The sequence below is a fragment of the Andrographis paniculata genome, unplaced genomic scaffold (genome assembly GCF_009805555.1).
Source record: "Andrographis paniculata isolate CXL003 unplaced genomic scaffold, ASM980555v1 Contig9END, whole genome shotgun sequence".
NCBI lineage: Eukaryota > Viridiplantae > Streptophyta > Magnoliopsida > Lamiales > Acanthaceae > Andrographis > Andrographis paniculata.
In genome coordinates, this window is record NW_026137639.1 from 3,440,162 (window position 1) to 3,512,250 (window position 72,089).

The 72,089-nt window shown below is 33.3% G+C and overlaps 5 protein-coding genes and 1 long non-coding RNA gene across 8 annotated transcripts in view; 3 read left to right on the top strand and 3 right to left on the bottom strand.

Annotated features, from left to right (window-relative positions):
• Positions 1-156, bottom strand: part of LOC127244247 (anthranilate synthase alpha subunit 2, chloroplastic-like) — a 17,269-nt gene extending 17,113 nt beyond the window's left edge. Inside the window, exon 1 of the mRNA XM_051264693.1 lies at positions 1-156. This exon is cut by the window's left edge and continues 108 nt beyond it. Coding sequence (XP_051120650.1) covers position 1 — 1 coding nt within the window. The 5' untranslated portion in view covers positions 2-156.
• A 21,548-nt stretch (positions 157-21,704) lies between these two features.
• LOC127244207 (ATP-dependent zinc metalloprotease FTSH 9, chloroplastic-like) lies at positions 21,705-28,644 on the top strand. The gene is made up of 13 exons (XM_051264640.1): positions 21,705-22,780; positions 24,267-24,332; positions 24,420-24,554; positions 24,662-24,727; positions 24,893-25,078; positions 25,174-25,260; positions 25,341-25,454; positions 25,541-25,665; positions 25,748-25,856; positions 26,951-27,076; positions 27,156-27,479; positions 27,586-27,709; positions 28,148-28,644. The coding sequence occupies exons 1-13, from the start codon at positions 21,971-21,973 to the stop codon at positions 28,255-28,257; spliced, it is 2,382 nt and encodes a 793-aa protein (XP_051120597.1). The 5' UTR covers positions 21,705-21,970; the 3' UTR covers positions 28,258-28,644.
• Positions 28,645-29,586: 942 nt separating this feature from the next.
• On the top strand, positions 29,587-31,734 carry LOC127244102 (50S ribosomal protein L4, chloroplastic). Its single transcript, XM_051264432.1, has 2 exons — positions 29,587-30,523; positions 31,426-31,734. Exons 1-2 carry the CDS (start codon positions 29,659-29,661, stop codon positions 31,437-31,439), a joined length of 879 nt encoding a protein of 292 aa, XP_051120389.1. The 5' UTR covers positions 29,587-29,658; the 3' UTR covers positions 31,440-31,734.
• A 735-nt stretch (positions 31,735-32,469) lies between these two features.
• Positions 32,470-34,973, top strand: LOC127244461 (calmodulin-binding receptor-like cytoplasmic kinase 1). The gene is made up of 6 exons (XM_051265018.1): positions 32,470-32,683; positions 33,465-33,625; positions 33,693-33,861; positions 33,944-34,033; positions 34,326-34,624; positions 34,738-34,973. Exons 1-6 carry the CDS (start codon positions 32,470-32,472, stop codon positions 34,945-34,947), a joined length of 1,143 nt encoding a protein of 380 aa, XP_051120975.1. The 3' UTR covers positions 34,948-34,973.
• A 187-nt stretch (positions 34,974-35,160) lies between these two features.
• Positions 35,161-36,989, bottom strand: LOC127244103 (uncharacterized). 2 transcript variants are annotated; one of them, XM_051264433.1, is made up of 4 exons: positions 36,707-36,989; positions 36,466-36,558; positions 35,945-36,096; positions 35,161-35,384 (listed from the first exon to the last, which is right to left on the bottom strand). In XM_051264433.1, the coding sequence occupies exons 1-4, from the start codon at positions 36,932-36,934 to the stop codon at positions 35,336-35,338; spliced, it is 522 nt and encodes a 173-aa protein (XP_051120390.1). In that variant the 5' UTR covers positions 36,935-36,989; the 3' UTR covers positions 35,161-35,335. The 2 variants fall into 2 exon arrangements, with proteins under 2 accessions (XP_051120390.1, XP_051120391.1); XM_051264434.1 differs by having other exon boundaries at positions 35,950-36,096; positions 36,707-36,986.
• Positions 36,990-58,538: 21,549 nt separating this feature from the next.
• Positions 58,539-65,106, bottom strand: LOC127244328 (uncharacterized). Of its 2 annotated transcripts, XR_007837151.1 has the most exons (5): positions 64,780-65,106; positions 62,744-62,795; positions 59,437-59,567; positions 59,214-59,345; positions 58,539-59,124 (listed from the first exon to the last, which is right to left on the bottom strand). It is a non-coding gene; the product is annotated as an uncharacterized LOC127244328 (long non-coding RNA). The 2 variants fall into 2 exon arrangements; XR_007837150.1 differs by lacking the exons at positions 62,744-62,795; positions 64,780-65,106 and adding an exon at positions 61,585-61,730 and having other exon boundaries at positions 58,716-59,124.
• Positions 65,107-72,089: the final 6,983 nt, after the last annotated feature.

The following is a 72,089-nucleotide window of genomic DNA, read 5'->3' on the forward strand; positions in this document are numbered from 1 at the left end:
TTTTCCGGAGAGAGCAATGGAGTGAAGTAGGATTTCCCTGGTTTTCCTTTCCACAGTCGGCGGTCGGCGATCGGAAGGCTTTTTGGTTTCTTCTGCCCGCTCTTCGAATTAATTAGTGGCGATTGCATAAGCTTAGCTGATATTTTGTTGTTCTCCCTCCCTCCCAATCTCTCCCGCTATAATAGTCTTCTTTTTTATTATTTTTTATTATTTATGTTTGTCCCAATAGTTTCATTTCCATAGTAAAATTATCTCAACCTTTTGATTATAATTACACAAATATTCATACATTTTACACTAATACAGGAAAAAAAAATTTTGCTCGTATTTTTTATAACTGTTGTACAACTCAGATAAGATTATAGTTTTGGGATAGATGGAGTATTAATTATTGTACTCCCTACAATATATAATATACTCCCGCAGCTTACAAGATCTATGTAAGTTTTTTGTAATTTAGGTGAAAATTAAGAGTAATTTAATATTAGTATTTGATCACTTAGGTTGTATTTGGATAGACTTTTATAAAGTATTTTTTGTTTCTATTTTTAAAAAAGAATATTTAATTTTATTTGAATTGACTTTTTATAAAAAAAAAATAAAAGTAATTTTAGATTCTAAAAATGCTTTAAAAAAAAAACATAAGTAGTTTTAATATTAAAATTACTAATTTATTCTTAATAATAATAATAAAGTTTATAACAAATTATAAACTTAGCGGTCGCTATTGATCAATTCTCTCTAGCAGTTATTGTTTCATCTTCTATATTCCTTTTGAATTTTCTGTTGTTGTTGCCGTTAGCGTCGCTGTTGATTGCAGTGCAAACAGCTATCTTCGTCTTTCGATTTTATATTTTGTTGTTATTGTTTTTTTTCAAATTACTTCTTATTGGATTTTAAAATTTTTTTATCAAACTGTACCATTATGAATCGAACTTGACTACATTTTTTTTATATGAAATAGTATTGGATCGATAGTGTCAATAGGAATGGATTAAGAATTAAACTCAACAACTTTGAAGATACAATCATATTAGCAATTTAAATATATATATATTGCTTTATGCATTATTATGAAATGAAATTTAGTTTTCTTTCAATACTTTGAACTGAAAAACTTGACTCGTGTTATATAATAATTATATAATATAATATTATTAAGTATATATGTATAGTGATATGTGTGGTGAATGATATAAATATAGATGTATATGTATATATATATAAGTTACTGCAATGTAAAAAGACAAAAGAGAGAGACTTTGTGAATGAATTTTTCGTTCACTTCTATTTCATCATCAATCACACATATATATAGGACCGTTAATTATTATTACAGTACACGTACTAATGAGGTGTAGAAAATGCATCCATATATTAATATGTACATACGTAGATGCAACGTATGTAATATGTATATAACACTCCCCTTGGATGCTTTTATGCAAAAGAATGTGCTTCGTTAAAACTTTATTATAAAAAAAACCCTATGGGAAAAAATCATAGTGAAGGAAAAAGAGTATATCATTCTTGTATTAATGTGCTCCCCCTGTTTTGGACTTTATTTGATGTCTTTCGTCTGACGAATTTATTGCACCAGTTTGTTGAATGTTGCAGTCGGTAGCGCCTTCGTAAACAAATCTGCACAACTTTCAGACGATCGAATTTGTTGCACATTAATTTCACCACTTTTCTGAAGATCGTGAGTGAAAAAGAATTTCGGAGATATGTGCTTTGTCTGATCGCCTTTAATATACCATCCCTTTAATTGAGCTATACAAGCTGCATTATCTTCAAATAATATTATCGGAGGTAATATATCATCGGTAATCAAGCCACAATTTTTCTTAATATGGTGAGTCATGGACCTCAACCAAACGCATTCAAAACTGGCTTCGTGAATTACTAAAACTTCGGCATGGTTTGAAGAGGTAGCTGTTATTGTCTGTTTAGCGGATCTCTAAGAGATTGCAGTTTCACCACAAGTAAATAAATAACCAGTTTGAGATTTTACTTTATGTGGATCAGACAAATAACCAGCCTCAACATAACCAATTAATTCATTTAGAGATTCACTCAAATAAAATAAACCGAGGTCATGAGTCCCCTGAAGATAACGAAAAATGTGTTTGATACCATTCCAATGCCGTTTTGTGGGAGATGCGCTAAACCTGGCAAGTAGATTTACTAAAAAAGATATGTCGGGCCTGGTACAATTTGCAAGGTACATTAATGCGCCAACAGCGCTGAGATATGGTACCTCGGGGCCAAGTATCTCTTCATTTTCTTCTCTTGGCCTAAATGGATCTTTACTGGGATCAAGGGATCTGACCACCATTGGTGTACTCAAAGAGTGAGATTTATCCATATAGAATTGCTTTAATACCTTTTGGGTATATGTGGATTGATGGATAAATACTCTATTATTAACATGATCCACTTGTAATCCCATACAATATTTTGTCTTTCCTAAATCTTTGATCTCAAATTCTTTCTTTAGGTATTCAACTGCAATTTTGATCTCTTATGGAGTTCCAATTAAATTGAGATCATCAACATATATTGCAATAATGACAAAATTTGATCCATTTTTCTTTATAAAGACGCATAGACATATTGGATCATTAGTATAACCTTCTTTTATTAAACATTCACTCAGATGGTTATACCACATTCGCCCTGATTATTTAAGTCCATACAATGACTTTTTCAATTTGATGGAATATGATTCCCTTGGATTTGATTTGTATGCTTCAGGCATATTGAATCCCTTATGAACTTTCATATAAATATTAGTATCCAATGAGCCATAAAGATATGCAGTAACTACGTCTAAAAGACGCATATTGAGCTTTTCTCGCACTGCTAGGCTCACAAGGTATTTAAATGTTATTCCATCAACAACCGGAGAGTATGTTTCATCAAAATCTACTCCAGGTCTTTGCGAGAATCCCTGAGCTACAAGACGTGTTTTATATCTTATAATTTCATTATGCTCATTTCTTTTTCGTACAAACACCCATTTGTATCCAACTGGTTTTATACTATCCGGTGTTTGGACAATTGGTCCGAAGACCTCTCTTTTATTTAATGAGTCAAGCTCTGATTGAATCGCATTTTTCTATTTTAGCCAATCATTTCTTTTCCGACATTCATGAACCAATTTTGGCTCTGAATCCTCGTTTTCTTCCATTATATTAAGTTCTAAACTGTATGCAAAGGCATTATCAATAATTGCCTCTTTACGGTTCCAACATTTTCTTGAAGTAACATAGTTAATTGAGTTTTCAATAATCTCATTATGTTCTTCAAAATCGTGCTCTTCTGAAGCAATTATGACAGGGTTGACTTACTCATTAGATTGAGGTTTATCAATGTCATTCCTGATATTTTCATGATTATCATCATTAATTCCTCTTTTCTTTCGAGGATGTTTGTCTTTGAAACCGAGTGGTCTACCATGCTTTAAGTGTGTTTCTGATTTATTAGCACTTGCAATTTGTCCATCGGGGATAATTATTTTAGACGGAGCATTAGCAGCTTAGATATATGATTGAGTAACTTTGCTCGAATCATTGAATGCATCCGGTAACTGATTTGCAATATTTTGCAAATGTATAATGCGTTGAACTTCTAGTTCACACCACTTTGTACGAGGATCACAAAAATTCAATGGGATTTTCCAATTAATATCCCTTTTCAGTTCATTTCTGTCTCCCCTTAATGTCGGAAAATATGATTCATCAAAATGACAATCTGCAGATCTTGTAGTGAATAAATCACCCGTCATAGGTTCAAGATATTTTATAATTGACGGCGATTCATATCCGACATAAACGCTCAATCTATGTTGAGGACCCATTTTTGTATGTTTGGGGGGTGGAATAGAAACATAAACAGCACACCCAAAAATACGTAGATGAGATATATTTGGTTCGTGACCAAATACTAACTACATCGGGGAGTAGCTATGATAGTTTGTCAGTCTCATTCTTATAAGTGTTTCTGCATGTAAGATTGCATGCCCCCAAGTTGAAACGGGCAACATAGACCTCGTCAGTAATGGTCTAAAAATCAATTGCAATCTTTTAATAAGTGATTCTACCAGACCATTTTGTGTATGAACATGAGCAACTGGGTGCTCTACATTAATTCCAATCGACATGCAATAATCATCAAATGCAGTCAATGTATATTCACCAGCATTATCCAGACGTATAGTCTTAATTGGATTATTGGGGAATTGTGCCCGTAATTTAATAATTTGGACAAGCAATCTCGCAAATGCCATATTGCGAGTAGATAATAAACATATATGTGACCATCTGATAGATGCATCAATAAGCACCATAAAATATTGAAATGGCCCACACGGTGGGTCTATTGGTCCACATATATCCCCGTGTATTCTTTCCAAAAATGTAGGTGATTCAATACCTACTTTAACTGGTGATGGCCTGGTTATCAATTTTCCCTGAGTGCAGGCAACACAGGTTAACTCATTTGAGTTTAACACTTTTTGACCTTTTAATGAATGGCCATGTGAATTCTCAATTATTCGTCTCATCATTATACTACCAGGATTCCCAAGGCGATCATGTCATATTTGAAAATCGGTAGTCTTTTGATCTACCGTGAGGTGTGTTTCAACAACACCTAATCTGGCATAATATAAGCCAGTAGATAGTGAGGGTAATCTCTCAATGATGCATTTCTTTTTATCAATAATATTGGTGATCAATAAAATTCACCATCGGTATCACTCATAGTTTCAATGTGATAACCATTTTTCTAAATGTCCTGAAAGCTCAGTAAATTTCTTCAAGCTTTAGTGGCCAATAGTGCATACTATATCACAATTTTCATCCCCGCGGGGAGAAATATAATGGCTTCTCCAGAGCCTTCAATTAATTTTGCACTGCCACTTATTGTATTGACATTCATCTTTTCCCTTTTTCAAATGAGAGAAATATTTTTTGTATTTCAATATAGTATGTGTTGTTGCACTGTCAATGAAACACATATTTGCATCATTTTGATTGGCATCCATTTAACCTTAAATATAAATAAATGCAGTATTAATAAAGGCAAAATCTGCTATATCAAAATGTGTTGTGTTGTAATCCAAAAGATTATCATCGAGGTCGTCATCATTATCAACGTGATTAGTCTCGACCTCCTTCCCCTTTTTTCTGCAGTGAGGCCTGATAAAGATCGGCTAGGTGTTTGGTTGTTCTGCAGGTATTGGCCCAATGGCCTTCAATGCCACACCGACTACAAATGTCGATTTGCCTCTTTCCCATGTTTAGCCTTTTCAGCTATATCCCCATATTGGGGTTTACTCTGCTTCCTGTTAATGACAATACCGTGGTGATTGTAAGGGGTATACCGACCGCGTTGACTCTCACAATCGCGACCATGTCCACGGCCTCTACCACGTCCTCGGCCTCGTTCATAAAATGTCACATTCGATTCAGGGAACGGACTGGAACCAGTGGGCCGGGACTGATGATTTTTCATCAGTAACTCATTATTTTGCTGAGCTAATAAAAGACATGCTATGAGCTGTAAGTACTTTTGAAATTTTTTTTCACGATACTGTTGTTGCAGCACAATATTAGAAGCATGAAAGGTAGAGAGAGTCTTCTGCAATTTATCATTCTCAATAACAATTTCTCCGCAGAGTTTCAACTGAGATGTAATATGATAGATAGCAGAGTTGTACTCTGTAACAGTTTTAAAATCCTGCAACCGCAGGTTAAGCCAATCATGTCGGGCTTTTGGGAGAGTGATATATTTCAAGTGCCCAAATCTCTCCCTCAACTAATTCCACAAATCAAGTGGATCTTTCACCGTCAAATATTCAGACTGTAGAGGAATGTCCAAATGATGACGGATGAAAATAATAGCCTTAGCCCGATCTTGGTTTGTAACCGTATTTTCATTGGCAATTGTATGAACAAGGCTCATAGAAACCAGATGCATTTCTAAATCAAGGGACCAAGTCAGAAAATTATTGTCAGTGAGAGACAGAGGTTTAAAAGAAAATTTTGCAAGGTTTTCCATAGTTTAGAAAATAGATAATATAGATAGTATAAAAATAAAACTTACCAAAAAATAAAATGGGTAGAAGTCTCGTGCTGATAACGTGTTATATAATAATTATATAATATAATATTATTAAGTATATATGTATAGTGATATGTGTGGTGGATGATATAAATATAGATGTATGTGTGTATATTATATCTTATAAACACGAGTTTGTACGGATCTGCCACTTGAAAAGTCTATCATGCCCCTCATTTCGAAAATGACAATTTAGTCCTTAACCTATCTTTGTACTGGCTTGAAAAGACGAGATTGTACGGATCTGCCACTTGAAAAGTCTATCATGCCTCTCATTTCGAAAATGACAATTTAGCCCATAATCTACTTAAAACATCGTCTGGTCGGTTACATCAACCGCCTCGCCAAATGCCTCCACCAGTTCCAGAACTCAAATAGCCCAACCGACCAATCCAGAGACCAATCGCTACACCAAAAGACTTCTTGGCCGCACCAACCAAGCGACCCGTCTATCCGCCTGCGGACCAACTGACTTGCCTATCCAACCGCAGACCAGCCGACCTACTTTATCCGACCGCAGACCATCAGACCTGTCTGTCCGACCTGCTGACCATCAGACCTGTCTGTCCGACCGCTAACCATCCGAACGAGGACCAACCGACCATACCAACCGACCGAGGACTTTCCGACCTGCCAATCCGACCGCTAACCAACCGACCTGATCATCCGACCGAGGACCAACCGACCAGACCAACCGACCGAGGATCTTCCGACCTGCCTATCCGACTGCTAACCAACGCACCTGACCATCCGACTGAGGACCAACCGACCTGAGGCAAATTTTTTTCTTTTTCCACCCGACTTCGTGTCTATCTTCCTTTAAGATCCTGCTATCCTTATTTTTATTATTATTATTCTTTTTTGTGCGTAACAATGATCAAAGTTGAAATATCGTTGCTATTTTTGACATTTCAAAACTCATAAAGAGATGCAGGGTCACCCTTCTTATCTCAAACATTTCATCTACATTCTCCTCTATTTTATTTTTTATTGTTGTTGATGCAATTTTTCAACAATAAAAAGTAAAATATGAAAATAAAGTGTTGATGTATTTTTTCAACAGACAAAAAGTAAAATTCAAAGATATGGAAAATATCCTTAAATTTGATTAATTAGCGCCTGAGATTAGGAATCTCTAATTCCTCCTTTATTGACACGTGCCTTGCACCGTCTAGCCAAACGCTTCTACCAGTTCCCGAACTCAACTTGTCCGACCGACCATTCCAGAGACCAATTGCTAGACCAGCCGACCTACTTTATCCGACCTACTGACCATCAGACCTGTCTGTCCGACCTGCTGACCATCCGACCTGTCTGTCCGACCTGCAGACTTCCCGACCTGACCACTTTTCGTCTTGACGACCTCCCGACCTAAGGACTTCCCAACCTGACCACTTTCCGTCTTGAGGACCTTCCGACCTGAGGACTTCCCGACCTAAGGACTTCCCGTCCTGACCACTTTCTGTCTTGAGGACCTCCCGACCTGAGGACTTCCGGACCTGACCATTTTCCGTCTTGAGGAACTCCCGACCTGAGGACTTCCCAATCTGACCACTTTCCGTCTTGAGGACCTCCCGACCTGAGGACTTCCCGACCTGACCAACCGACCTGAGGGCAAATTTTTCTACTTTTCTGCCCGACTTCGGGTTCTACCTTCGTTCAAGACCCTGCTACCATTATTTTTATTATTATTATTATTTTTGTACGTAACACCTTAAATTTGATTTTTTAGCGTCTGAGATTAGGAATCTCTAAACACTGTACGGTACATAAAAGGAAATTGACTGAAAAATTAAAATGCTGAAAATTTAAAGTGGTGATCCCCAAATCTGACTTTGCTTTGTTGAAGTTGATTGAAGATGCTTGAAAATAAAAAATCTAAATCCTTAAATATTACTTGAAAAGATGTTTTGGAACCGTCGCCAGCAACCGCCGTCAACCGCCCAAGACGAAACGCTTTGAAACGTCGTCTGGTCGGTTACATCAACTGCCCACTAATTCCTCCTTTATTGACACGTGTCTTGCACCGTCTCGCCAAACGCTTCCACCAGTTCCAGAACTCAACTGGCCCGACCGACCATTCAAGAGACCAATTGCTAGACCAGCCAACCTACTTTATCCGACCGCAGACCATCAGACTTGTTTGTCCGACCTGCTGACCATCAGACCTGTCTGTCCGACCTGCTGACCATCAGACCTGTCTGTCCGACCTGCTGACCATCAGACCTGCAGACTTTCCGACCTATGGACCATCCGACCCGCTAACCAACCAACCTGACTACCCGACCGCAGACCTTCCGACATGTCTGTCCGACCTGCTGACCATCAGACCTACAGACTTTCCGACCCGCTAACCAACCGACCTGACTACCCGACCTGAGGACTTTCCTTCCTGATGACTTTCCGTCTTGAGGACCTCCCGACCTGAGGACTTTCCTTCTTGATGACTTTCCGTCTTGAGGACCTCCCGACCTGAGGACCAACCGACCTGACCAACCGACCTGAGCGCAAATTTTTCTATTTTTCTGCCCGACTTCGGGTCCTACCTTCCTTCAAGACACTGCTACCATTATTTTTATTATTATTATTATTTTTGTACGTAGCAAGACCTTATGTATTAGTTGATTTTGGTATTAAAACTTGTATGTTGTTATACACGAGATTGTACGGATCTGTCACTTGAAAAGTCTATCATGCCCCTCATTTCGAAAATGACAATTTAGCTCTTAACTTACCTTTGTACTGGCTTGAAAAGACGTTTTGGAACCGTCGCCAGCAACCGCCGTCAACCGCCCAAGACGAAATATTTTGAAACGTCGTCTGGGCCGACCTACTTTATCCGACCGCAGACCATCAGACTTGTCTGTCCGACCGCTAACCATCCGACCGAGGACCAACCGACCAGACCAACCGACCGAGGACCTTCCGACCTGCCCATCCGATCGCTAACCAACCGACCTGATCATCCGGCCGAGGACCAACCGACCTGCCTATCCGACCGCTAACCAACCGACCAAACCAAACGACCTGATCCACCAACCTGAGCGCAAATAATTCGATTGTATTTTTGTTTTACAGTTTATATTTCAAATAAATAATATTTCACTACATTACATTATAGAATAGTCCCGCGGTATACCGCGCAAGAGCGTGTTCTAGTATATATATATATAAGTGAGTGCAATGTAAAAAGACAAAAGAAATAGAGACTTTGTGAATGAATTTTTCGTTCACTTCTATTTCATCATCAATCACACACATATATATAGTACCATTAATTATTATTACAGTACACGTATTGATGAGGTGTACAAAATGCATCCATATAGTAATATGTACATACGTAGATGCAACGTATGTAATATGTATATAATAAATGGATTTATTATTATTATTATTATTATGAGCATACTTGTTTGAATGCCGGTATGTTGGCAATTTTTTTTACTTGCCGGTTATTATTATTATTATTATTATCTTTATTATTGTATATAGCATAATTGTTATGAATTTTATGTGTATTGGAGCATGTTTCTTTTTATGTACTATTATTAGATTATAACCACCAAATTTCTATTATGTTATAGTGAGGACGTGGTAATGCCAACCCAATCGAATCCGGTTAATCTTAGCGAAGGAAATTTAAAAAAAAAAAAAATGAAATGGACAGACTATAATATTGGGATCTTTTTAGAAATTTGCAAAGAATAAATTGATGTTGGCAATAGACCAAGCACTCATTTTACAATAGAGTGATGAAATAATTTGATGAAAAAAAAATTATGAAAGCCGGGTAGTCAATATGATAGGAAACAGCTTAAAAACATATGGGATGGTTTAAAACTAAGTTTGGTTTGTGGCAAAATTTGTTCAAGGTCACACTGGCATTTGATGAGATCCTATGAACATATAAAACTAAAGTACATATTACTTTTTATTAATTAATTGTATAAATAATTTAAAGTGGTTCATTATATGTGTATTTTTTTGTTTTTTTACATATACAGAAAAACCCGAAGTATCTTATATTCAAATATGGTCCTCCGAAATTTTTTAATTTTTAATGATTTACTTGCTACGGGTGAATATATTTTCTGGCCAATTGAAAATGAAAGTAACGAACAACTTACTAGTGCTGAAGATTTTATTTTAGAATCGCCAATGGATGCTAGTGATAATTATGTAGAAATTGACAAAGGACCGGACACACAAAATAAAGATACAAAAAAGAGAGAGAGTGAAAAATGATAAGAAGAGAAGTGGACTTGGTAGACTTCAAGCATCAAATGAGCAATTAATTAATTGTAGTATGGATCAATCACAACTTGCAAAAGAGAATGACACTCCTAAGTTGCAAGATTGTTTGAAAATGCTTAAAGATCGGCCTGAAAGGGTACATTCGAGTGATGTTTATAATTTGACATTATGAGTACTTGCGAACAAACAACACATTGAAGTATTTGTCTATCTTATGAAAAATGAACGTGAAACTATTATGAGTTGATAGGCCATATATGTATACATTTTGAATAACCTGCCTTATTAACAATTGATTGAATATGAACTAGTTGATTATTTTTTTGTCAAATAGATTTTTTTTTGTGGAAATTTGTTTACATTTATGTTTGTTTCAACATTGTTTATTGATTAGTTACATTTTACACAAGTGTATATTTATTTTATTATAATTTTTTACATGATTTTTTTTTAATAGTCATAGATATTGTGTTTATTTATATCATATGTACAGGATGAATAAAGATTTTGATATTGGATGGGATGAAGATGAAGAGAAATATGATATTATTAATAAACATAGAGAGTCACTCTATATTGCAACAAAGTTAACAAGAGCTTATATTGGATTGTACTATTTGAAATATTTTCATAAAGAAAAAAAGAGAACATCGTGTCTTTCTGGACATGCTTGGGTTGAAAAAGTAAAACACAGACACGAAAAATGATTTTTTTGAGCAATTCCGAATGAGAAAATGTGTGTTTTACACGTTAGCATTTGACCTAAATATGAAGTTTAGATTGGAACCAACTTGAAAAATCAGTCTACAACTATCTTTTTATACATGGTTGGACATGCTTCGTCAGTAAGAGAATTTGAAGAAAGATTTCAACATTCTTGAGAGACAATATCCATGCATATTCATAGAGTTCTAAAGGCTATTCGACGTTTAGGCATTGAAGAAATTAGACCTATTTATAATAATTTAAAAAATGCTCAAGAATATTTTAGAGATGATAGCTGTTATTGGCCATATTTTCAAGATTGCATTGGGGCAATAGATGAGACTCACATTGCGATTGATGTGTCTGATGATAAAAAGACACCATTTGTTGGTTGAAAGGGAATGACAACTACAAATTTTCTCGTTGTATGTGATCTTAATATGTGCTTCATTTTTGTATTGATTGGTTATGAAAGGTCTTCTCATGATACTAAAATCTTTTATGAAGCTCTTCGTAATTCGAAATAGAATTTTCCTTTGCCACCTAAAGGTACACAATATTTTTTATGAACTATTTTTGCTTACTATTTCATTATGTTTATTATTTATTTGTTATAATTTGTACAAAAGTTATTTTACTATTATTATTATTTTTTTTTTGTAGGTAAGTATCTAGTTGATTCGGGGTATCCTATATTTGATGGATTTTTAGGACCATACCAAAATACTAGATATCACCTTCTAGAATTTAGGTTGGCTTCAAAATTTTGATCTCAAAATGATTGTTTAATTTTTATCACTTAAGCATGCAAAACATCATTGAAAAAGCTTTCGGAGTTTGCAAAGCAAAATGGAAGCTACTTCAAGATATGCATTGTTTTGATCTTCAAGATCAATTTGCTATTATATGGGTTTGCTTGCTCTTCATAGTTATATAATAAGAATGGATTATGATAATGACATGTTTGAGATGTTTGAAGATTTTGGTGAGATAGTAGAAATTGATCGCGACAAAAAAGTTGGTAATATGGAAGATCAATGAGAATAAAAAAGACTAACGATCCAAAGTGTCAAATATATGGAAGAGAAGAGAGACTTTATTAGGAACCAAATTCCGTGAGGACAAAGAAGGATGATAAAGTGTAAATTATTTTATTTAAATATGTTATCAATAAAAAAAATATTTTCTTTAAACATAATATGATTTTATTTATTGTTAAATGCACGTAGATTTAATATTTTAATTTTTTTCAGTTAAATTAAATTTTTATTTTTAATTTATGCATTATACTTGAATAAAAAATTAAAATATAATTGTGGTACTAAATTAAAAATATATTTATTAATTATATTTGGTAATATATTTTTAATGTATTTGTGAAAGTTTAAAAATACATTACAAAAGTTTATAATAAAAATACATTTAGATTAACAATATGTCATTTTTTATAATTTTGATATTTTAAAAGCAATTTCAACTTTATTATATCTAAACACTTTTTTTATAAAAAGATGTTTCTATAACCATATATCAAAACATAAAATTAAACTATTTCTGTTTTTAACTTGTGCTTCTGCTTTTAGCTTATGCTTTTTTTTTTTTTTTAAGTCAATCCAAACGGGCCCCTTAGATACTTTAGAATATGACGAACGACAATGATAAAAATAGTACTTTGTTTTACGACAGAAAAAATAATATTTTTCAAATAAATCAAATATATATAGATAAGATATATATAATATAGATACATATATATTGGTGTAGATATATTAAGTATTTTTTTCATCCCACTTACCGTATCCATTTTTCCATTTCAGTTTGTCCAACTTATTTGGTACTTTCCTTTTTTGGAAAAGAACTATACATTTAATTTCATTATTATTATTTTTTTTAATTTTAATTAAATTAATTAGTTATCTTAATTTTAATCTAAAATTATTTTTTTTATACGGTAATTATTATCATTAATGTATTTTTAATGATTTACTAATTATATCATTCCTAATTTATGTATCTACAGTAAAGTGGACACTATAGCCGGGACGTAGGGAGTAAAAAATATGCACTATGTGTATTGAAATATATGGATTGGTGTATACATTTAATATATTATACTCTTTTCATCCCATTTGAAATGAGTCCTTTGGGTTTTGATTAAAAAATAATAATATTTTATTAGTTAGTGTAAGAGGTTTTGATATTTTTGTCATTTTGACTTTATATATAAAGTAATTGTATGTGTAAGGGTATGTATGCAATTTAAATAAAAAGTTAAGGGTGTTTAAATATTAATGTATTGTTATTTTTACTAAAAAAAATGAATACTTTGAGTGAGACCAACGAAAATGGTAAAAAATATATTTTGAATTAGAACGAAATGAGTATTATATATACATATGTTTAAGCAAAGTAATGGTGATTAATGTTGTTTATGTGAGTGAGGGAGACAGAGTAGTAAAAGGTGGAGGTCTCTATTTTGATTTGATTAATAACACATAGATCAGCAAGCAAATGACCACGTAAAGTCATTATATTAGCATCCACATTATGATGTGGTATACAATATTTCTCATTTCATGATTTTATATTATGGGCATTAAAAATTAAATGTGTAAATTAAATTAAATATTATGTATTTTGGAAGAAAATAAAATTTCAATAAAATAAATATATGGTATTTAATTATGCACATATTTAATTTTTGTACAATAAGTATTAACATTAATGCAAAAATTTGTTTCAAATGGAAGATATCGTACAAATATTGCGTGCATAAATAGAGTCATAATAAATTTGGTAGCAAAATAAATTAATCTTGTCAATAAAGAAAATATATAAATTAACATCTTTCGAAAAAGGCAATGATATAAAATCTTGGCGAGAAAGGAAGGTGCACAATCAAATCCGTAAAAAATGGAAAACAACATCCGATGTAAAAGGAAAGATTATAAAATCTTCTTATTGGCCAATTAGGACGCCCCACGTGACATCATTAAAAAAAAAGAAGCCGAAGACACTCATTCCCTATAAATAGGAGTCATGGCCAATTCATTTGAGACACCGAAATTACATTGAGGATTCAAACAAAGGAATAAGTCTCTAAACTCTCTATCTGTATTGTCTTTCATGTTTTTCGTGTTATTCGAAGCGTTCTTCGTCAAAAGTCATTGACTTGGACAAATGATCCAATATTGGTTGACGAATCGATAGGGTTAACGTTTTTCGTCGTATGCTTAAGCCGAAGGAAGAATCAAAGCTCCAAAAGGCATTGAAAGATCTGTCAAAGCCAATGAAAAACTTTCCAAGTTCATACCAAAGCTTTAAGGTGTTCGTCGCATTCTTCTTCAAAAGCATCAACTAAACTCTCTTAGATTCAAAAGTCAAAGGGACACGCCACCAAAAGTGTTATGGAGCGCCAAATCAACATTTTCAAAGATCAAAACCTCGAATTGTCCAAAGAAGACAGCAAATCTAAAGCGGACGATCAAATCGCCCACCACGGAGACCAAAGCCCTCCGAAAGGCGGCAAAGTCAAATCAACTATCAAAGCCGTTAATTGATAATATATAAAAAAATTTATTAATAATATATAAAATAATATTTTAAATTAAATACTATTTTTTTTTTCGATGGAATAGAATATATATTATATATAATTTTTTTGTAACTTGTATTGCTGGACTTATCTAACATAAAAAATACTTAAAACAAACACACCCCTATTTTTAATCCAAAATAAAATTAGTATCCACTTCTAAATTTTAAAGTTGAATTCAAGGTTACAATTTTAAAAAAAAAAAAAATTGAAAAAAAAAATTCTAATTTCTATAAATAAATATTAATATAATATTTTAAATATAAATTAATTTTCAACTTCTTATATAAAATAAAAACACAAATATTTAATTAATAGGAAAAAATAAATGAATAGGAAAAAATTGTAAAAAAATTTACCAATAAAATTGTTTACAACTCACATTGTAATTTTAAATGTTTTCACAAATTCTCATATAGTAAAATTTTAGCAAAGATTTAAAATCTGTTTGGTTCAAATGAGGGGATGAAAGAAAATTAAAATGGTTATAATATGTTTGGTTCATAGGAAATAGAGAGAACGAGAGACGAGCGAAAATAGTATTTTTATATTTGGTTAGAAAAAAAATTGGAAGAAAAATACAACAATTTTACTATTTTCCATTTATAATACTTCATTTGTTCCATATCTATATATTCATTTGCTTTTTGCACCGGAGGTTTAGAAATATTAGTATTATATTGGGATAAAATAGAAATAAAAATAAAAAGACTAAATTAACCCTATTAGTATTGTATGATATAAAAGTAACGACATTTGTGTAATATATTGTAAATTGGAAGGATATTTGTAATGTTAGGTAGATAGTACAAATACTAAAAAGGAAAATGAATACTTTGTTATGGGACAGACCGAAATGGAAAAATTGACTTATTGTTAAGAAACGGATGGAGTATATAAATAAGAAAATAAAAGTATTTAATGAAATTTGATTAATTGATTAGTAAAACATCTATTCCGATACCGTAAGTAATATAATATAATTTATTTTATTATACGAAGATTATTATTGAAACTAAAATATAAATAAACATAATTTTATTCAAAAATAGTAACAGAAAAAATATATAAATATACCAATTAAATTAATTACTAATACTAATTCTAATAAATTAAGATTTATTTAAATATGTTATTATAAATTGTAATAATATTTGATATAATAATTTTTTTAAAATATTTAATTTAAAATATTTTTAAAATATATATATTTATATAATTAAATATATGTACAATATATTCATATTCTAATTTTAATATTCAATAGAATAAAAAATAAAATAAATAAATATTTAAAAATTTAAATATATGATAAAATGTAAATGTATAATATGTAATTAAATAAATAATATTTTTAATAAAATTCTAAATTAATACCATTTGAGCTCACATCGACGGGAAGGTTTGGCACCTCGATGTTGGCTCTTTGCCACATGGAGCTGTAAGTATGTTCCAAGAGTTAGATTGTTCGCCTACTAAAGCAGTACATGAACTGAGTTTAGAACGTCGTGAGACAATTCGGTCCATATCCGATGTGGGTGTTAGAGCATTGAGAGGACCTTTCCCTAGTACGAGAGGACCGGAAATGACGCACATTTGGTGTACCAGTTACTGTGCCCACGGTAAATGCTGGATAGCCAAGTGTGGAGCCGATAGCCTTTCCCCATCTCTTCACCTCTCATTCCCAGGGTCTGTTTGGTTCAAGGGTTTAGAAGGAGGGGGGAAGAGAGGAGACAATTCTAAAATTTTTCATATTTGGTTCAATTGTTTTAGACTCTTTAATTTTTTTTTTTCCAATTTGGGAAAATTTGGAGAAGAGGGATTTTATTAAAAAATTTTTTTATCTAGTTACCTATTATACTCTTTAAATTTTTTATTAAAAATTTGATAACATCTTCAATTTTTAATATTTATTTATTTTATTTTTAATTATACTAAATAAATATTAACATATACTCCCTCCGTCCATAGATAAAGTATACATTTACTTTTGGACCAGTGTTTAAGAAATAATAGTATTTTAATTATAGTGAGTAGTTAAAAGTAGTATAATAACATTTTTGCCCTTGCTTTTTGGTATAAAAGTAATGATGTGATGTAAAGTAAGGGTGTTTGTAGAAAAAAGTGAGGTATTTAATGAAATGTTTACTTTTAATTGGACTTCCCAAAATAGAAATGTGTATACTTTCTAACTGGACGGAGGAAGTATATTGTACATAGATTTAAATTATATTATATATATTGAAATATTTTTAATTAAATAATCAAGTTTAATTATAATACTAACTCCGTCCATGGTTTTATTTACTTTATTTTGTGTTGATATGTAAATATTAATTATTATATCAAAATATAATACAAATTAAGAAAAAATTGCAAAAATACTTCAATTAATGTTTTATAATACTAATAGAATGACATTTGTAGAAAAATTTATACAAATATAAGAATATTTTTAATATTAAATACAACGATGCAAAAAGTAAATGTGATCCTCAGAGCCGGAGAAAATCATTTTTAACAAATCATATTAGTATATAATTATATCTATAATAATAATAATATTTTAATAAATAATTTAAAAAAAAATAATTTAGTTTTGAATGAATAGTATTTATTTAAAAAACAAATAATTTATTATCTTTCAAAAATAGTTTCAATACAAGCATAATATCTATTCTATGGTCTCAACTTAAATTTTAATACAATCTTGCACTAAAGATATAAGCAAAATGCTTAAAAAATTTAGTTTATCATATTGGACAAATACATTTTGTATGACATTGTATGAATAAATTAATCGAATTTTATTAAATACTTTTATTTTTCTTTACTTATATAGGGACAAAATAATAAAAATTTTCTATTTTCCCTCCCCTCTTCTGTTTAACAAAAACACAAAAATATTATTTTTCCTCATTATCTCTTCTCTTCCATATGAACCAAACACATTATGACAATTTTGAAATTCTCTCCCCTCCCTTCACCTCCAACCAAACAGACCCTTAATAAAATTTAAACCAAACACAAAAAAAAAAAAATAATAAAAAAATTTACAATTCCTCCACCTTCCCTCCCCTCCTACTCTGTCAAACCAAACACACCATTAGTAAAAAAAAAAAAAAAAAAAAAAAAAAAAAAAAAAAACAAAGGTATAATAAGTAATTAAATAAATAATATTTTAATAAAATTCTTGAAAAACAATATATATATTTAGGGTGTGTTTGTTTGGAGGATTTGTCCCAAAATTTACTATTCATCCAATTTTTTTTCAAAAAAAAAATATCAAATCAAATACCTATTTTTTATTTTTTATATTATATTAAAAATAATTTTACATTCAAAACATTACATTAATACCTATTTATATCATATCATATAACTATTCAAATTCAAATTATTACTATTCAAATCCCAACTCAAAATCCAAACCCCCAAACAAACACACCCTTAGAATTCCTCCTCCTTCCCTTGAGCAAAGCAACAAATAAAGCGGATCTCAAAGAAAACAAATCTACGATTCGAGTGTGTTTGTTCGGGGGTTTGGATTTTAGAGTTGGGATTTAAATAGTAAAAATTTTGAATTTGAATAGTTGTATGATGTGATATAAATAGGTGTTGATGTGATATTTTGAATGTAAAATTAATTTTTAGTATAATATAAAAAATAAAAAATAGGTGTTTGATTTGATGTTTTTGGGAAAAAAAAAAATGGAATGGACAGTGGATTGAAAATCCAATCCCCAAACAAACACACCCTTCAGTGTGGCTAATTTTGGGACTTCAGCTAGCTATTTTGTGAAAGAAATAACAATGAAAAAATCAAAATGTGAGTGAATGGTTGTCTGCTCTTATTCCATCGAAATATTAGAATTACAAATATATATATAATACTATCGAAACTTTCCCAGTTTCATATACTAAATCACCAACCTATTTACAAAGACATATTACAAACCTTACAAGCCTAATTACTAGGGAAAATAAGAACAAATATACATAGTAAACTACTAAATAAATTTAATTGTATGGACGAGATTTTAGGGCCTATTATTCGGTTACCATAGCTGACATTTGCTCTTTCTCGTATCTTTGATGGATTCTTTGTTGAATTTAAATGTCTGATCCTTGACGGGTGAGGAGCAGAAACTGGAGGGAGAATCAGATCTCTTTTACGGCGTGCTAATCCTGAGGACCTAATCCTAGCCTATTTATAAATAGCGCAAACATAATTGCAATTACAATTATGCCCTTAATTAATATTATTAATTTGTCACGTCATCAAAATAATAATATTATACAGGTAGCTGCATTTTCATTCCATAACAATCAAACCTATCAGTTAATAATTAATTATATTAATTAGACCACTAAAATAATAAGACTGAATAAAATAATAACTTTAACAACTTATTAGATACACATATTTGATTGTTGGAGTAGGCGCGACAATTCCGTTTACTTGTTGGAGTAGGACTATTTTTTCGAATTTTTCCACGATTACTAATGTTGCTGTGTTCGTAACTCTAAAACCAAATCAACGTTGAATGATTCTCGGAATGGAGGGGAAAGTAGTAGAATGGAAAGCAGACGTATTGGGTTTGTCGCGGTTGGGGGAAGATGAGTTTTTTCTTTTCTTTTTTTTTTTTCCCTTTTTTTATGATTTTTCGTCAATAAAGAAGAAATGATTAAGTTGTTTTTAGTTCAAGTGTCCAAATACGTGACATAAATCTCAAATTATTGCAATGTTCAAAGAGGTCACGTTCATGAACAATGTTTGGAACAATGTTCATAAGTGCAGACAGATTGAAGTTTTTTTAACTATCAGAAGAAGAAAGTAAAATTTCAAAAAATTTAAAAATAAAACTAAAAAAAAATGATTTTTTTAGATTGCGCCACCTGGCACAATATGGGCACCGGAACATGTGTTCCGGATGCAGGGTCGAAAGAGTCCACCATTAGTAAATCAATAGTCCATTTACAATATATATATTTATTTATTTTAAATTGTCTAATTACAAGTAACTATTTATTTTTTTTAGTAACTATGATTTTTTTTTACAAATATCTCTGCTTTATCATCACAATATTATTTTTACATAAAAAAAAAAACAAAATCAATATTATCTTTACATAACTTTTAACTACTTGGACGGAAAGAATACTTACTGAAATATTTTTATTATCATTTTTATTTTTTATACCTTCGTCAGTTTCACAGTATTTTTATTATTTTGGTCTATCTTATATATCTGTAACATTTTAAAATACTCCCTCCATTCCAATACATAAATATTGTTTACCATTTTTGTCCGTAGTCTTTTACCTGTACTTTTTACCGACTACCAATATAATATTAATATTTCTTAAATCTTGTGTCCAAGCCAATTAAGACTATAGTTCTGGGACGGAGTGAAGTATAAAATAACTCACTACACTTTATCCTATTATATTATCTAATTTCCAATTTATTTTATTTAATACTCCATCCGTTTCACTTAGCGTGTTCGTGTTACTGTAGACACAAAAATAAAAAAGAAAAATGACAATATGTGAAACTAACGGAAACAACAATATGAACACAATATGTGAGACGAAGAGACTATTATCTTTCATGCTGGAACCTAAATGTATACTATGAGGGTGCTTGGGAAAGAACTTTTTGAAGAGCTTTTAACTTATTAATAACTTTTAGTTGTTTGACCAGTCAAAAAGCTATTTTAGGTATTTGGTATATTAATTTTTGAAAGAGCTTTTTGGGAAAAAAAAAAAAAAAGGTTAATTTCTGAAAAACTAATCTACTCAGTGTTTTGGAAGAGCTTTTTCATTTTAATTTTGGTTATTTCTTATTTACCCTTAAAATTTAATTATTTATTTTATACATATAAATATATTTTTATAGTTGTATTTATTAATTATTTTTAATATATTTAATTTATTAAATTATATTTTTATTTTGTAAATTTAAAATAATTTTTATTACTTATTAATTATTACTTATAAATCATTTTATTTGTAAAATATATAAATATTTAAAACAAAATTAATTAGAAAAAACAAAGGTTATTAATTTATTTATATATATTAAAACAATAATTAACATAATAAAAATATATATATACGAAATATTTATTATTTTATATTTTGCATAATTTTAATAAAAAATTATTATTATTTTTTAATAAAAATAATTTTCTCAAATTTAAATAATAAAAATAAAATAAAAATTTTATAATGTTTTTAGAATTTTCAATAATTAATAACAAAAATTCTCATAAATTTCAAACCAAAATGAACAAAATTAAATATTTAAAACAATAACATATAATGTCCTTAACAATCATTTTATGTATAAACAGTTAATGTCAAAACAATTGTTTTACCAAATACTTGACCACAAACCGCGCTAATTGAGTAAGCTAGTCAAACCAGCTAATTGAATCAGCTAACACCGAAAAGCTATAAGCTAATTGACAAACGCACCCTATATGTGGAATGAAAGAAGTATTAATTTATTATAAAAATAAGGTAAAATTCCACGTATTTTCTCTGTAGTTTCGAAATTTACGTGAAATCCCCTATATTTTAAAAATTGCATAGCGCTTTATTATATTTTAAAAAATATTACGAAAAATCTCACCGCCATAAAACTTTCCTTATATGATGAGAAGATGATTTCTATCTATATTTTCTTTTTTAAGAAATTTCATGCAATATTTTTTTAAATAAAGGGACACGATGTCATTTTTAAATTAAAGTATAAATTTACACTAAATTTCAAAATCGATTTAAAAAAGTTTTAAAGTATAAAAAGATACCAGATAATTTTTAAAATAAAAAAAAAATCTAGACAAAATTTCGAAACTACGAAAGGAGTATAAATAATAGTTAGTTAATATTAAAATATTTTTAAAAACACAAGTTACATATTTACACTTTCATAAAAATCCAAAAAAATACGTACATGGACTCGGAAGGAGGATATACTTTGCAACCTTTCGGGGGTAATATTGCAATTCTTGACCCAAATGGCTACATGAATAGCTCGCTTCGAACTCTCAAAAGATAACAAGAGGAAAATCGGACGTACAGAAACCATTCGACGGTTTAAGAGCCGCCGTCGTCGGCGAATCCAACGGCCTAAATTGCTGTTTCCCATTCCCTTCTCTCTCCCGAACATCCAAATCAGCAGAAGAAACGGAAGGGAACTTCTCTGTAAATGAATTGATTGTTCCTGGTGTTATCTGAATTGGAATTTCCCCCCAATTTCGTCTCCGTCCCAAAATGTCTGTCACCATGGATTCCACGATAATCCACCGGAGAATTCCAATGTTCAGACACAGCAGCCGCATCCCATCACGGAATTACGCCTTCTGTTGCGGCCGGTGCAATGCTTTCTACGTCGACCTTCGCGCTCCAATTTACAGCACGCCCCCGTTGCGGGTGTGGCGGCCTAATTTCGTTCGAGGGTATTTTTCGCGGAATCGCCCCTTGGATTGGAGATTCACCGTTTTCGCCAACAGTCCTTGCGAGCAGGATACCGATTCGGCGGACAAAGCACAAGCGAGCGGGCCGGAGAGGTCGCGGGATTCGGGTTCTGGCAGGCGGGAAAAACAGGGGAAGAACAATTGGTGGAACAACAAAGGTAATAATAGATGGCGGTGGAAGCCGATGATACAAGTGCAGGAGATGGGCGTTTTGCTTGTGCAGTTAGGGATTGTGATGGTCGCCATGAGATTGCTCCGGCCCGGGATTTCGCTGCCGAAGGCCCCGACGCCATCGGTGACCGTTCCTTACAGCGAGTTTCTGAGCAGGGTTAATAGCAATCAAGTGGACCAGGCGGAGGTTGATGGGGTGCATATAATGTTTAAGCTGAAGAGTGAAGCTGGGAGGATGGATAGCGATGGTGGGGAGGTGAATAATGAGTTGCAGGACTCAGAGTCTTTGCTGAGGAGTGTAACCCCCACAAAGAGGATTGTTTTCGCGACTACTAGGCCGGTAGATATCAAGACACCCTACGATAAGATGTTAGAAAATGGTGTGGAGTTTGGATCTCCGGATAAAAGGTCTGGAGGATTCCTGAGTTCTGCAATGGTGAGTTGTTGCATTTGGTGATTTTAGAGCTCCTTTTGTTTTTCTCATTTCTGCTGCTTTTTTTCTATGGCACACGAAAAAGAAGGATGATTTCTGAATAATCTAGACATTCAGGCTACCTTGCTTTCAGAAATGTTGTTATCAGGTGTCCTTTAAAACTGTGAATATGTCACTGCATAGTGGAAACAATTTGATACTATTATTAACTAAAATTCAGCAGTTAGAAGTGAATTTCCTAAGAGTTAATCAATGTAATCAGGCAGATGTAGTGTTTTAGATCTTCAGCAGATAATAGCAGTTAGTTACAAAAGTTATACTCCCTCCGTCGTGAAAAAAATAAGTTCATTTGGTTTGGGTACGGATTTTAATATGGTGTGTATTTTTTGTCTTTTATAGTATGAAAAGTAGAAAAGACCGGTTAAAAAGGGTAAAAAATAGTTGAATTTATTTGCTAAAAATGAAATGGGCCTATTTTTTTTTTTTTTTTGGTGACAAACAAAAGAAGGAAAGTGAGCCTATTTTATGACAGAGGGAATATTAATTACAAATGATGATTATGATTTTGGCGGGGAAAACGGGAAAAACATTACGAAAAAGCCATTTCCTTGTAAAGGTAGATTATATCTATGATATCTGTGGTGTTCATGGAGTAGTCTCCGAAACAGTTTCTTACTGTGATAGTGACCATCAGTGGCTGCTGTCTGTTATTATGTTCTAGTTTGGCCTAATATCGTGGCTGTGTAAAGCTGCTTCTTGAAAAACTTAGCATCTGTTCTTTTGTGTTTCCAAACCCCACTTTTTATTATTTTATTTTTTATTTTTTCTTCGAAAACATTCCATCAAATATCTATTTTTTAATACAAAGTATCACAAAAAAAAATTATTTTTATCTGAAAAATATCAAAATGGAAAATACAAAAAAAAATTTAAAACACAAAAGAACACAATATTATTATATACCAAAATTTGCAAAGCCCATATGGTATAATCTGCCTCTTCAATCTTGGATTTATGTCTTGTACATATCAGGTTAGCTTGAATGGTGGTATATGTTGTTTGTTGGAGATTGCTTCGTCCCCCTTTTGCTTATCCCATAATTAATTCATCAAGTTGATGTCATCAATGTTCTGAAGTATAATCCTAAGATATGTCACTTATTCAGTTATTATTCACTAAATCAAATTCATCAATGTTGTGAAATATAATGGATATTGTTTGCAAGGTTAGCATGCCATCTTCTCCTCATCCTCTTCTTGCTAACTATTTCAAAACTTGACATGAGAATGTCAGGAGGGATGTCATGTTCGAGTTGATTTATGGTAGATCTTTTGTCTAACTTAAATGTATCCTCTTAGCATTCAACAATTAAAAAAAAAAAAAAAAAGCCAAAAAAAAAAAATAACATGTACTGTTTATATTTAGATGTAGCCGTGCAGATCTAGACGTCCGACAAGAAGATCTTAGTCTAATTGTTTCTGTTGCACAGATATCCATATTTTACATTGCTGTGCTGGCAGGTCTTCTTCATAGATTCCCTTTAAGCTTCGCTCAGGTAGTAACCTTTTTGCAGTGTATACTTGTTTCTTAAAATTAAATAGACTGTATGAACAAAGTTTGAGTCCAGCCTTCCAATATGTAGCACGCTGCAGGGCAACTTAAAAACCGTAAATATGGGATTTCTGGGGGAATGAAAACTTGTGAGCAAGGGGAAGCGGTTATGTTTGCTGATGTTGCTGGTGTTGATGAGGCCAAGGAGGAGCTAGAAGAAATTGTGGTAAGATTATTGAGTCGCATTTACTAAGTTAAAGATCAAATCTATTTTCACCTAGTGATTTTGTTTGCATGTTTCCTATTAACTCATTTCTACTTTTCACTGGCCAGGAATTTCTTAGGAATCCAGACAGGTATATAAGACTTGGGGCACGGCCTCCCAGAGGTGTTCTTCTGGTGAGTTGTTTCTATCAACAAATCATATTCATTTATTGCTGGTGTATCTGCAGGATCCACTGTTTTAAAATCTGTTTATCTTTGCGGTTGTTGTTGTGTTTTTATTTATTTATTTTTCTGATAATTATTTTCTCCATAGAGAGATTCTGATCCCATGTCGTATAGGTTGGTCTCCCAGGAACCGGTAAGACACTTTTAGCAAAAGCGGTTGCTGGGGAAGCTGATGTTCCTTTCCTTAGTTGTTCAGCAAGTGAGTTCGTTGAACTATATGTTGGTATGGGCGCATCTCGCGTCAGAGACCTTTTTGCTCGAGCAAAGAAGGAGTCTCCAGCCATAATATTCATAGATGAGGTTGTTTTTCGCCCTTCCCAGTGCGGTTTGGTTGTGAAATCATAAATTATGATAAATCATAATTGTTATCTTCTAATTAAAAATTCAAATTTTAGATAGATGCAGTAGCCAAGAGCCGTGATGGCAAATTCCGTATTGTGAGTAATGATGAGCGGGAGCAAACCTTAAATCAGCTTCTGACTGTATGCTTCTTCAAGCTAAATTCTCTGTTTAGACTTGACTTTCTGCCGTGGTGAGAGGCTTAGTAGCAGTTATGTTGCAGGAAATGGATGGATTTGACAGCAACTCAGCTGTGATTGTCCTTGGAGCAACTAACAGAGCAGATGTTTTGGATCCTGCCCTCCGGCGACCTGGGAGATTTGATCGAGTGGTTATGGTAACAAGACCATCTAGATTATGTTAATGATAAATGAACTGAATTTAATCAATTGTCTAAAAAAATGCAATCCTTATTTCTATTAGGTGGAAGCACCTGATCGGACTGGAAGAGAAGCTATACTAGAAGTTCATGTCTCTAAGAAAGATCTTCCCCTTGGCAAGGATGTAGACCTGGGAGATATTGCATCAATGACCACTGGTTTTACTGGGTATTTATTGACTTTCTGAATTTTACATGTAATTAACCATAAAAGACATTGAATATTTTAACCCCGATTTTCAATCTTATAGGGCAGATCTAGCAAATTTGGTTAATGAAGCTGCATTGTTGGCTGGAAGGAATAATAAAGTTATGGTGGAGAAAATTGATTTTATTCATGCAGTGGAGCGGTCAATTGCGGTAACAAATTCTTTCATCTACCTTGTCCTTGTGATGTTTCTGTTATGTGAATTACAAAATTTTTAATCACTTGTGTGGGAGTTTGGGAATTTGAAATATAGCTATATTAAGGGATTCATTAGTTGTCGACATCACATGAAAATATCTTTATAAGCTGCTGCCAGAGTACAGCATCTCATAAAATATGAAATTACTAGCATGGTTGATAAGTTTAAAAGTTATGACAAAATTGTTCTTTTGGTGTAAACTTATGTAATTTATGGATCATTGTGTTCTTAGGTCAAAATAGTTGGAGTGAGGTTAACATTTAACATTTTGGATAACATGTTATTCAACATGTTTTGGTTCTGCACAAACTGTTGGTCCTTGATTGGTTGAAACTAGTTCCCCCACTTTTTTTTTTTTTTGTGTTATATATTTAATCATTTCAATTATCCCAATACCTTCTGGTCCCACTTGAGATTTGGAAATTTGTTGTTGAATATACCTAAACTTACGGTCATCAAATATATATTAGTGCCAAACCAATCTTAAGTCATCAAGTTCAAGTAGTAGCTGACAACCATATAGGAGCTGCTCCACATCTGAGGCTTGGCCGCCGTCACAATCCTTGAGCCTTCTCATTCTCATTCTACATTCTGAACTTGGTCCTTTTTCAATAAGGATCCGAATGTGCTTGAAGAAACTGTTAGGAACAAATTTACCAAGCCTGAGGCTTTGTCGTCTTGCACTCCGGATCTTATTCTCCAAAAGAAAAGATGAGCTCTAAGCCTAATACATGGCTTTTTCAAATATACCAACACTAATCATACTCGAAGTAATATATCAAATCTAATCATAATCAAAGAAGAAAATCAAAACTATCCTAATAATAGGAAAATACCAAAATTAATCCTGGGAGGAATCAATCCAGGGGTTAAACCGCTGTTATGCATCACATTGAATACTTTCAACTTTCTGTAGCCTTGCATCCAACCAAAACTAGTTAAATGAAGTCTTTGCATCCATAAATTTAATGTTTTTCAAAGGACTTTCATTGCCCTGTCTTGCTGTTTGGTTTCCTCTGTTTATAATGAGAAGGTGTTGTGATACAGGGAATCGAAAAGAAGACAACCAAGTTGCAAGGCAGTGAGAAAGCTGTTGTTGCACGACATGAAGCTGGTCATGCAGTTGTGGGAACTGCTGTTGCTCTGCTTCTTTCTGGACAGCCACGTGTTGAGGTAATAGCAGCAAGAGTTTTGGGAGACAATTAAAGATGATCATTCATCTTATAATCGTCTATGATTTTCCTTTCATCAGAAACTGAGCATATTGCCAAGATCCGGAGGTGCACTGGGATTTACTTACATACCTCCAACTAATGAAGATAGGTATTTGCTCTTCATCGATGAGTTGCGTGGGCGCCTTGTTACCCTTCTTGGCGGACGTGCAGCAGAAGAGTTTATTTACTCTGGACGTGTATCAACAGGTGCACTTGATGATATACGAAGAGCAACTGATATGGCATACAAGGCAGTGGCTGAATATGGTCTTAATGAAACCATTGGCCCTGTCTCATTAGGAACTCTTTCGAGTGGTGGCATGGATGAGTCAGGGGGAACTTCCCTTTTGGGCAGGGAACAGGTATCATGAAGCTTTCCTCTTCCGACTCTTGATTTTGAAGTCCCAATTTTAATTTTATTTTGACATTACATGGCATGCATAGTGACTGTTAAGTTTCATCTGACAGGGGCATCTTGTTGACCTCGTTCACAGAGAGGTTAAAATGTTGCTGCAATCTGCACTAGACGTAGCACTCTCTGTTGTTCGTGCAAATCCTGTTGTCTTGGAGGGTCTTGGGGCCTACTTGGAAGGTAATTCAAAATATAGCTTCGTTTTGTACCTTTCTTCATTGAGAACTATTCGATCAAATTTCATAACACAGGCTATTTCAAATAATTTTTTTGTTGATTCTCTTGTGGCCTGGTCCAGCAGTATGATCTCTAATGCAGAGACACAGTGGGGTCCATCCTTTTCAATTCTTTTTCCGACAACTAATATCATTTTTTCATGGATTATTTAGCTGCAAGTATGAGAAAATAGCTTGAAAAGTGCCCAATAGACTGACTACATGTATTGTGTGGAGTGTGATGGCTGTGACATTATTGAGTTGAGGGATCAAAGTAGAGTATAATATGCTCATAAACTAATTTACTCATATCCATTTGAAATGCTTATTGAATAGAAATTGCACGCTTTATTGCTTACGGAACTGTTGTTTGTTCTGACATTATGATGTTGTATGTTTGTAGTGAAGGAGAAAGTAGAAGGCGATGAACTTGAAGAATGGTTGAAATTGGTGGTTGCTCCATCAGAGCTTACCTTGTTCATCCAAGGAAAGCAAGAATCTTCTTGGCAATGACAACAAGTATCATTCATTTGGCTTCCCGTTCTTTTCGATGCAATCATGCTTGCTTGCTTGCTATTATTCTTGAGCGGAAGGAAGATTAGAACAAAAACACCACTACTTGTGGGTTGGGTGGGTACACGGATGGAAGTCGTAGCCATTGATTGCTTGCTTGCATTTGTGTACAGTCAGTCAGTCAGTAGTCAGTCTACTATAGCATTATTAATTTACTAGTGTGAAGCACATTACTTGTCTAATACCAAACCCAAGGTTCGCCGTATTGTTTTTACTCGGAGGGAAGGGAGATCCTTGTATTTATTCCATGTTTATAGATAGATTGATATGTGTGTATGTATTCATTCTTCAACATTAATGTAATTGTAAAGTAGAATTACTTGGAAATGAGCATTGGAATTGGCTCAACACAGAAAGATATCCATAGGACGAGGATGTTTTGTGCAAATTTTATATTGACAGAAGAGAATTTCAGATAATAAATAAAATATGGAATATTTTATGTATTTTTACTAAAAATACAAAAGGATGTTATATAATTTAAGCAATAATGAATGACAGTGATTTGCTCTACGGATTAAAATTTAATGGTATATAATATATTAGAAATTATTAAATTATGCAAATTTTTTATTTATAAATATCTCAGCCATAATGTCATGTCAATTTCTATATAATATATATATTTAACAAAAAATTATAAATATAAAAAATTATAATAATTATAATTTAATAAAATATATACAATATATATGTCATTTTATAATACTAATAAATAAAACTATAGGAATATATATATACGTAAATATAATATAAATTTATAATCAAATTATACAAATTAATACAAATTTATATTACTCCCTCCGTACCATTTTTTATTTTCGTCCTCCTCCAAAAACAAAAATAAGGTTATCATTTCCTTAGTAATTGTACTACCTATTTAACATAATAAATATTTTTTCAACTTATAATATATTACACAAATTGCTTTTATATTATACTATACTAATTAGGGTATTTTTTTTTATTTTGTTTACTGTAATCCAGTATAATACTCTTCTAAAGAGGCGAAGGAAATATTATATTTGTTATCATCAAATCAATACACATCAAAATTTCCTAAACTCAATCCAAACTTAAACAAAAAAAAAAAAAAACACATAAATATATACCCAATCAAAATTCAAATAAAAATCAATCTCTAAGTCAAATTTTCCCATAGTCCCAAAGAAACACACCCATAGAAACCTGAAATGTTTAGCAAATTCGAAAATTTATATGATATTATTTTTGTTATTTGGCCAATATATATTTTTTAAAAAATGAATAAATAGTTGAAACACGGGCGGGGATAGAGGAGGAGATAACGTATTTCTGTGTTCCTTTCATCTCGGACCATCAATGGCGGCCGCTCCTGCACCTTCGTCACTCTCCTTCTCCTCCTCAATCTCAATCTCTCTCTCCACACGAACTCCTCCCACAAACCTCCTTTTCCCCAACCATCGCCACCGCCGGACCGCCTTCCAATTCCAATTCTCCTCTTCAACCATCCGCTCCGAACTCACCACACTCCCCGTCCTCACCTTCGAAGGAGCGCAAGCCGGCTCCGCCACGCTCAACCTCAAGTCTGCCCCGCCGGAGACCGCACGTGCCGTCGTCCATCGAGGTCTCACAACCGACCTCACCAATCGCCGCCGCGGCACGGCCTCGACCCTCACCCGCGCCGAGGTTCGCGGCGGCGGCGTGAAGCCTTACCCTCAGAAGAAAACAGGGCGTGCACGGAGAGGCTCGCAGCGAACCCCCCTCCGCCCCGGCGGCGGCGTCATCTTCGGCCCTAAGCCGAAGGACTGGTCCGTGAAAATCAACAAGAAGGAGAAGAAGCTCGCCATTTCCACCGCCATCTCCAGCGCAGTCGAGAGCACTGTTGTTGTTGAGGACTTCGAGGATAAATTCGAGAAGCCTAAAACGAAGGAGTTCATCGCACTGATGAAGAGGTTAGGGCTGGATCCGAAGAAGAAATCCCTGTTTCTGATGACCCAAGTTCCCGATAATGTGAAGCTGTCGAGCAGAAACATCGGCACTCTGAAAATGCTGACACCGAGGACTTTGAATCTATTCGACATTTTGGATTCGGAGAATTTGGTTTTAACTAAAGGTGCCGTAGATATGTTGAATGAGAGGTATGGGGCTGATGCTGTTGAGGAAGATGACATTGCTGCTGCTGCAGAGGATGAATTTGAAGAAGAAGAAGAAGAAGAAGAAGAAGGTATACATTTGCTAACAAAATAGTTTTCCAATAACTTTAGAGTGATTGAGATCATATATATGATGGTTCATTTAGCTTTTTGTCTATATTTTCAATCATTTCTGGTTATGGTAATTGCATTGTGAAGATTATATCAATGTTGTGCAATTTTGAAGTTTGAAGAGTTAAAATAATCTTTGAAATTTATCATAATGTTTGATAATTTGGTATGTTTAGGATTTGATTGCGTGCCTTAAGTTTAGTATTGTGATTTAACTATTCCTGTATACTGACTGGTTTTGATAAGGTCGAAATATGGTCGTCGAATTTGTCCAGGTATACATTTGTTGTCTAACAAAAGGCTTTTCAATTTGGCTAAGAGAAACTAGCTGTGTTAAAAGGAACATGAACTACTGTGAGGGTTTTAGATTCATATTTCATACTAACAAAATGCTATGTTTGGTGGGATTGTGCTCCATGTCTTAATTGAGTGAACTCAAAAAAAAAAAAGAAAAAGAATGCTGCGTTATTTAGATAAAAATTTTGAAAATTTTGGGGGTTTTGAACAATTTTTTAATAGTAAAAAGTTGGATATTTTGCGAGAAGAAAAAAGTATTGATGCGATATTGTAGAGAAGTGATTGCTTATGAATAATATGAAAAGTTTCAGAAGTGTTTATTGAACTGCAAGAGAATATTTATCATCTTATGGTGTCGATGATTAAAAGCAACATATTATGAGGGATTGTCCCATGTTTTAGTCTTTTTCAAAATTGTGGAAGGGCTCATGAACTCTACCATTTCTATCCTCTCTCCATGGATGGATAGTTTCTAGCTAGACATTCCTTTCATGCACTTTTAGTGTAGGCCCCTACTGGATTCACTTCATATTTACTTCCAACTTTCTTCTAATTATTTCATCAGGAACGTCAGTTTGAAGCAGAAAATTTGGACATAACAGAGTGATGGCTACTGCTTGTTCCCTAAATTGTCGTAAACTACCCCAGCACAACGAACTGCTGAATGGCTTGGATGGGCAAAATCAGCACCAAGTTCTGGGTTAACTGTGGTAAACTATCCCAAGCGAGCCATTGTATTAATCTTGTATTTTTTTTATTTTTTTTTCTTTTTCCCTTTCTTGTTTCGCAATCTTTAAAACAATTGAGTTGGTAGCAGGGCAGGGCGAATGATGTACCACACTAATTTTCAGGTATTCAAATGGACCTTTTTGTATGCGTTCTTGTGGAGCATAGTTGCACTCGGTGCAATGTCATCTTAGTTAGTTCTACATATAGTATGTATCCTGAAATCTGCGCTCTAGAAAAAACAAAAGTAAGATTCATAGGAAATCATATTTGTTATAAATTCACATTCTTGCTTGATCAGCGCAAGGCAGTATTGGCACGGGGCGCCGCCTCTTTATCTTATAGAATTACTGTAAAGAACGAGTAGAGTTTTTGTCGAAAAAGCTCATAAAACTGTTGATGTTATTCTGTATGAAATGCGAAAGTTGTTGTGTTCATAAGTTCAGACATGAAAAATAGCTTCTTCTCCAGGAAAAGAAGTTCACGATCGATTAATTCGTAGTTTCAAGAATCATAGACTTCTGATAGATTGACAGTGTGAAACGACAATGCCCGCTTCTATACCGAAAGCACAAACCTTAGAAAATCCATGTTTTTCAGATCATCCCTACTTCAGCTCCACTTGTAATAGAATATTAGATTGTAGTTTATACTTCTTGAACATTGAACTTTTCAGGTAGCCTATTCCTCGTTGACTTAACATTTCATCTTCATTCACCACTTTAAAAACTCCCCAAGTTGATAACTAAGTCTCATTTTGCAACTGTATTTTATACTTCTGAACAAGTCATTGCCTACATAACCTGAAAGTAACAAAGAATCTCTTCAGCATCAAGTATTACAGCTAAATTTCAGCTAACTTAGACGACTACGAGGCCTGCCGATGAAAACTTCGAGCCTTCTGCCAGTAAAAACTGTAAGCCCTATTATCATCCGCCGTGGTAGTATCCGGAGACTGAATACCAATTCCAAGTCCAACAAAGAGACTCGGAAATTCAAGAATCCGGCCTTAAGCTTTGTCGTAGATGCTGCCAGAAGGGTGGGATCGGTTATTTCTTTGATCTTTTGTTGGCCCAAGAAGGCTGGAATTGCAACTGGTAAGGTCAAATTCAACGTGCTTTCGCCTCAGCCACAGTTCCTGTAAGCTATGAGATTTTGTGTGCTGAAAATCTTATCTTCTATCCCGAGTAGAGCTGTAAACGAAAGGAGCCGAACAGAACTGAGCTTGTCATGTTTGTGCTCGGCTTTTTAAGGATTCGAGTTTGGCTCGTATTTGTTCTTTAAGAGTTACGTGCTGAAATTTTTGTTTGAGTTCGGCTCCGTTTAACAATTTTTTTGTTCATGTTCGACTCGACTCGGCTCGTTAAGAGAAATTTTATTTTATTTATTTATTTTTTTTAAAAAAAATTAAATTTAGTTAATAATAATTATATTTTTTTATTAATAAATTTAAATAAAAATAGAATGAAATATAATATTTATAAAGATATATATATCTTATTAAATATAAAATTATTAATTTAATTTTTAATAAATACTATTGAACATTCGCGAACAAGCTCGAGCTCGTTCGTGAACACGACGAGCCCAAATGTATGTTCGTGTTCGGCTCGTTTAGCTAAATGAACGAGCTCTTAGCGAGCTCAAACGAACCGAACCGAGCCGAGCTCGCGAACAGTTTGTTTGTTTGTTTTACAGCCTTCATCCCTTTTAAGTTTTTTTCGTAGCTTTGGGACTTTATTGGCTTTCAAGGATGTCGCCGTGGATGACATATGTTGTGTCGAAGGGATATCTATCTAATCCGATCGATTGCTTTTTCAATGATACATAGTTTAACAATATCTAGGCGCACTGATGATGCATCTGCAATTTCTGAAGTTGACACACCTCAGGTTGAAAGTTGCTTAACATTCGAAGAAATCCGCGAGGGGACTGGGAATTTCTCTTCAGAGAATATAATCGGCGAAGGTGGATTTGGATATGTGTACCGAGGAATACTAAAGAATGGTGCCGTTGTAGCGATAAAGCGCGCAAAGAAGGTAGCTCTTTACAAACACTCCAGTTTTTGTTTTCTGTTGGTGAAATTTTCACAAACTAGGTTGGCAGGAAAGTTATGATCATTGCTCGTTGGAAGAGTTCAAGAACGAAGTCGCGGCATTATCAAAGATAGAGCATCTGAGCCTAGTGAGATTTTTTGGGTACGTCGAGCATCAAGACGAGCAGCTTATAGTAGTTGAATACGTGAGCAACGGGACCCTTCGAGACCATTTAGATGGTATGTCGCCGATGAACCATTTTATAACGATTTTTTTTTTTTTTTTCATGTAAGTTGATCGATCCATGCATTTCTTCTGTAGGGGCAAACGGTTTTGGACTCGATATAGGCCAACGTTTGGACATTGCAATCGATGTTGCTCATGCCATTACCTATCTTCACACTTATACAGGTAAGAACGTACAAGATTATCGTATTGTTTACGACCCTTACGACTTTTTACTATCCATTGATTTGGAAAGTTTGCATCATATTCTCTTGCCATTTAAAACGGTAAGAAACTCTCTTGTATTTTAGAAAACAAGGCATAAAATTCCCTCGTGTTTATAAAACATTATATTGAGCTTCATGCGGGTTTTAAATCTGAGATAATGATGCAAACTTTTCAAATCACATATCAGTTATAACAATTTTGTCTACTTCTTGGAAATTAAGTTTGGAAAGTACCTTTTGTTATCTCACAGATCCTCCGATCATCCATAGGGACATCAAGGCGACAAACATACTCATCACTGACAAGCTTCGCGCCAAAGTGGCAGATTTCGGGTTTGCGCGGTTGTCCCTAGAAGATCCTGCGGCAACTCACATTTCGACGCAGATTAAAGGAACTGCAGGCTACTTGGATCCCGAATACCTCAGGACTTACCGACTAACCGAAAAGAGCGATGTGTACTCTTTCGGCGTGCTCCTTGTCGAGATGGTATCAGGAAGGCATCCCATTGAATCGAAGAAAAGTCTAAAAGAAAGAGTTACCGCAAAATGGGTGAGTATTCCAAATACATTACCATAGACATAATGAATTCACACATCTACACTTACTGTGTCTTTTCCATTGTTGCTCAAGAAATTTGTAGCATTATGGTCATGTGTTTCCAGGCACTAAGGATGCTAAAACAAGGAGAATTCGTGGTGGTAATGGATTCGAAATTACCTAGAAGTTTAGCCTCGATTCAGGCAGTGGAAAAGATGTTGAAGCTTGCCTCCTCCTGTCTTGTTGCATCCAGATTGTCGAGGCCGTCCATGAAAACATGTGCCCAAGTCCTGTGGGAAATTCGGAAAGATTACAGAGAGCGTACGCTCCAGTGACATTATCCGCGCTCGGGATTGAAGATGGCAAGAAATAAATAAGCTGTGCCATTACTCCCTCCCTGTTCCTGCTTAAGCAAATACCATTTCTCTATCTCTATATCTCTGAATCAATCAATGTTGTGTTTCTATGACAAAGTGGTTTCACCTTAAACAAACATCAAATTAGTGTTGAGGAACTAATCAGATATGCCATGTCATGAATAGATCATATTACTGCAATGCCAGAATTTTATTTACTAGATGATATGATATATATGGGAAGTGCATGGCGCAGTTCCGATTCAAACAACAGGCTGAAACACCATCTATTCTCAAGCAGAGTTCTGATTCACCAATAGATTAAAGTAACAGCAAAACAAATAATTCCAAATTTGCTTCCATACATTTAGTTGAAATCAGCCACTCCTGCTGGGCTTTCCACTCTCAACATCGACCTACGCATTCAATCAAAAAATTCAATACAAGAAAGTTAAATGAAGGTGACGAGAAAATTAAAGGAAGCAAAGAAAAAAATAAAGAAGACAAAGGAAGGTGACAAGAAGATTAAAGGAAGCAAATAAAAAAATAAAGAAGACGAAAGCAGGAAAGAAAAAATGCATTAAAAATTACAAGGGAAAACTTTGGCCTATGCGTGTGTCTTCATAAGCTACTAAACACACACACACATATATATATATATATATATACTACTTCTACTTAAGTCTAATCTAAGTAGGATTCTATCTTATCCAAATCTTATAATTATCCAAAGATTATTTCACTCCATATATTATTTCGTCTGGACTCGCCAACTTCGATTTGGGTCTTCGCTTGATTGATTAATTGGGTTATCTTCTTTTCCATTAAACGCATAATTTCTTAAGACCAAATAATATATATTTTTTGGGATAACAATAAGTAAGATTATGAATGAACAAATCCGGTAGTGCTTCCTCTTCTCCCATAACTTGCTCCAAATCCAATTCAAAATTATGAACCAGTCAGTAAGACACACCTTACCTTGTCAGCAGCAGCATTGGCTGGAATCCAATCATTTGTGGCAGGGTTGCCTTTGGAAGGGGGATGGCTTTCAGCAGCAACATCTGGGGCAAGGTTGAACCCATTTCCTCCTGTAGAGTTGTCCACTTTTATGAACCCTGTTCCAGTCTGAGGCACCAGTAGAAGTTAAAAACATGCATAAATACCCAATCCTCAATTTAATTCATTTCTACTTAGCATCTATCTCGCAGTAACCATAGCTAGCTTAAAAGTTAAAACCGTACAGCATCACGATATGGTAATCCCCTGTTTAATGGCAGAATGAGTCAGTCAATCATCCTATTTATTTCTATATCATTCATAAATTTAAATTCATCCTCAGCTCAGCTCAGCTCACTATTAATTTTGTCCATATAAACTAACAATTTAATCGAAATTAATGATTCTACTATATTCTATGTTGTAGACAGCAATGTATCAAAGCATCCAGCAGCAAAGTATCAACTAGAAATCAATCAATCGTATTGATGACCGTACCGTGTGATGCTGCTTATCAACACCGTTGAGATCTTGGTAGTATTCAGTCTCCGTAAATTCTTCAGGAACTTGGCTCGCACCATACACCAGCTTCTGCACAAATTTCGATTTCCAATCTTAGGTTTTTAATAATTTATCAGAATGCGCAAATCTCTCGTACTACATTGCCTCCGAGGAAAAAGAAAGAAAAAAAAAAGCGTTCCCATTCCAAAATTCCAGTACTAAACCCAATTAACCTAACCTGATTGTCGTCCTTCTCAAGGCGCTGGAACTGAATGTGTTCAGGAATAGCGGCGGAATCGTGGGCGGAGAGCGCATCGGTGTAGGCGGAAGAGTATTCGCTCCGCTGAGGCTTGGTATGTCGTTTAGGCGCGGCCTCGTCGAAGTAGTGGCGGGCGGCGGCCTCCAGCTTTGCGGATTCTTCGGCGTCGAGGTGGACGTCGCTCCGATTGGGCCTCGTCTGCTCCATTGATGATGAATTTCTTTCTCCCTCCTTGCGATAAAAGTATTGCCATTGTTTGTAGGAGATCAGCAGATATTTGTAATGGATAATGATTGATTGATATGTTGTGGTGGAGGAGGAGGAAGATGATGAGGATGTCGACTCGCCTTGTCGGCCAATCAAGATATTTTGGGGCCACGTGACAAATGCGTCTCACTTAATTTAATCGTATAATTACGATAAATAAATTATAAAATTTATTACTCTCTCCGTCTCACTCGTCACATTCACATTTTCATTTCAGTTTGTTCACTTAGTTTATCACTATTTTTTTAAAAAAAAAAAATTATATATTTATATTATTTTAAAAAATTTAATCTATAATTTTTTTATTTTAATTATACTAATCAATTATCTTTATCTTAATTTTAATTTATAATTATTTTTATTATAAAATAATTATTTTCTTTAATATATTTTTAATTATTTACTAATTATATCCCTCATAAATTTTTGTGTCTACGGTAAATATTTGAAAGGAAGGGAGTATAATTCATCAGAGTAATTAATCAGTGAGTTGATAATAACAAATACTATTTTATTATATTTTTATATTGTTGATATATTAAAATAAAAATTATTATATAATTTTAGAAATTTTAAAAAATATAAATAGTTTAAAAACTATATTCTTTTGTTTCAATTCAAAATAATTTTTATCATTTTTTTTATCACACCAAAGTATAATATTTTTGTTATAAATTATTCAAGAAAAAGAATTTGAAGAGTTTGCTGGCTAACAATATTCAACTAGGAAAAAAAAAAGAAGCCGTTTTAAGGCAAATTTTTAATAAGAATAATATTAGTTGTTAAATACTTTTTTAAGCATAATTGAGCTTTTCAAGAATAAGTGAAAAAAATTATGAAGATAGTAGTGGAATTCTTTTCGAAATAATTGAAATGACTGCAGAATTTGATGTAAGATGTAATATCATATTTAGAGATGAATAAAGTTATCGAAAAAATCGGTATACTGACTTATCGTACCGAAAAATACCGAATTTATCAAAAATTTTGGTATACCGAAAATTTCGGTACAGTATCGATATCAATTTTAGAAATTTTTGGTACTTCGGTATTTATACCGTACCGAAAATTTTTATTAAATAATTTTAAATATATTTAATAGTTTAAAAATTTTAATTTTTAATTTTATATTATTAACAAAAACGAATTTCCAATTTTAATTCTCAAATTCAATCATCCCGTTCTCGCACAGACCTTCTTCTCCACCTTCGCTCGCCTACTCGCCCTATCACCCATTGTCATCAGATTTTTCACCCGCACTACAATTTTAGTCTTGCATCTTATTCTCCCGACACTCGTAGGTCTCTCTTACAAAAACGTTTTTCTCCTTCCTTAACGTCCTTCACCACTGAGGCAAACAAAACTACAAGTTTAAATAATTCCTTCCAATACCAAGGTTTGAGCGTAATTTTCTTTTCAATCTCACTTTTTTGTTGATTTTTGTGTTTTCTATTTTTTGTTTCTTTTATTTTAAATTTTATTCATATTTTTCTGTATATTTTTTTTTCAAAACCTGTTGCTAATTTTTTTATGTGTTGCAGTAATTTAATTTGTTTTGATTAATGATGAGAATTAATGGATATAACTTTATATATATATATATTTTATTTTCAAAACATGTTGCTATTTTTTTTAGGTGTTGTAGTAATTTTTTTTTTTTCGTTAATGATGAAAATTAATGGATATAACTTTATATATATATATATATGGGCTAGGGTGAGTATATGTTGAAGTAAGTTTAGAATAAGAAATTCTTGGTCTTCATTGATGAAATTTGTAATTCCAATTTCAAAATGTTATGAGTTATGTTGTGATCTTGGATACAATATGTACTTATATATTATAGGTAGACTAGATGCAGTAGTTTACCTTAAAGTATTTCTATGCTGTCAAAATTCAAAATTTTCATATGAATGAAAATATATAATTGCAGTATGTTGTAACTTATGAGTATTTTGCTAGTTTCAGTTTTTATTAGTTGCAATACTTGTTAATTTTTTTTTAATTATTATTTTTTCTTTTAGAACGGAGTCTGAATCTTCAGGTTCATTGCCCACTCTAACTAGTGAGATACCTGATGAGTATTCCAGTCGTAAACGAGGAAGAGAAGATTTAACAAAGCCTCCTGTAGCTCATAAACAAAGAAGTCAATATTGGTTGCATTGTGAAAAAGGAGTTCGAACATCAAGTGATGGAAGCAAGCAATCAATCGCGACGTGCAATTATTGCAAAGCTGAGATTCCTATAACTCATGGAAGTACAAGTGGACTGAAAAATTATTTGGTAAAAAGGTTTAAATTAAGTCCGCTGTAGGAAGGAGCTGAAAAGGAAGAAAAACAATATGTTTTAACGAATGAGTCTCTAGGAACGAGACAAGGAAGTTAATTGATTTCACATTCTTTTAATAAAAAAGTGTGCATTATACGTTTTTCTGTTTCTTATTGCAAATAGCATTTTTTTTTTAATTATGAAATTTTTATTGTAAATAGTAACCTCTTTTTTATTATTGCAAAATAAGTGTGTTTTGAAGCTCGTTGAGTATGTGATTAGCGATGAAGTGTCATTTTGAGCGGTTGAAGGGAAGGGGTTTATGAAATTTGTGCATGAATTACAACCAAGATTTAGACTCCCTAATCGATGAAAGACTGCAGGTATGGTTTACGATTTATTCTTAGAGGAGAAAGCTAAGATGAAACTTGCAATCAATGGTCAAAGAGTGAGCATAACTACTGACACTTGGACATCTATTCAGAATATAAATTATATGGTAGTCACAACTCATTTTATAGATAGAGAATGAAATTTGCACAAGAGAATAATTAGTTTTACAAAAATTACTTGTCATTCTGGAGAAGAAATTGGTAGAATGGTTGAAGTTTGCTTGAGAGAGTGGGGGATAGAAAAAGTTTTTTCAGTTGTAGTTGACAATGCATCTTCTAATGACACCGCCATTGATTATTTGAAAAGGAGAATGAAAATGAAAAATATGTTGATGTTTGAAGGAAAATATTTACATTTGAGGTATTCATGTCATATTGTTAACTTAATTGTTAAGGATGGTTTGAAAGAACTTGATGCATCAATTAAGTCCATTAGGAATGCAGTTAATTTTATTCATTCTTCACCTTCAAGATTGAATAAATTTAGAGAGTTTGCAGGTTTAGCTAAGTTTGCTAGTACATCAACAGTGCCTATGGATGTGAAAACCAGATGGAATACTACTTATAAAATGCTTGATGTTGCATTGAAGTATTGGAGGGTGTTTGAGAGGATGACTGAAGAATGAGTGCCTTTTATGAACTATTTTTCTAAAAAGAGTGAATAAGGTAAAGAAATGGTAAGGCCACCGAATGAGGAGGATTGAGAGAATGCGAAAGCATTTATACACTTTCTGAAGAAGTTCTACGATGCTACTTTAGAACTAAGTGCATAAAAAACTCTCACTTCTCAATTGATCTATCAATCATTGATTGCACTCCAGATTGAAATTGAAAAAAGGTACAATGATCTTTCCGATCCGACCCTTAGAAAGGTTGCAGGTGCAATGAAACTGAAATTTGATAAGTATTGGGGGAGTTGGGATAACATGAATCCTTTGATTTTCATTGCCAATGTTTTGGACCCAAGAAACAAGCTTCAGGTGATCAAATCGAGCATCAAAATTTTGAGAGGATCTTCTGAAAAAATCCAAGAAGTGATTGATACAGTTAAAAAAAAATTGGTGATTTTATGGACATAGTATAAGGGAATGAATGAAACATCGAGTGTGGGAGGACAAAATATGAAGATAGAGTGTAGTAGTGGAGATGGTTTTAGCGGCGGTGGCGGTGGTCTTTGTGATGAATTGTTTGAATGTGTGAATGCACAAAATGAAGAAGATCATCTTGAAGAGATCTCGAATGAAGTTGATAAATATCTAACAAATGATATTAAGAAATTGTCTAATTCATCTTTCAATCTTTTGGAGTGGTGGAAGGGAAGTGAAACTAAGTATCCTGTTCTTTCAATGGTTGCAAAAGATATTTTTGCAATTCCAAGTTCAACGGTGGCTAGCGAGTCTGCTTTTAGTTTGGGAAAACGAGTTGTGGATCCTTTTAGAAGTAATTTAAATTCTAAAATTGTAGAATCATTGGTGTGCACTAGTGATTGGTTGAAAGCTGATGAGATGAACTTTTTTAAGGATCCAACCGATGATAATCTAGAATTTTACAAAGAAATTGAAGAAATTGAAATGGGTAATGAATTTAATTATTATTATTATTATTTATTATTTTTTAAGTAGTTTTAATTTTATATTATTTATATTTGTAAAATATATTAATAAATTTTATATCTTTTTTACAGGTACAAAAGATATTCAAGATCAGATCCCAACTACAAAAAAATTGTCTCTCTAATAAATGTTTAAGTTTTGTAATTTTTATGTATTAAATTTATTGAAATGTTTTATAAATGTGGTAGTGAGAAAATTTTGCATTGTTGATAGGTGTGGCCGTGTGGGCAGTGACCATGATAGTAAAGAAGTAGTTTAGATCAATTGAAACAACCGGAGCCGGAATTGTAGTATGGATTATGGAATGGAGTGGGTGCTAATTTTTTTTAAAGACGGAATGTGTGTTGGTAAATGTTGCTATGTGACATAAACTAATTATGTTTTAAGAGGATGTGTGCTTACCGTTGATATTATTTTGCTACTTTATTGATTATATTTGAATGCTTCTTAATTGTGTTTTAAGGTGTAGCGTTGTGTGCAGCCGTTTTTAAGGCAATATAGATATATTGTTTGTTGTTTGTTATAAATCTATTTTGCTTTTAGATAATGTTTGTTGTTGGCTTGCTGCTACTAAATTGTGTATGGTATTTTGATAGTTATCCTTGTTTGATTGTTAATTGTGTTTTAAAATATAGTTTCGTTGTATCACCTAATTGTTTTTCTGTTGTATGTCTACTAATTCTATTTTTTTTAAAGATTTTGTGCTACTGTATTTACAAGAAAATTTCGGTATAAACAGTATATACCGGTATAGTACCAAAATTTCAAAATTTTGGTACGGTATCGGTATGTTTTTTAACATACCGATCAGTTTGGTACGGTATACGGTATGATTCAATAAATTTGGTATGGTAAGGTATACCATCCCTAATCATATTAGACTTCAAAATAATGAAATTTATTAGCATTATGTTGGTCACAAAATTCAAAATGAATTCATTTCTTTATTAGCTCGTAATGTTAAAAATTATGTTATAAAAATTAATAGAAAATCAAAATATTTTTTTATAATTCTTTATTGTACTCCGGATATTAGCCATCACAAACAAATGAAATTAATCATGCGATGTATAAACGTGTCAAATAATAATATTTTTGAGCCACGAAAAATTTAAAAATTAGGGTTTCGGCCTATGGGCTGTGAAAATAAGTGTCGGATGTCCAGTTGAATTGATGCGGGTTTGGTGGGCCGACGGGCTGTGTGGTTCTTTTGCTGGGCCATTGGGTGACAAAGTCGGGAGCTGAAGACTATTCGGCTAGTGTGTCCGAAAACCAGTGAGCGGAACTTGCACATTGAATTGGCTGATTAGGGTGGTTGAAGATTTGGGTGTAACCGTTAGGAGGTTACTCTATGATTCGGTAACCGAATCAAACCATTCGAAACAGGTGTAGGCGAACTAGTAAATAGACATATGCAGAGAAGAAAAAAAAAAAACCTCTTTCAAGAATAGAATTCCTTGACGCTGTTCTTCATTATTTTTTTTTTCTCTTTCGTTGCTTAACTTTACTATTATCTTGTCTAGTATTTAGAGATTTGTAATCTTAGGCACAACTCATCATGTTCGAAATCTATTTTCAAATTTTACTTTATTTTTGTTGAATTTTCTAACATTAACAAATTGGCGACTACAGTGGGAGGTAAGGCAAAATTGCTGACCATACGGCTGATGATAGTTTCATACGTCTCCGATCCGGTCGGATTATCGACAGAAGCCAAATGATTGGTTCCCAACCACAAAGCTCCAGCACTTGCGCTGGAATTACGACGATGACGCCTCCTATACTCTAAACTACCGGGGGGACGGCGTAAATACCCACTGAATGGGTGACGTATGTTCAACAGCTGAACAATCAGCAAACGGCCATGATGCAAGCAATGTTGCATGATCAGCAAAACCTAATGCAGAACATGTTGGATTAAACATTCTCAAGGGTCACATTCCAGTCTATTCATGCGCCGTTAGGAATGTCCCCTTCACGGCTTCAAGCAAAAATTTTTAGACCATCCTATATTGAGAGTACAGTTCCGACCATTTTAAGTGGGTTGGATAGAGGGAAGTCCCCCCTCACATACCCTAACAATGTCCCTTTGGGGACAAGGCCCGAGTCTTCTCCACCAGGCTACCAGCGGGAAGAATGGCCAGGGGGTCAGACGCACTACCCCATTCCCATCCCCGACCAACCACTTTATGGATCTTGAAAAAGTAGCCCGAGTTTTAAGGATGCACTTTGGCATGAACCCTCAAATGTCAAATCGACCAGCATATCAAAGGTCATTTCCAGAAAGAATTGTTAACGAGCACCCTCTTCCAAGGAATTATCGACCTCCCGGTTTTCATGTCTTTTCGATAAAAGATGGTTTTTCTACTATACAGCACATGGGTCGCTTCACAACACAACTCGGCGAAATCGGTAATAATCCGTACCACAAGTTACAGTTGTTCGGTCTCTCATTGACAAGGATAGTGTTTTCCTGGTTTGCCAATTTATCACCAGGGCAAATCCAAACCTGGGATGGTTTGGAAGCAACCTTTCATGCAAGATTTTTTAATCCGATCACAACAGTCTCTTTAACCGATCTGCTAGAAACAAGGTAGATGGGCGAAGAAAGCGTATCTCAATTCATAGAGCGTATTTGGGTAATGAAAGAAAAGTGCCTGACCATCATTGATGAATGAGAAATGACCAATTTTGTGGTCCATAACATGCATACTACGTTAAGAGAATCGTTGACCGTCTACGATATTTGGGATTTGGCACAACTTGTATCCAAAGCAGGTAGATTGGAAGCTTTGTTTAAAGAAAAGGATCAATTTTCTAAAATTTTCAACAGATGGCTAGTGTAGGCACGCAAGTGTACGACCCCGACTTGGCTGACATGAGAGAAGTAGAAGAGATGATAGCCGAAATTATCAGAGAAAAACCATACGTCTGCTTCTTGGAGCAGAACTAACTAAGGACCAACTAGCATTTGATACGTCCAAATCCGATGACATTTTCGACGTCTTATTGACTGATGGGCAAATCCGGATCCCGAAAGGGCAGTGGCTGGCCACCAAGGAAGAGATCAAGGGGCGACCTTATTGGAAATGGCACAATTTTTTTCGTCTATAACACAAACCAGTGCACTCATTTTCGGAAGGAGATACAAGAGCAATTCAATGAAGAAGATTCAAGTATGTTACTCTGAGGATAGAATAACAACCTTTTCCAATAGTGACAATGGCTACGGTTGGGATGGTTAAACAGAAATGCACTGAAGAATTAACGAGAATCTCGACCCAAGTAGCCAAAAAATAGGATCATTTAGATGGGACGTTTGAAGTCAAAGTTAAAGACGGAACGGTGGTGCGGCACAACGTCATGCGAAAGCCTTAGATGCCGAAAAGTGATAAGTGGATCCAGAATCAGAAGTCATTGTCCATCAACATTGACCCCAGGTTCCTAGGTATGAACCGTACTCAAATTAGGAATGCCAAGAGAAGGTATGCAGTGTTGTAGGGAACATTGGGCTGAAGAGTCTGAAAAAGTGTTAGGATACTTAGACGGACTGAAGAGTCTGAAAATCGGGGGTCTTTGGTGGGAAAGACACAATATTTTTTAGATGCCATTTCTGTCACTTGATTAATATAGATCCGGAGTTGGGAGGTATCCCTGAATCTGAGGGGACAACATTTGGGGCTTTCTCACTGAATGAAATTCAGAACTTGCTGCGGTTGCGCAAAGTTTTGGCTGGTCAAGGGACTCTTGCTAATTTTGAAAGGAAACAGCGCCTTGATACCCATATGTTTACAGTGAGGATGTTGAATACCCGTTCAATAGAAGAAGAGCCAATGTAGGCTCACTTTTCCGACGACCAGGTGCTTGAAGAAGGGTAGGCATCTTTAAATCTATATGAATTCCCCGAAACTCGCCAATTTATCTTTTCTCCAATACCTGAAAAAGTAACGCCACATCTGAAGCCGCTCTGTGTTGATGCCTATATTTGTGGGAAACCATTGAGTAAGGTTTTTATCGATAATAGTGCAACTTTTAACATCATGCCTCTGAAAATGTTGCATAAATTGGAGAGAATAGTGGCCGATCTTACACAGGTTAATATTGAGATGACAAGTTTCACGGGGCAACTGAACAAACCAAGAGGAATGATGGTCGCCCCCATAAGAGGTAGGGCCAAAAACGATTTCTACAGTTTTCTTTATGGTCGAAGCAGATACGACATACTCCGTTCTATTGGGGAGAGATTGGATACATGCCTCCCATTATGTGTCATCCTCACTTCACTAGTAGTTAATGTTTTGGGAAAGAACCCGACTCCTTACCATAAAGGCTAGCAGAAACCCCTTATCTTCTTCGGATGCTATTGACGAAGCTGGTTTTTATTCAGGCAATTTCCCCCTATTTCCTAAACCGCTCCAAAAAATGAATACCCATGGAAGAGTTGTAGATTTACCACTCAAGGGTATATGTTCTTATGAAGAGAACAAATGTGCAGGTCCTAATGGCTAAATAAAAGCCAAAAAATTTCAATGTATTTTGTGTTTGATGGATTTCTGGAATACTCTAGAGTGTGAAGGTATTTAAATTTTTTACTTTAAACAATTAATGTTTAAGTTAAAGAATTCTGCGACAGAGTTCGATTTTCAGAACCAAGATGGCCAATACAAGTGGCTCGATCTTTTAGAGAAAATAGAGCCATCGTTCTTAGTTCAGGATCCATTGGCGGATTTCAATTTTAGGACGGAAGAGGTCCCACGGATAATTCATGTTAGTGATCTTTTGTCACCACCAAAACAGGAGGCTCTGGTAAGTTTGAGTAAGAAACACATTAATTGCCTAGCTTGAGATTATTCGGAAATGCCTGGTTTAGATTGGAGCTTGGTTGAGCACTAGCTTCCTATCAAGGCGGGTTTTAGGCCTTTCAAACAGTTCCCTCGTAGGGTCTCGCCAGAATTGATGCCTCAAATTAAGGAAGATATCGAGAAGCTCTTGAAAGTTGGCTTCATTCAACTATGCAGGTATGCTGAATGGTTGGCTAACATAGTTTCGGTGACCAAGAAGAATGGAAAGATAAGAATCTGTATTGACTTTAGAGATTTGAATTTAGCCACCCTCAAAGATGAATATGCCATGCCGATAGCCTATATATTAGTAGATTCAGCCGCAGGTCACCAGATGTTAAGTTTAATGTACGGATACGTGGGCTATAATCAGATTTTATTAGCCGAAAAAGACGTTTACAAGACAGCTTTTAGGTGCCCCGGAGCTCTGGGATTTGCGAATGGACGGTCATGCCATTCGGCTTGAAGAATACAAGTGCTACTTATTAAAGAGCTATGAAGGCGATTTTTCATGATTTAAATTGGAAAATCCATGGAGGTTGATATTGATGATGTCATTGTTAAGTCTTCCGACTTCAAGACACATGTGTCCGATCTTGAGAAGACATTCGTCTGAGTGGAGAAGTATAACCTCAAGATGAATCCTACAAAATGTGCAGCTGGGAAATTTTTGGGCTTCCTTGTTCACAAAAAGGGGATTGAAGTGGATACTAATAAGGACAAAGCCATACTGGATATCCGGTCACCTAAAACAGTGAAAGAGGTTCAGAGCATGCTTGGGAAGATGAACTATTTGAGAAGGTTCATAGTGAATGCAGTGGGTAAGGTGAAACCAATCACTAGGCTCTTAAAAGCCAAGACAACTCAAACCATTATTTGGAGGGAGAAGTAACAAAAGGTCCTTGACGCTATTAAATAAGACCTTACCAAACCACCGGTCTTGGTTCTACCCCGATACGGCCGACCACTCAAATTGTATTTGGCAAATACATTCGACGTGGTGAATTGTCTATTAGCTCAGGAATGGGATGATGATGAGGAGAGAGTAATTTTCTAAGTAAAACATTAGTTGGGCCAGAGCTGAATTACACCATGCTTGAAAAGATATGTTATGCATTGGTATACACATGTACGAAATTGGAACACTACCTCTTACCAAGGGAAACAGGGGTAATCCCTAAGTTTGATATTGTGAAGTTAATTCTACAAAGACTCAATATGCAAGGAAGGTTGAAGAACTGAGCAATCAAATTGGCCCATTTTGCTTTGACCTATAAGCCTATCAAGGGGCAAACTGTGACCAACTTCTTGGCAGAATTTTCTGAAAGAGACCAAGAGAGTTCCAATAAGGGGGCCTACATAGGGGTCCGACCTTAGGTGATGTTCTTTGATGGTTCTAACACTCGAGAGCGTTCCGGGGCTGGGGTGGTGTTGAAAGGTCCTGATCTGTAGCGGGTCAAACTTTGATTGCAATCGAAGGCTATGCCGCACAATTCTGCGGAGTATGAAGCTTTGATTCTTGAGTTGGAAGCTCTTATGAGAAAAGGAATCCAATTGGTAATTATAAAACAGGGTTCTTAACTTGTAATTAATTAGGTGTTGGGTTTATATGCTTGCAACCCAGCCCACTTGAGAAGGTATAGGGATGTGGTGAATACATTACTGTAAAAAATTGTTGATGTTACAATCAAACACATCTCTATGATAGAAAACCGCTGGGCAGATGATTTGGCACAAAACGGACACAAGACAAAGGGACAAATTGGCCAGGCAATAGTGGAGCATCGCAAGCATGAGGTAGGTACTGTGGACTAGAGAAATGAGATTAGGGATTATTTGAAGAGCCCAAATTCCTCAGTTTTTGTTAGTGTCCGATAAAAGCTCTGCGTTTCCGGTTAATTGATGATTCACTATACAAAAAAAAGACACTTGATGATGTTCTTCTTCGGTGCTTAGGGGTCGAAGATTTAGTTGCCGTCATGCAGAATGTCCACAGTAAGATCTGCAGAGTCCATCGAGTGGGATTGAACTTGAGGTGGGCCATCCATCGATTGAGATATTTTTGGCCTAAGATGTTTGAGGATTGCATAGAGTTTGCTAAAGGGTGTGAAGAATGCCAAATGCATGGTCCGTTAAAGCATTTACCGAATGTGGAATTACAGATGATGATCAAGCCGTGGCCGTTCAAAGCATAGGCCATGGATATCATTAAGAAAATTTACCCATCATCGTCCAAACAACATTTTTTCATTCTGGTAGTAACAAATTATTTTTACTAACTGGGTGGAAGCCATTCCATTGAAAAATGCAACTCAGCAGGAGGTGATAGATTTAAGATTTTGTTCGGGAGCATATTATTTTTTGCTATGGAATCCCACACATTATTATTACAGATCAAGGGCTTTGTTTACTAGTGAAAGATTTGTGGACTTTTTGGCAGAGTTTAATATTAAATTGCATCATTTTTCACCATATTACCCACAGATGAATGGACAAGCTGAGGCGGCAAAGAAGATTGTTTTCAATATTATCAAAAAGATGATCAACGATAACCCAAGAAAGTGGCATGTGCTTTTTCCACAAGCCTTGTGGTCACATCAGAACAGCCGGGATTCGACTACGCATTTTTCACCTTATCAACTTACTTTCGGGCAAGATACAATCTTGCCAACCGAAATAAGGATACCGATTGCCCAAACAGCCTTGACAGAGGTCGATAAAAGAGATGAAACAAATCAAAGAATATTTTAGCAGTTGGAACAGTTGGATGTATCACGGATGGAGGCCATTGATCGTATATATTTGTGGACCCAAATGAGATATTACAACAAGAAGTTTAGAATGAGGAAATTTAAAGAAAGTGACATGATTTGGAAGACCATTCTGCCGATCTAGAAGAAAGTTGATCAACTTGGGAAATGATCTTCAAACTGGGAGGGACCTTACATAATTCATAAAGAGATAGGTAAAGGAGTTTTCGTCATTATTGATTAAGAAGAAAAATCAGTACATGATTGTATTAATGCTAAATACTTGAAAAGATATTATCCTGCCTTTTTGAGTTGCAGGACCGATTGAATAATCACGTTATTTCGAACCCAGTATAGGGGTTCAGGTTTGTTTAAGACCTTTATAATCTTTGTTTGGGATAGTGATACATGGGGTGTCATCATCATCGTTAGATTCTGGGGTCCAAGGCGCAATAGCTACAGGAGGTTCTTCGTCCAGTAGGTCATCCAATTCGGGGAGGTATCATTCCTATTGTTCCTGCATTTCTTCGAGGGTCCTTTCACTCATTTTCTTCATATCATCCAGGGATTGACATTCTCTGTCAAGGAGTACGTGTAGGCGGGTGAAGGTTGCTATTTGCTGAGAAAATTCGCTTACCCAACTGAGGTCGGGTAAAATGGTCATTACATGGTATTCTATCAGATCCATATGGTGCTCTAGGTCATAGAAACAACTGAGCATGTCTTTCGAAGTCTCGTAGCTCTCAACTACCTTTTGCATCATCCAAGTGGTTCAGTGTAAAGTGCGACGCCCTTTCTGAGAAAATTTAAATTTGAAATCGAGATGTTTCAAAACCCGCATAAAATCTTCCGCATGGACAGAAATGGGGTGTTGACCGACTAAAAATGGTTGAAGAACACCTTCCCAGTTCCTGATTGGAATGCAATACGAGGTTGTTGGGAAGACATGCTGGTTTTCTTTGAAGGGGATTTATGTTGAAGAATATTTCTCAAGAGTGTTAAAGGTTCGAAAGGCTATTTATTCAGTTGGTTATCTACGTCTTTGCCTAGTTTGAGGGATTTTAAGTATAGACTAGCCAAGCGTTTGCTGAAAATGAGGAAATGTGCAGAAGAGGATGTTTGTAATTAAGTTGAGATTTACAAAGTCTTTACAAAAGAGAGTTAATCACGACCAGGATGTCTTACCATTTCTAGTTCAGTCGGGCCGCCCGCCTTTAGGCAACGAACGAGGTCCTTTCCGTTCTTTGTTTGATTCGGCGGGCAACCTCCTGTTCACAAGTAAGCTCTGCCCGTCGATTTGATTGATTTTGTATGATCCGGTGTTCATCAAACAGACACGTATTCATTTCATCCAGTTCTCTCTCCCGTCTTTCTAGTGCGTTCTGTAGGCACTTGATCTCTCGCTTGTTTCTTTCTATGTCTGCAGAAAGTTGCTCTTTCGATAGTTAAAGGGCTTCCACTCATTGCTGCAACCGGCCCAGAGCAGAATCTACATCAGCTATGGTTTTTGAATGGTGTCAATTGTGGAAGTGGAAGATTGGGGGTCTTAGGTCGCAGTCGATTGGAGGAGTGGAAAGTCCACAACAACCTTTGAGAGTCTCTAAAAAATCTGGTTGAGCTCTTGGCATGCAGGAGAGCCAGTTGATTGGTCGCTCAGCAGACTGAGGAGGCCATCCATCAGTTCTCGTTCAATTCGCCCTCAGTTAAGCTGGGAAGGGTTTTTCCATCAACTTTGAAAAGCGTCTGCCAGATTTCAGAGGGAAGAGACACGGCAGATAAGGGAGTTAGAAAGCCCTAGTCCTGCTGTAATACCCCTGAGTTGGGCAGGTGCTAGGTCAACTCCCGTGGATGAGCCGGTGTCAGGCCATCCAAGGTTGAATATAGGTTAAATGGATTGAATAGACTACTCATGTCAACAATCTGCATATTCTTTTTCGGGAGTCCTATTAAAAGAACTCTAGAGTTAAGCGTGCTTGCCCTAGAGTAATTTGAGAAAGGGTGACCCATGGAAATTCTCTCAGGGTACGCGTGAGTGAGGACAGAAGCGCACGTTGGAAGGACTCGTGTTGACTTGTGGGGCCTGTCTACGATCCTGACGTGTGGCTTGCGGGACGAAGTGTCACACCTGCAAAACAGACTATAGGTAAGTTTGTTGCTGATGTGTTGTTGCAAGGAGAGTGGTGGAAAGTTAGGTCACCTGGCCTAGGGCGGCCGTTTGGGCCGACGGGGCCAAAATTGTGGACGGATTTGGTAAAGGCTAAGACCTTGGAAAGTGGTGAAAAGTTTGGTCACCTAGCCTAGGGCGGCCATTTGGGCCGACGGGGCCAAAATTGTGGACGGATTTGGTAAAGGCTAAGGCCTCGGCGGAGTTGTGAACTTCCGTGCTGAGTCTTTGGGCGATGGGGCCGCTACCTCTTCCTTGGCCAGGGACTAGGTGGGGTCCCCTTGAGTCGGACCGATGGGATTTTTCTCGGGCGCGGATGGAATAATTTCCTAAAATGAAAAACATTTTTTAGTATTGGGGAGTATGTGAGTTAGATCGAATAAGTGAACTAACGGCACAAGATTCCTCGTCTAAGATTTCGCATGGGGGAGATTGAGGTTGCGCTGGGGCCTCTTCGGGCGGTATTGGCCTTTCGGCTCCTTTGTGAGCGAGGCTAGGAAGAGGTAATAGTTTAAGGAAGTAGAATACCTGAGGAGAAATTCGGTCCTCAACACCTGCACCAGCATGTGGGGTTTGCCTCTCAACCGTTGCCCCTATATTGCGATCGGTCATTGGCACATCCACTGGTTTGCTGAATTCTCACAAAATATTTTGCCCTTGGTGTTAAAATTGAGTATTACGATGTTAGAATACCAATTGCAATGGAATTCACAATAGTACCTCAAGAGCAGGAGTGGGTTAGATCGGAGGGTTCAAATTCATTCAAGTGGCAGAAGGAAGTTGTTCACCCGTCCTAGGGTGGGCCGCATCAGGAGTGGCGGTCGGATTGACAACAACTGGTGCAAATCGATGTAAGTAATATAAATTTTAATGTCAAATGTCACTAGGGAGAAGTGTAGAGAGAAAGCGAGGTTACCTGCTAAAACTTGTCGTGCAATAGTTGTTCGGTATTCGGGGAAGATGGTCATATCTACTGGCAGGAAGGCCATATATTCCTCCCTGGCTTTCCGGCGCTCCTGAATCGGTTGGTTGGGTAGCTGCGGTGATTTTTACCTTCTTTCGGGATGAGCTGGCTTCTCCAGCCTAAGTGCCCTTCTGTCGCTTTGATTGCGGGGGTCCCAAGGTGACTTGCTTTGTTATATGTTGAGGGAGTAGAATTATTTGAGAACCCGAATGGGCTGTTGGGGGAAAATTTTTTTTCAGATAGTCGGAAATGGGTCTCGCGACCACAGGCCAGGCAAGATCCGACCACCATCCTCGAAAGGCTCAGACAGTATTAGGGCAGTCGCGGAAGGGGGTGTATGTGTGGTTGGTCAGGTAAGCAATAAGGCGGTCAGTATACGGTTTGATGGAATGTTTGGAGATGGTGTTTTGGGCATAAGTTCGGATTATGTGGGGAGTAAAAACCAATTCCGGGGTAACTTGGTGGCATCCGAACTAGCGGGCTAAATAATGGAGATAATAAGGAAAGACAATGTATGTCTTTTTAGTTTTCTCTATCTTTTGCCGGCAAAAAGGGATCGGGGTTTCGAAGCAGCATCCCAAGAGTGAATGAAAGTGGGGTGTGGTGGAATAAATGGCAATAGATGTGGGAATGAAATGGAATGAGGCAGGTAAAAGGGTGGAGTTGTGAAGGCTGATAAATGTAGATAAGGATAATAATCGGAGTCGGAGAACTGAGTATTCAAAATGGCCTTGATGGCCGCCTCAGGGTCCTTGTGCTTTTTATGATCAGAACAATGGAAAATAAGGTATTGACCTAATAAGATGCATGAGTCAAGGATAAAGGGGGGTCGGCCAAATAAAACGGTCGGGAAGTACATTCAGAACCAGAGTTTTAGAAACCAAACAGGACCAGAAAAAATGATGTCAAGTTTGGCGGAACTATAGAGTTTCGGGCCTATTTTAGCAAGGCCCTCGAAGAGGCATGCCAGAAAGAGAGTACGATTGATAGAAATCGGCCTTTGGTGAGATGGATGGCAATATCGGTGTGGCTGTAGGTAATGGATTTGGAAGATGGGCAAATGACGTACCTAAAGGGCCCACATGTATAAAGTTATTATTAGCTTAAGCTTATTCGGAAGGGAAAGGGAAATAGGTACCTGCATAGCCAGTACAGGAGGAAGACAACGTGTTCTTCATCAGTCACTGAGGCGCCTTTGGCATTGCAATGCATCTTGTCATATGGTCCCCAAGCTACCACCTTATTGTTCGGCATGGCCTTTACGTTCCGTCCAGGGTGGACGGCCTCTAGTTCCAAGCCTTCTAGCGTTCCAACTACTGGATCTTCTCCCACTATCGGGAGATGAGCTATCATCGAGACATCTAGTAAAGTTGGACCAGTGGGTCCTGATGGCAGGGGGAAGGCGCTAACCTCTGGGTCCCAGAATGCGGTCATTCCCAAGATAATGGTATCTTGGATGTTAAAGGCTTGGTTGGACATCAGAATAGCTTTGTCTAGTCCTTGTTGCCGCCATTGTTGACCAAAGTTTTTTTCATCATTTCATACCATGTGCGGAACTCGTCTTTGGGATCCAAAAAGTTGGTTTTGATCTCGTCCCATAGCCGCGTGGCGTTGAATGCTCTATTATGAATGGCAAGGTGATGGTTAGGCTAAAGGAAGTTCAGGGTTGGAGCTCCACTCTCCACGGTGACGATAAAAGGGCGCACCACCGGAGTGGTGGATGGAGATTGGTTTAAAGAAGGATAAGGGTCAGATCCATCGAATGGGATGGTTGATGTCATCTCCATTGTTCAAATTGCGGGATATTGGAAAGAGCAGACGGATTATAGTAGGGAGATCGTACGAAGGGGAGAAGATCCAGTTAGAAAGGAAAACAGAACTCGCGAGGAAGAAAAATGAGCGATAATGACTAAAAAAGGTTTTAAATCCTTCACTTCGCCGCTTGACTGTCGTAATGATGTGCTTGTAGACGTGGGGCAGAGGGGGAAGTTGTCATGTCAACAGTTACGTCTCACCGCCCTTCAAGATGTGATCTTTGACATTCTTAAGGGGGGAGGCAAATTGTTAAGCCACAAAAATTTTAAAAATTAGGGTTTCGGTCCATGGGCTCACAAGGTGAAAATAAGTGCCCGAATGTCCAGTCAAATTGATGCGAGTTTGGTGGGCCAATGGGCTGCTTGGTTCTTTTGTTGGGTCATTGAATGACAAAGTCGAGAGCTGAAGACTATTCGGCCAGTGTTTCCGAAAACCAGAGAGCAGCACTAGCACATTGAAGTGATTGATTTAGGGTGGTTGAAGGTTGAGGTCTAACCGTCAGGCAGTTACACTACGATCCGGTAACCGAATCAAGCCGTCGGAAACGGGTATAGGCGAACTAGTAAATAGACGAATGCAAAGAGGAAAAAAAATCTGTCTTTCAAGAATAGAACTCCTCGACGTTGTTCTTCATTGTTTTTTTTTTCTCTTTCGTTGCTTAACTTTAATATTATCTTGACTAGTGTTTAAAGATTTGTAATATCAAGCACAACTCATTAAGTTCGAAATCTATTTTCGGATTTTACTTTATTTTTGTTGAATTTCCTAACATCAACAAATATTAAGATAGAAAAATACTTTTTAAAAATTTTAAAACTAGATGACACAAGTGATCTAAGACTTTTTAATGAATTAAAAAATACATTTGAACTTTAGATCTTTATATTGATATTATAAGAGGTCGATGTTACGATAACAATAACATAAAAGGTAAACACCAAAGGGTTCAAGAAATTATTTGATATAAATTCTAAAGCATTATATATGTCATGTGTATGTGATAGTCTTAGCTATATTGTTTGTGATATGTCACATTATTGTACGAAAGCAATTTTATTTTTTGGAATTGTTTAACGTATATATACATTATTTTCAAATTCTACAAAAAGATGAAAATTCTTACTTTATAATATTTCAAATTTAACTTAAATATTTTTTTTCAAATATTCGTTTGAAAAACCGAATTCAAAGTATTAAATCTATTAGATTTCAAACTCCTCAAATTATATTAGTTTTATTTAACTTAATTAATTCTTGTGATTATGCTGAATCAAAGGTGAAGAAAAAGTTTGATTAATTCATTATTTGGTTTTTTTATTTAATTCACATTAATTAAAATTTTTAAATAATAAAGAATTAAAAAATATTGTAATATATTTTCAATTGCTCTTCCCCGTAACAATGTATCTAATATTGACTTAGAGCATCCGTTACAGTTACCTCTTTCATTACTTTTATTATTGTCTTTTCAATTTTTACTATAACAAAACTCATTACCTTTAATAAGAAATACAATTATCAAAATTTATTACATATATCAAGAACTCATTACCCTCAACAAAAAAATAAAAATAAAAACAAATTAAAACTATCCAAAATTTTTTGAAATTTCAAAATTTTAAAGTTTAAATTTAACATAAATTATCTATAAATATATTTAAATTTCATTAACCAATTCTCTATTTTTTTCATATTCAATTAAACGAAATGACTAGTGAAAATACTAATATTTTCAATCCGCTTTGAAATTATGATGTTTTATGTTATTTTTAATTAATATGTATGTTGATTTATTTCGAATATTTTCAATTATTAAAATTTATATAGATTAATATTTAAAATTTAAAATATAATATTATATAAAAATATTATTAGATAATAAAAATATATAGATATATGTACAAATGAATAAATTATTTATATATATTATTACATAATTAAAATATATAGAAATAAATAAATTATTGTGGATTTATAAAATAGTAGTAAAGGTAATGTGTTAGAGGTAATTTATTATAAGGAGTGATAAATAAAATAATTTGAATGTTGAGATAAATATGATGTGGATGAGAGAGATAAAAGAGACAATTGGGTAAAAGTAACGACCATAACGGATGCTCTTAGAAGAAACTATTTCAAAATTAAAAGTTTTGCAAATAAGTTTACTAGATAATTTGAAATCGTCAATAAAATTTTTTTGAATTTATTAAAGTTGTATATTATTATTCAAATGTTTAAGTTGTTTATCATATATTATTAACTGCATTCATAACCATAGCATCGGCTGAAAAAAAAAATTTCAAAATTAAAATGATTAAAAACTTATTTAAGATTGTCTATGTTTATAGAGAGATTAAATGATTTAACTATGTTACGTATTGAAAAAAAATGTTAAATAAAATTGATATTATACCATTATTGATGATTTTGCTTTTAAAAATGCTACAAGAAGTTGTTTTATTTAATTTATTTAAATTTATTATAGGTAAAAAAAATTATATATATTTAGGGGCCTATTTTTATTTTTCGCCCCTGGCTAATTAACTCAAACCGAACTGATTGAAATTTGAAATTGAATTGGGATATAGTAGGAATAAAGTAGAAATGACCAAAATAATCTTATTAGTACGTGTGATATAAAGGTAATGACATTTGTGTAATATATTGTAAGTTGTAAGGGTATTTGTAATGTTAGATAGATAGTACATTTACTAAAAGAGGAAATAGATATTTTGTTATGCGACGGACTAAAATAGAAAAATAAATATTTTATTACAGATGAAGTAATTTAAATTTGAAATGATAAAAATAAAAAATAAAAAATAACCACGCTATATTTCATGCCACTTTGAGTAGGTTGTTGATTTAAAATTTATTAATACAATATTATTTATCTCAATCAACACATGAAAAATTATAAATAACATCTAAAAATATACTCCACCAACATCACATCCTGTATAAAATATTTATTTAGTACTGCAACCACCAACATTACGGGTGTATTAAATTAGTGATGCAGCCACCATATTTTTATTTTTGGGCCACATTACGAGTGTGTTTGTTTTATCAAATAATTTGAAAACAATTTTTTTAATTTTTTTTTTTATTTTTATGTGAGATATAAAAAATTGTACATGTAATATAAAAATAATAAATATGTATAATATTTAACTTTTTTTAAAAAAAAAACTTAGTGAAAAAAACAAAGCATTTTATTTCTAAGCGACAATACTACATTTTTTCACTTGTGTATTTATATATCATTCTTTTTCCTTCTCTCTGCTCTTCGTAAAATTAGAATTTAAGATGAAAGAATTTTGGGATAAACAAATACTTTCTCCGTTCTCAAAACAATAATCTCATTTTGTCATTTTTGTTTGTCTCAAATCAATAGTCTCATTTTTATTTTTATAAATAACTTTTTATTTTTTTACAAAACTATCTCCATTTTTTTACAATAATTACATAAAGTATGAGCATTTTTAGTTTTTTAAAAACACTTTTATACCAATTATCAATATAATATTATTATTTCTTAATTTTCGTGTCATTCCAAATATCCCTACTATTTTTTTTGAAGGAGGGAATAATATAGTAATTTTTATTATGTAAATGTAGATTTAATTTTAATTATTATAACTCATCAATTTTAAAATTGAATAAATGGCATAGTATCCATAAGTATTTTATTATAAGTACGCAAAAATACCCTATATTTCATTCATTATACTTTTTCAATCTCACAATAATGATACAATTTTCTATTTTTTTAATCCGTTCAAAACAAAAATATTATTTTTTAATATAGTAATTATATTACCTACTTAACATAACAAATACTGTTACAACTGATATATTACACAAATGTTATTACTTTTATATTACACCATACTAACAGGGGCATTTTTGTATTTTTTTAACTACAAACCAATATAATACTAAGAGTAAAAATCATTTTTGGTCTAGTCAATATCATAACTATCAATTTTGGTCAAATTAATTTTTTTTTTAATCAATTTTGATCTCATTCAAATAAAAATTTATTAATTATAATCTTATGATGGTTGACTAAGACCGAACACAGCCGTGTTGGATGACTCAGAAATGTGACTAGGCACTCCAGAGCCAATACGGCCGTGTTGATTACCCTGCACTGAACATGACCGTGGTCATGCCTCTGTTCTGAACACGGTTATATTCCTACCCATGTTCATATTCGTGTTCTGAACACAACTATGTTCTGTTTTCAACACAACCATATTCACAACTTTGTTTTCAATAGTCATATTGTAGGTCATATTTATTATTATTTTCAATTTTTTTAAAAAAATTATTTAATATATATTTATAATTCAACAAAAATATTATTTACAATTATTTTATAATATAAAAAATAATTAATTTTAATATTTTAAAAAATAATGGCAAAAAAAATTATAAAGATAATATATTCAGACCATGTTCAGCGTAGTGGAGCGCCCTTCTGAGTCATCCATATATACATGGCCGTGTTCAGTTCAAGTTAACCATCATAGACTAAAAATAATTATGATATTGAAATAGGACCAAAAATAATTTTTGTTCTAATACTAATATTAAAAAATTGCATGCAAAAAACAAACGAGACGGACGTAGTATGAAATTTGTGTAAAATAAATAAATAAACATTTGATCAAATCTTTTAAATAAATAAACATTTGATCAAATCCTTTATCGTATAACTTGTAAATATTAAATCACTGCTTGTCTATTTCATGTCTTTATTTGTATAATACTTTTACATAATTAGGAACTTCTTTACACCCAACATCTAACTTTGCACGGAGATGGTATTTTGTACATATTTTATATAATACAAGAGAATTTTATACAATAAAGCATATGATATTTTATGTATTTATAATAAAACACATATACATATACAACCTATGTCCAACCTATGTCCGGCTCTGAGAACTTATTTACTTTTTGCATGTTAATTTTTTAATATTAATTATTATATCAAAACATATTACAAATTAATAAAAAATTACAAAAATACTTCCATTAGTGTTTTATAATACTAATAGAAGAACATTTATATAAAAAATTATACAAATATAATGATATTTTTAACGTTAAGTATAATGACGCAAAAGATAAATGTGACCTGCGGGACGGAGGGAGTATGTATTATGCAAGTTACCTTTTGGGCTCAGAAAATTGATGTAAAGGTAAATCCCCAGGATAACCAGCCCAATTGTCATCCTTGACAAATGATAACTAGGCTCCAAAACTCTTGACTGATTCAGCCAATTGCCGATACATTTTTTATGCGAACCTACAGAAAATTGAGCAACGGTTGTTGGGAAATCAAGACAATATAGCTAACCATAAACATCAATATTGGGTATCGACCAGGGATCTTACAATTGCCCAAAGAGAACATTAACCCAAGCTCTTTTAAGCATCTTTTGCTACTGTTGTCTGAAGGGGTAGTTCACTTACTACTTCTACGCTCTCGGAGCTCCTTTCTGCAACAATCTTTGACAGGCCAAACATCTGTAGAAGTAAGAGCAGTGATTGCATGAGGCATTCTAGATTGTGCTGAAGTGAAATCTGAGTTGAAAACAAAGAAATGTTTACTAGGAACCTTGCTGATTGTCTTCTGGAAGCAAGATTTGTGTTCGTCTACTGATGCATGGATGAATTCATCAATGTGGTCTCTAACGTCTTCCAAGAATGTTGAATTTTCGCTTTTCTTCTTCCTACAGGACATCATTGCTGGAGTTGGAGAAGATATATACATATATATATATATAATGAGTTGACATGGGATAGCATAGCCATATAGAAGAGAATAACCAACAAAAAAGAAATTTGAATAAAGTTGGAGTTTGTATAGAAATTTGCTACATAACTTCTGGGAAAGAGGCTGCAAAGACGATAATAGGTCTAAGATCATGTTTTATTGAATTGATTATTTGATCTTTAAGTTGTAATTTACATAAAGAAACAATAATAATTTAAAGTAAACTAGACTTAGACAAGCTAATCCAACAACAAAAGCCATTAAAGGCTTATGGCATGCTTGATGTCTATATTTACATCCACTGTGGGATCTTACCAACTACCTTCGATTCGCATCAATTGTTCAACAAGGTTTTAAATGAGTTCAGATAAACTGTTTGGCAAATCCTGCACCCAATATGAACCGCTATTGAAATCTGTTCGGACCAAATTTCCTTTTTAATCAAACACTAAAAAGTAGCACTTTTAATCCCACAAGAATTGACTATTCCTATGTTTAAAAGGGAACCCAACCCAATTAAAATAACTTCTCCAGGCTATATCGCCTTCTCACTCCAGCAGCAAATATGGATCACAAAGAAACAGGAACTACAAGTAGAGCTTTGGTCTTTCATATGCTCAGGGTTTCTTTCTTGCTGTAGTTTGAGTGCTAATTGATAGTAATCAGTATATGATAAAAATATACATAATATATACTATAATTGATTTCAACACAATATTGCATGCATATTAACATAACATAAATGATGACAGCATGAGATAATATCCTTCCACCGTATATGACACAGAGTGATCTCAATTCTCAACACATAATAAATGTACAATGCATGATATGAAGCAACAATATGTAGAAGGTATGTTTCTTTGGGTGATTGACGTAAATAATATCATTTTATTCAATCTAATTATTTGATTACTTTAATTGATCACAATCTGGTATTCATTAAAGTCCGTTATAATAATACTCCAATTAGAGATACTTAGTCCTACTTAGATGGATGAGAATAATTTAAGCCGAGTAAAATTTGGACTTAAGTTTATATTATCCTATATTTAATCAAGTGTGCTAAATATGATCTTAATTAATCTTGTGATTATATAATCTATTGACTGTAAACAATAATGAATCATGCATGTATACAATTACAATGTTATAAAATAGGGCTAATCAACACCCAAGCCTTCCCCATTGAAAGATGAATGATAATGGGATTGTTATAAGAAAATTATTTTAATTTCCAATGTAAAGTGTATAATCAACTAACAAATTAAATACAGGGAAATTTACTTAAATATAACTGAACAGAAATATTGGATTATTGAATGATAAATTGGTAAATATAAACAATAATATATCCTTGAATGAAGGAAATCAAATAACCATTGTATGCATAAGAAAGCTCTACAAATCAATTATCAAATACCCAACATTTTCTTAAAAACAAGAAAATATCTATCAAATTTGGAGCAAATAGTAAGCATAAATCAGACGAACCCAACATTTTTTTAACACAGCAATCTATCAAATTAAACAAACCTAGCTAAGAATCATCTACAACTCAATATGTACCACCTAAATTAGCTAAATATGCTAAGTAAAATGAAATCCATTTTCATATCGTATATGACAAAAACGCACAAAAACACTTGTTGGATAATTCATTAACACCAGTATATTATTTCGATTTCCCTCGTTCCCTCGTTTATCACCAAGGCAGACATGAACTGCTACTAGATTCCTATAGAACGATCAAAATTCACAACCCGCCCACCCCATATAATTTAACCCTAGTTTTCTTTGTTATCATTCATCGGACTGCCGAACTCATTGTTCCAGAACAAGCAGGAACGACACACAGGAATCAAGAAAATGAAACGAAATTTACACGAGAAAGACTTTATAAATAGATAAATTATATTTATAAAAAGAAATAATAAAAAAAAAAAAAAAAAAAAAAAAAACAAATTGGTTGTCTGTTGAAACAAATACCTTCAAGATCTGTGTGAGAAAATTGAAAGAGGAAATATCTTCCCCTCCGAAACGGAAGAATCGAAATGACTGGAGGGCAACGTGGGCACGGAATGACAGAACTTCACGATGGGCCACATAGAATTTTGAAAATGGGCTTTCTTGATTTCAATTATTTTACGTTATTTTTTTTTATTATTTATTATTTTTTTTTTATAAAGTAGGCCACATAAAATTTTTTTTTTTTGAAAATATAAACTTAGGTCAAATCTAATACCTTTCAAATTAAATTTGACAAGATAAGTCACATCAGGTATTAATTAATTAATAATAATAATAATAATAATAATAATAATAATAAATTATGGTATTTTTTATTATTTTTTATATAATTAATAATATTGATAGTTTTAAAGTAATTTTATATACTTTTTCCTTCCATTATATGTAGCAACATATAAATTAAAAAATATGTATATTTTATTATAAAAATATAAAAGTTGTTGCGGGCATTTATGGAATATCAGGTAAGATGTAATTTAATTAGGGGAAAAATGATTAAATTAAACCCCATACTTGGGGTACATAGAAGTCAACTCAACATTACAACATCAAAGAGTTTCCCAAAAAATAATTGTAAGAAAGAAGTAATGAAACAACAAAATCAATAAATCCTCCCACCCTTGACCAAACTTTTTAGTTGATTTATTGCACATTCAGTGCAAAATTACTGATATATTTATACATTACCATTTCTATATTTTATACTCTACAACAAAATTGAAAAACAAATAAAATATCAAAATTGTTTTAAAGATACAAATAATCAAATAATAAAAACACTAAGTTTCCTCCAAAATGCAAAACATTACTTTTCATACAAAATACTACACAACATCAAAACACCGCACAACAGCAATCAAATTCCTAAAATAAATTTCCCTCATAAATTTTTCTAACAATATATTTAAATTTTTTTCTCCATTAACAACATTATAAAACAACACACACCACATTATAATCATACCATTGCTTATCCCATAATAATTTTCATCCTCAAAAGTTATTTACAATGGGAAAAAAATGCACCTAACTTTAGTGTTGATATGAAAAGTAAAGTGGTGCATATGTTACTTGAAGATTCTAAAGATGGAAAGATTTCAAGAGGCCGAATCAGTACCGTTGCTACTCTTTTAACATTTCGCGAAAGTCTGTGTCTATTGTTTGGATTGCTGCAAAAGAAAAAATGCAAAAAGATGAGTCAATTACTTTTAAACCAACAATATAGTCCAAGCACAAAGATGCAGCTCAAATAAATTATGCAAAATTGAAGAGTTTACCGTTTGTGAAAAGATCAACTTATCAAAAAATAGTGGCAGAAATGGGTGTAGGTAAGAGCATTGTTGGTGAATAGTTCAAAAAAGAATTAATCAAACCACACACCAACAAAATCAAGCCAGAGTTGACTGATGTGAACAAAATTGTAACAATGCAGTTTTGTTTCACATTTAAAGTATGACAGAGATGCCAATGTGATAAGTTTCAATTTTATGCGCAACATCATCCACATTGACGAGAAATAGTTCTACATAAGTAAAGAATGCAACAGATACTATATGCTTCCGGGCGAAGAAAGGCCACAAAGAACATGCAAGAGTAAACGTTTTATTACTAAATTAATATTCATGTGTGCAGTTGCTAGACCCATGTATGCATCGAATGGTGATGTCCTATTTGATGGAAAGATAGGTATATTTCCATTCACCAAACAAGAACAAGCAAAAAGGAATAGCAAAAATCGTGTTAAGGGCACCATACAGACAAAGCCATTAGAAACAATCACGAAAGAAGTTATAAAAGACTGTTTATCAATAAGGTATGCAATTTCCTATTGTATTTCATTTTACTCTATCAGCTATTCATCATCACATAGAATATTGCATAATATTAAAGAAAAGTTATTTTCTTCTAATCATAATTTCTTTTTTTATTTTTTATCACAGATTTTACCATAAATTAAAGAAAAATGGCCACCATTTGCATCGAAAGATATATTTATTCAACAAGATAATACTCAACCACGCATATCAGCGATGAAGATGATGATTTCAGGGCATCTGCAAAAGCAAATGGATTTAATTTTCATCTGATTTGTCAACCGCTTAATTCATCGGATACAAACATAAATGATCTTGGATTTCTCAGTGCAATTTAGAGTCTTTCCACCGAGACATCATCATATAGCGTTAATGATCTCACAAAAAATGTAACAACAATATTGGAAAATTTCACTCATACAAAATTAAATATTTTCTTTTCCTTAGCTTTGTAGGATGTAAATAATTGCATGTAAAGTAGGGAATTGTTATAAGCAACCTCACATGGAAAAAGAAAATCTAACAAAGAAAGGCCAACTACCAGAAACATTGAGTGTAGACTCTGTGTTAGTGAAGAACTGCCTTGACTACACACGAGAGGAAGAAAGTGCAATCCCCTAGGCGTACAAAGTGAAGTCCTTTTTAGAAGAGTTAGGTGGGTTATTGGTTCAGATTGATAGCATGAATATAAAAACATCTATTTTGTTTTTGCATCTGAAAATTGATGTAATTTTGAAGTTTAAACATTTTGGAATTGTTCAACATATAAGCATTGAACACCCAATCGGATGATTATATGGTGAACATCCTTAACCTTAAATGAATGTATTTATTTTTTATTTTGCTTTTCAATCCTTAGGCATATATGTTGTCAACCAAAAAATAAATTATGGAATTCATATGAAATTTTTCTTGAACACATAATCGCAATCCAAAAATTATTGGTTCTACCTACCTTCACTAGCCCTCAGATTTTCAACCTGCTTTGTAAAAACTATTCCATCGTAAGGAAATTTACATAATTTAGTTTTTCCTCAACTAATATGTTGGCTAAGCCTACTCGAACGAATTTTTAGAAAACCATTGAGTGCATCAACCAACATATTATTCAATCATTCATTTCAACCACAAAGGACACCAACATATTCATCAAGTTTGCCCCAAATTATGAATCAATTTTTTTACCATCAGCAAAAGCAACAATGAAAACAATATCGTTTAGAAAGAACAAATAATTGATCTAGGGTACAAAAAACACTTTTTTCAAAAGGTATCCATAAAAGATAAATTTCTACCACAATACGCCTTATTTCATGATTGAAAGGGCCACAAAAATCACCTCATATGGAAGCAAAATCGTCACCGAAACGGTTTTCGCCGGCCACCGAGGGGGCAACCACCGTCAATGGGACAGAGAAATCAGACTCTAGCACCACTATGTCGAAATTGGACTCCGGCCCTACTGTCCCAAAATCTGATTTTAGGGAAATAAAAAAATCCTCATTTTCAGTTATTGAAAATATTTTGGGAGAAGATGAGCATGAGTAAGCATTGGGCGAGTCACCAGCGGCCATATCCACCAGAAAAGAGAAACGATCTAGATCTGGGTGTGAATTTTGTGTATGAACTATGTATAACGTGGGTATGTGAGAGAATGTGTATATAGGTGTGTATGATAATGTGTATATTTAATGATTTGTGTGTTTTTAAAATAGAAAAAAAAATATATTTTGATGTGATTTCCCATTGATGGTTGCGGATGCGTGTATAATGTTGTTTGTATTTAATGCTATGTTTTGATATGCTCTTGGCTAATATGTTAATTGTAATTAATTACTAATAAGTAAGATTAGAACAAATAATGTTGGTTAATGATAATGGCAATGGATGTAAATAAATAATAAAAAAAGGACAATAATTAAATAGATACTTTTTACCAAATACAGAAATGGACTAATTTTATTGAACGGATAAAAGAGAAAGGTGAAAGTAAATATGGTGGACGGAGGGAGTATATGATTAAAAAAATTAAATTATATATTTAAATATTTTAAAAATTATATGTTAACAAAGAAATATATGTCATATGAATATCATTTTGTAGAGAATAAATTTTTTTATAATACAAATAAATAAAAAATACTTTTATTTATTTATAATTAATATAAATTAATTTTATAAAAATATGGAGTTTTAAATATAGGGTGTGTTTCTTTAGGGAGTTTGAGGAAAGTTGGGTTTGAGTTTGGTTTTTATTTGAATTTTGGAATGAGTTTGAATTTTGTTGTTTATTTTGTGTTTGGGTTTGGTTCGAGTTTGGGGAGTTTTGATGTGTATTGATTTGATAGATAATGAATAAAATAATATAAATATGTATTAAATTTAATTGATAAAATTTACATTGTATGATTTGATTATGAATTTATATTATACCCAATATATATATTTAAATTTTTATTTATTTGTATTATAGAAAATTTTATTCTTTACAAAATGACATATATATTGTATATATAGTTTTCATTTAATTATAATAAATATTAAATAAAATTTTAATTTTTTTTTTTTTAAAAAATCAAGTTTGGCACCCATTTTACTGTGAACAGTAAGTGTACAATAAAACTGGTTTAATTTTTTTTTAAAAAAAAATCAAGTTTGGCACCCATTTTACTGTGAACAGTAAGTGTACAATAAAACTGGGCCAAACCACCTTGGGAAAAAGTACCCATAGATAAAAATATTTATGTTTTTAGAAAAGAGATAGAAATAAAAGTATTTCGAGTGGGTCCTACATGATTTATGTGTTATATGTTATATAGTTAATTAAGATAATTTATATTTGTTAAGGCCCGTTTGGATTGACTTTTGTAAAGTGCTTTTGGCTTCTGTTTCTAAAATAAGTATTAATTCATATTTGTATTAGCTTCTCTTCAAAAACAAAAGCAGCTTTTAGGCTCCAAAAGTGCTTTTGTAAAAGCACCTGAGGGGGTGCTGTTGGAAAAAATAGAAGTAGTGTACTATCTAAAATTACAGTTTTAATCGTAATAATAATAATAATAAATTAAATAATAAAATAAAAATAAAAATAATTCTTTTATTTAAATATAATTGTATTTTAATTATTAAATTATATATTTTATTTTAATTCAATTTAAAATTTATGATTGAAAATATCAAATTTTAAAAATATAAAATTTAATTATATAGTAGATAATTTAATATTTTTAAATATAATTTATAAAGTTAAAATAATTTGTAACATAGTATTAGTTACATTTAATTATATTTTTCATTTTCATTTTTATAAAAAATAACAAAATACAAATATAGTTTATACATAAAATTTAATAAATATATTTTCAATTAGTTTAGATAATTAAAAATTTTAAATATAATTTATAAAATTCTAAATAAATTAGAAAATTTTAATAAAATATATGCAATATTTATATTATTTTGTAGATAATAAAATTTTATATAATACAAATAAATAAAAAAATATATATTTATTTATTTATAATTAATTGAAAACTAATTTTATAAAAATTGATTAGTTTTAAATATAGATAAAAATATTTTTTTTTATTGAGGAGAGAGATAAAAATAAAAGAATTTTGAGTGGAAGCTATATATAAGAAGTTATATATTTAATTGAATTGTTTTATATTTGTTACGTTTGTTTAAAATGAATAACTTTACTAAAAATATAAAGAAATCATCTTTAATGGAACGGACAAAAAACAAAAAAGAATCATCTGTGACGGGACGAAGAGAATATTTTTTTTTTTTTTTAAACGCATAATCAAGATAGTAAAGTTTAGGAAAATTCGAGAAAAGAAAACACCCTCATTGTATCCTTGTAAGATATAAAAATTGTATATACTCTCAGTGTTCACCAAGTATCCACGTACTTTTTACACATAATTTTACGTATATTAGTATTATATTAATATGTGTAAAAATAAAATAAAAAAGACGGAAATATGTTCAAACTATGCATATTAATTAAAATATAATAAACACCATATAATGTCACCCATAATTAAAAAAATAAAAATAAAATTAATGTACAGACATCTAAAAATTAATGTGCAGTCCGAACAGACACGATTAAATAAGAGTTATATGTATGCATACTTACATAAAAATGATTAATCCTTTCTCAGACTTCTGCTACAGCCTCCTACTTGCAGTAAAAAAAGAGTTGTGATAAATACTCAAATAATTGCATTTACCTTGCTTAATTTTAAACATAAACTTGCCAATCAAGAATAAAGCTCACCTCTAAGAAAAATCAGTGTCCAATCAAGCTTGAAATGTTTAGGTGGTAAAAAAATTTTCATTTCCCCACTGAATTTAGCTTAATCTCCCTCAAAAAATATAAAGGTGTGTATATCTGACAAGTATAAAAACAGACATGTTAACAACATTTGAAAATTTAAATAGCAAAAATTATTTTTTGTCTCATTCAATATCACAATTATCAATTTTGGTCTCATTCAAATAAAAATTTATCAATTTTAGTCCCAAATCGGTTGACTGGGACTTAACACGGCCGTGTTTGCTTGAACACGGCCGTGTTGAATGACTCAGAAGGTGACTGGGCGTCCCTGGCAGCCAACACGGCCGTGTTGGTCTCAACACGGCCGTGTTGATTACCCTGCACTTCTGAACATGACCATGTTCCTGCCCGTGTTCCTGGCTGTGTTCAGAACACAGCCATGTTCCTGCCCGTGTTCCTGTCCATGTTCTCAACACAGCCATGTTCTAGGCCATCTTCCTGCCCATGTTTTCAACACACCCATGTTCACGACCATGTTTTCAATATAATCATATTGGATGTTATATTTTTTATTATTTTCATTTTTTGATTAAAACTATTTGATATAAATATATATATTTATAATTCAAAAAATATTTTTTTATAATTATTTCATAATATAAAAAATAATCAATTTTTAATATTTTAAAAATATATAAAAATAATAATATATTAATATATATTTTTAATAATCATTATATATATTTTTAAAAATTTATAGTAAAAATTTTAAAATATTATTTGAAAATAATTATTTTTATAAATTATAAATTAAATTTATTATTCAAAATAATATTTTAAAATAAATTTCCTCCACGTTGGATGTTTGACTTACTATAACACGAAAATTTATAATAAATATAATTAGTAAATAATTAAAAATGTATTAGTGAAAATAATTATCATATAATATAAATAATTATAAATTAAGATTAAGATAACTAATTAAAATAAAAAAATTAAATTAAAAAAAGTGTGTAATTATTTTTTAAAAGAAAAGTGACATGTGATGTGTGACAGACAGAAATTGCAATGTGGACATAGTAAGTGAGACGGAGGGAATTATTAAAAATATATATATGAATATATTATTTTTTTATATACTTTTAAAATATTAAAAATTGATTATATTTTTATATTATGAAATAATTGTAAAAAATATTTTTGTTGAATTATAAATGTATATATTTATATCAAATAATTTTAACCAAAAAGTGAAAATAATAATAAATATGATCTACAATATGATTATATTGAAAACAAAGTTATGAACATGGGTTAGAACATGACTGTGTTGAGAACATGGGCAGGAACATGGCTGTGTTGAGAACATGGATAGAAACAGGGGCAGGAACATGGTTGTGTTCAGAACACGGCCAGGAACACAGCCAGGAACACGGCCGTGTTCAGAAGTGCAGGGTAATCAACACGGCCGTGTTGAGACCAACACGGCCGTGTTGGCTGCCATGGACGCCCAGTCACTTTCTGAGTTATTCAACACGGCCGTGTTCAAGCCAACACGGCCCTGTTCAATCCCAGTTAACCGATTTGGGACTAAAATTGATAATTTTTTTTTTTGAATTGGACTAAAATTGATAATTGTAATATTGAATGGGACCAAAAATGATTTTTACTCAAATTTAAACATACTTTTGCATTCAACATGACAAAATAAAAAATAAAAACTTACTATCATCTAACTCAATAACAAAGCATAAATTTTGTTGTTAAACAATAGACATGGGTGTTCGGCACATGATAAAATAAAAAAAGCAGTAAAAATATAAAGTATCACGCATTACAATAAGAATAATATGACAACATACAATACAACAATGACGTAGATCCGGCCACCTCCTCCACCAATTTCACGCCATCAACCACCGAATCAAAGAAAAATTCCGATTCGCTCTCTCACCATCTCATACAATGATTCAAAGGAAATATAAACCTATTTAAAGGGGAACACCATTTTTTAATAACAAATGTAAAATATTTTAAATAATCTTTTTAATAAAATAAATAAAAATATAATTGATTAATAGTTCATTTTATAAAATATATGTCTCCAAAAAAAATTATAAAATGAACGATTAATCAATTATTTATTTATATATTTTATTGAAAAACTACTTTTAAGATATTTTATATTTTTTATTTGTATAATTAGATTTGTATTTACATTCAAATTTGTTTTGGACGAAGAGATTGTTTTGTGCAAACTTTTAATTTAACACAAGAGGATTTTAAGCAATAAATATAACATGAAGTGTTTTGTGCATTTTTACTAAAAATACAATGGGGTGTTATATAATTTATTTATTTATTTAGTAAAATAATACACCTCTTGTCCCAACAAGGTGCAACATTTGTTTCCGGTATGAAAATTTTGGTAGATAGTATTAAATATGGTAATTTTTTTTTGGATGAGCCCAAGTGGACTGCCTACGTACCCTAAACGGGAATCAAACAGTACATAGTTCTCCTGGTACTAGCAATACAGTCAAGAACAAGCACCTCAGCCTGCTAAAAGGTCTAAGTCTAACATAAGTAAACAAGCGTAAAAACTAATAGAACTAAACATGGTAATGAAGCAAGCAAAAGCTACTAAGTAAGACTCATCAGTAAAGCAAATCATGATACCAAGCACCAAATCTAAAGCTCGGGACTCAAGTTGCATCTGCCCGAAGAAAGCCACAAGCCGCCGCTGGGATTTATGAAGGGCTAAGGATTCGGAAACCCGTGATAGAACAAGTTGTTGTCGATAGCACATCTGCCACTCGGTTTCCCTTTCGATAGATATGGGAAATCTGCCAAGTAGTGTGGGATGATGCACGCAACTCCCGACGGTCTAGGATTTTCCAATGATGTGAGGTAGAGATTAAATATATTTAATTATTTTCTATTTTAGAAATATTGCAGAATGTTTGGGGCAGAAAAAAAAATATGAGTCCACCATCAGACCATCCCTTAAAGGACAATTTTTATGTAAAAATTATATTTTCATTTTCTATGTTCATTTCTCTTTTTAATTGTCATAAAAATGTTTTCTTTTTCCGTTTTAGCAAAACAAGTACATTCTTTTATATTTTTTTTAATACAAATAAATTAAAATAACAATTATTATTATTATTATTTATTAAAACTCGTACTCAAATATTTGACCATACAATTGAATAACTGATGAAATATTACATAGAATTAGGGGTGAAATTTGGATTTTCGGTTTGAATTTTTCTAAATTCGAATCGATAAGAAAATTCGAATTTTTAAAAAAAATCAATCTGAATCGTGTTGGGAACACACAAATAAGATAGAGAAAAACAAATAGCAAGACACAGGAATTTGACGTTGTTCGGTCTCACAACATACCTACATCCATGATCCCAAAACGGGATAATCCACTGAAATATTTATTACAATTTTTGCACGGACAAAATTTTAAAACCCTCCTCACAACAACTCACAAAATCTCAATCTCACTATTTCTAGTTACTAAAGAAAAAATGTTCGTTGTGATGTCTTAAAATAGGACCCAAGTGGGTCAATTCATAAGAGCCAATGTCCCCACCTTTTTATCACCCTTTTTACGTGGGACGTGAGAAGTTACACAACAAATCCTCCCTCTTCCCATAGTCTCACATATTTCGACTATGTCAGAAAAACAAACTCTCTTCTCGATTTTCTGATTCTTTATATCATTACTGCTCTCCACATTTGCTCGTAAGGCGCATCCATCTAGATAATAGATACTATTTTGTTTCTTTTTCCCTTGCATAATCAAGTTGTCACCCTTGTACACTTTGCATAGATTGCTAGTGCCAACATATCTATATACATGTGAAGCCAACTCGCCCAATGAAATAACATTAGCTCTAACAGTAGGCACATACCTCACATTAAAAATTGTTCTGACATTACTATTGTGGAGCTTCAAGCGAACTCTTCCAATACCTTTAATTCGCTGCTTCATCTTATTCTCTATATTGATATAGTCAAAATCTTCATTTGTATGCAAAATATCAAATAAAGCTCGATCTTTACATATATGGACATCACCCAATTAGAATTCTCAATAGAATTTGTATTTAAAAAGAGGAAAACACCTTCATAACTGACCACATTCGCGGAGTTCTCAACTTTCGACTTACCTTTTAAATTTCTCAGACTTCTCAAGTATTTTTTAAAAAGTCAACAGTGATTTTGAATATGATCAAACTCTCCATAATAATGACACTCAATAGAGCTGTAATCTTTAGGCCGAGATTCCGATCTTCCACCACGGTCACTCTTCATTTTCCTCTCTCTTTCAGAACCCCCCACAGCTA

What these genes read in the sequence shown, in the direction of transcription:
- LOC127244207 (XM_051264640.1), top strand. Translation starts at nt 21,971, where the DNA reads ATGTCTGTCACCATGGATTCCACGATAATCCACCGGAGAATTCCAATG. An exon ending in CTCCCAGAGGTGTTCTTCTG is followed by an intron (nt 24,728 to 24,892) that starts GTGAGTTGTTTC and finishes CATGTCGTATAG; the next exon opens with GTTGGTCTCCCAGGAACCGG. An exon ending in TCTTGGGGCCTACTTGGAAG is followed by an intron (nt 27,710 to 28,147) that starts GTAATTCAAAAT and finishes GTATGTTTGTAG; the next exon opens with TGAAGGAGAAAGTAGAAGGC.
- LOC127244102 (XM_051264432.1), top strand. Translation starts at nt 29,659, where the DNA reads ATGGCGGCCGCTCCTGCACCTTCGTCACTCTCCTTCTCCTCCTCAATC.
- LOC127244461 (XM_051265018.1), top strand. Translation starts at nt 32,470, where the DNA reads ATGAAAACTTCGAGCCTTCTGCCAGTAAAAACTGTAAGCCCTATTATC. An exon ending in CGATAAAGCGCGCAAAGAAG is followed by an intron (nt 33,626 to 33,692) that starts GTAGCTCTTTAC and finishes CTAGGTTGGCAG; the next exon opens with GAAAGTTATGATCATTGCTC. An exon ending in CTATCTTCACACTTATACAG is followed by an intron (nt 34,034 to 34,325) that starts GTAAGAACGTAC and finishes GTTATCTCACAG; the next exon opens with ATCCTCCGATCATCCATAGG.
- LOC127244103 (XM_051264433.1), bottom strand. Translation starts at nt 36,934, where the DNA reads ATGGAGCAGACGAGGCCCAATCGGAGCGACGTCCACCTCGACGCCGAA. An exon ending in TTGAGAAGGACGACAATCAG is followed by an intron (nt 36,559 to 36,706) that starts GTTAGGTTAATT and finishes AAATTTGTGCAG; the next exon opens with AAGCTGGTGTATGGTGCGAG. An exon ending in GCTGCTGCTGACAAGGTAAG is followed by an intron (nt 35,385 to 35,944) that starts GTGTGTCTTACT and finishes TTGAATGCGTAG; the next exon opens with GTCGATGTTGAGAGTGGAAA.